The sequence below is a fragment of the Pinus tabuliformis genome, chromosome 9, assembly GCF_031772625.1.
Source record: "Pinus tabuliformis cultivar Carrire ecotype Pingquan chromosome 9, CPIR1, whole genome shotgun sequence".
In the NCBI taxonomy this organism is placed as follows: domain Eukaryota; kingdom Viridiplantae; phylum Streptophyta; class Pinopsida; order Pinales; family Pinaceae; genus Pinus; species Pinus tabuliformis.
In genome coordinates, this window is record NC_142307.1 from 1,792,019,857 (window position 1) to 1,792,091,945 (window position 72,089).

Below are 72,089 nucleotides of genomic sequence, written 5' to 3' on the forward strand. Positions count from 1 at the left end.
TGAGGCGGGCATTCCCATGCTCAGCTTTATAAATTCATTTTTCTGTATATAGAGTAGACAATCGTCTAATGGTAGACTGATAATTTTGATGAAATTATCATCCTTTGAGTAGGATGATTATCTGCTGCAATGATGTACATGTCAATGTCTTTATTTTTCCTGAATATATATCGCAGCCCGGATGGATGAAACTAGATCCGGGGTCTTCAAACTCGTTCGATCTTCACTCTAAGTACAAGTCGATCCATGTGAGAAATTTTCTGAAGCCGAACATGGAAAGACATCGCTTGATTACCGGTCAATGAGGTAAACCGTTAACAAGCGCGAGAGGAATCACCGATAATGATAATGACCCTCAAGGTACTGTAGTACAATTCACGTGGTGTCAATGAAGGACTTGGCGTCGAACACCACGCAAAATATTTCGGTCGAAGGTCATTGATGTATACCTGTCGCCGGAAGTGAGAAACTTGCCATTGAGGCATGCAAGCTTCAAAGTACTGAAGGGGTTGTTCCTAGATCAACTTCTTGGATAATGAGCTGATGTCGACAAGAAGCGATCCGTCAAAGGAGGGCCTTAATGAATCCCACATCAGTGACACGGAACAGAGCTAATGATTTTGATGGAGGTGAAAACGATCTGTGACATATGATTCAGGGTGGTGGTCATGAAAGGATGAAGGATAATGTATGGCAGTGGATGGGACACGGTTGACTTTTCTGAACGACTTCTCTTGAACATATGGCGACACTGATGCGATGGATCGGTAGCATTACCCCAAATATGGATGGTATGGCGGGACCATGGTGATGTGACCGGTGAATGAAACAACCCAACCCGATTGTGGTATGGAGGAAAAGTGTCATGTTCAAGAGCGACTTGCTACCATCAAAGTTTTCTTTAGCTTCTCCCAATTTTTCCCCAGTCATTGCTAACCAGTACCTCTTTATTTTTGTCAAGCTTGAGGAGGATAACATATGCTTGTTCTATAACCTGGCCTTCGGGCAAGCCCATCGCTATGTTTTAACGAGCCTAGCGATAGTGAAACTCGTTCTCATCTAAAGACAAGTTTATCGCTATTTAATGATTTTAACGAGTCTAACGACAAAGGCAACTCGGTCCCTTTTCATTTTTAGAGAGTCTGAAAAGGTATGTAAAGATAACTCCAAAGTTCCTTTTTCGTCATCTAATCCCTTAAGTCCGAAAAAGTATAAAACAATACAGAAGGGATGAGTTTTCGATACTTTTAACGAGCCAAACAAAAAAAGCGCTCGATCTTTTGGTGCAGTAATCCCTCAGGTCCCAAAAGATTAAAATCTAGAGGAGGGATAGCACTTCCTGTCACTTTAACGAGCCGGAAGACCAAAACTCGGCAATCTTTTCATATTTTACGAGTCAGATGAAAAGAGCTTAAAGAAGACTCGTCTTTTGAGGAACGAGTGATAAAATGGGTTAGCAGCTGATTCCAGGTACAGGTTGGAATTTTCCAATCACGGCAGTATCACAAGGATGGCTAGTGTAATCACTCTTCGCAGCTGTTCCTCAAAATGGGTAAACAATCAAATGGAGGTGAATGATCGGCCAAATGAAAAGTGGAGGTGATGGTGCAAACACGACCGAGGCTTTAATGGCTGATAATTTACATTCGCAGTGATTATTCACCGGGTAGTTCATTTTTTAACGAGCTTAAACGTGGATTGAAACATTTGCTCGATCTTATGTTTATTTTTTAACGAGCATGAACTATGCGCTAAAACTGCTCGGATCTTGCGTTTATTTTTTAACGAGCATGAACTGTGTGCTAAAACTGCTCGAATATACCAGTCATATGATAAGAGTGTCTCATTGAAGATGCTATTTTTTAGGGAGCTTAGATCTTACGTAAGCTTTGCTCTGGATCCTTTCGTTATGCAAGTTCGGAAATGACTAATCCTACGAGTTTAGAGGGTTAGAGGTCCTAAAAATTTAAAAAATAAATAGCCGCCCCTTGCTAGCACTCCAAAAGGTTTGCATGCCCCCAGGCATAAAGTACGATTTCAAGGTTACCTCTACTTCATTTCTGTCAAAACATTCGTTTCACCGAGAGAGGTCTACCTCTTTTAGGTCACCCAAAGATTGTCTCGTTAGTGGGCACGAATGAAACACTTCTTCGGCGATGTCTACCGAGATAAACAAAGGTGAGCGACGTAGCCCGCCAACTCACATAACTTTGACAAAAGAATCTTATTCTAGAATAACCCTCTTCCTAGACAGACGGGGTACAGACTAGTCATATTCTCCCACGGAAACCTACTCTATACCCAAAGTTTCCCTGCCGAAGCAGACCAGGACACATGCCCCCTGGGTTCCAGTCATATCCTCCCGGATTACTCGCGCTCATCAGGAGGACGGACCGTGGGTTGAGACACTTCTTACGTGAAGAGACCATTTAGGGATGGTGTATGACTATTTGCGATGCGTGATCGGAGAAACGAAAGTTGGTCCACGAGCTTGACCACTCTTCCTTCATGCGGAAAACACATTACTCTAAAGAGTGAGGAGACGATGGCTTCCATGCAATATATATAGTCTCGTCCAAGGAGTAGGTTATAATCCAAGGGTCCTTGAACGACCATCACGTTCATTTGAACGGTCTTCCCTTTCAATGTGATAGGCACATTGGGGAGGATCCCTAAAGGTCGACTGGTTCCTTTATCAAAGCCTGATAGATTTCTCATTTCAGGCAAAAGCGCTGGCGAACCAAGCACTTTCCAAGCAATAGAGGAAAGGATACTCACAGATGCCCCCTCATCAATAATAGTGCTAGCCATTACCATTCTGTATATTTGAACGATAATTCTGAATGGTATGCTAGCTGGCAAGCGGGGTCTGCCTAGTTGGTTCCAGTCGAACGAGACAACTAGGTTTCTTGGTGGTGGGACCGAATAGACGGTCGGGTATGACCCTGACGAAGTTCCTTCCTGCGATAAAGGAATGGGAAAATTGCCCCCTTGTTCGTCAGAGTCTGTGTTGATGAAGAGAACTTGGACGGTGTCATCTTTATTCTCCTCTGTGATGGTATCATTCGAAGATAGAGCCTCTGAAGGCAAAATCGGGTCAACTGCCGCCTCAACCTTTTGACTTTCATCAGGTATGGATTCAGACGGTTCATCCTCAATGATAGGTGCTTCGGCTGACCACCTGAGCGGGCCAGCCGGGTTCTCAACTAGTGAAGGACTTGGCAGGAGTTTTTGATATCCAGGAGGAAGTTGCGCTCGTAAAATCGAGCGATCTTCCAAAACTCTTTTAGCCTCGTCTAAGAAGGGACAATGGTGGATGGCATGGTTGCCTTCACACAGTTTGTAGGGAAATCTAGCTTTCCCTCTCTGTCCTGGGGCTTCACTTTCGCTAGTTGACGGTGTGCATTCAACATGGTTATCAGAGGTTGACGCCACCGAATTGTGCAAACAGGGAGACCAGTCCCTTAGTATCTGAGGGATGCAGGGACAATCTCTATGGAAGTGGTCTCCCCTGCATATGACACATGGAGATTTAGGCCTGGTGAGTGCTGTGTGTGGATTTTTGTTAGACGACACTTGTTTGCCCCCAGTCGCCTTTGGCTCCTTCTTCTTCTTCTCTTTCTTCTTCTTTTCCTTCTTCTCCTTAGGAACTCGGTTTTTTGTTTTACCAGTTCCGTCAAGCGAAGAGGAAGGAGGAGAGGAAGAATTATATGAAGTCGAAGGCTAGTGGGCAATTCTGGTCTGATCTAACTATTGACTCGACTGTTCAGGAATAGTGGTGTTCTAAACGACAATGTTTGAAAAGACCCAGACCGGCAGGCCAATTGTCAGTCCTGGAAGCGACAATGTGGCCATATGGGGCGCACCAACATCTCCCCAAGAGGAGAAGGGACTAGGATTTCCACCAAGGAGAATTCCTTGGATGGTGGGCTCCATTTTTTCAACCTAAAGATCAGCGCAGGAATAAAGGGTGATTGTTCCGTTTAAAATAAATTTTTAACGACGCTTAGACACAACTTGCTTTTTAACTTTTAAAGAGTCGAGAAAAAGCTAAAGATGACTCTAGTCTCCTTCGATGTTTTAACGAGCTCGAAGTGAGAAATACTCGGATGGACTTTTTCCATTATAGAGTCTGAAAAAGGCCAAAAGGAACTGCTCTGGAGTTCTAGGCAGAGGGTGTGCCAAACTTTTCGCAAAACTGCAGAATACTTTTTAGGGTACGGGCGATCGATCTTCCTGAATGCTGTGTTCAGTGCATTGCGATCAGTAGGGCGGCCGACACGGCTTCCTAAGGATAAAGGTTTTATGCCTATAGGGGTCTCCCAATATATACGTGACAGTACGTGGGAGCACAATCCGTACTGGCGCTATCGTCCCTCAGGAGGAATCAGCCACCTTCAACGAGATCGACAGTCACCAGGCTTTACGACGCCGGAACACGTCTCTAGCCTAGACCTCTATGTTGTGCGTTATGTTGCAAAGCGTTGTTAAGTTCATTCAGTTTATTTTAGGTTGATCTTTTAGAAGTTTGCCTTTCTGGATCACCACGAGATGTATGGTACAGTTCCTAAATGCAGTCTAAAGATGATAAGCAAGCTTTATATCTTTTCAACTATGAAAATCCTAGCTACAAAGGGAAAAGAAAGACACCATCTTTTCTCAAAGAGGAATCAGCACATTCTAATGCACTTTTCCTAAATCAAGCATGCAAACTATCAAAAATGCAAATGCACAATGCAGGTGTTTGTTTTCCTCTTTCGTAGTATTGATGCCTACAAAGAAAGCTTTATGTACAACTTTGAATTTTCTTTTAAATGACAAATACAAACAAGTTTACTTTTTCGAAATCAGAAAGGGTAGAAGAGAATACAACACTTTACGACTTTCGAAATGAACACTTGCTTCGACACTTAAAAGAGACAAACTCAAACCAATAAGCAAAAGTAAATGTATAATCAACTGTAAACAGCCAATGAACTCTCTCCTAAGATCACAATCAACAGATCTGAATCAAGGGCTACAGGATGATTATTTCACTCATGCAAAAGAAAATTGTAAATGATGCCACAAACACATAAAAACACTCACAGTCTTTTTGTACAAAAAAAGGCGGAATTTAAGTAGAGAAAAGGAGTTATCAGACTGGTACCTATGCTGGTTACAGGCTGCAAAAATCAGAGATCAAAACAGGGCAAAACAGAGCAGAGAACCCCAGATGCACAAGGCCAAACTGGATCAGCGCAACCTCAACACGGGGGTTTTGACATTCAGCGCAGGTAGCCTTCACGGGACCTGCATTGAAATGCAGAACCTCTTCACAGGGGTCGCGCTGAAGGAGAAACGAGAGTTTCTCATTGGGTTCTGGGTCACAGATTGCTGATTAATCAACGGTTTCAGGGCAAATAAGAGCAACAAGCAAGGTACAATCAAAGGGATGCTTTGAGGGAGTACTAAGATCTATCACAAAGGATCATCAAATCATTTGTGAGTCCATTTTTCAGATCATAGACAAATCCAGTGATTGGATCAAGGCAGCAACTGTCTACTTTGCATCTGAGAACAGAAGATGCAGTTCGATTGTTGCTGTTGAGTCTATGAAACAAACAATGATAGAGACACAAATAAAATGATTAAACAGATCTCCCCAGCGGAGTCGCCAATTTGTTGTGGGGAAAAATGCCTATGCAGGACGATCCTATCCACCTAAGGTTTGACAGTGTCTTAGCAACAAACAGAGACAGCTATTCTAGTATTCTTCCTTTATGAATTAAGAATGAAGAGAGATGGATGGACTAACCGGTGTCTTCCATTTGTCCCTCGATCCAGTTTCTGTTCTCTTGGAGAGTTCCCAACTACTTGCCTTCTCGCTCGCCCAGCTTCAACAGGTTTCTGCAAGATCACAAGAGAAGAACACTACACAAGACATGGATTCATATTCATAACTAGTTCAGGATTAGAAGTAAACTAAACATACTAATGCAATCATACATCAAAGATACACCAATATATAGGAGAAACCAAGATAGCTTTATTGATGAATAACAAGGTTCAGGAAGAGATACAACCCAGAAGGCTCCAATCCAGCATCTCCTTCCCAGTAAAATGGAATTCCTATCTTCACCTCCCTTCAAAGCATTAAGCACCCAATGATTCTGATCTCAAACCAACAGCAATTCTTTGCAATAAAAAAATTCCAGCCTCTAGATCTCATGGAGGAGAGATCCATATATAGATGTTTGGAGAGAGGATGAGTCAGCTTGAGATCTGACTAGTGTCCTCTCCCTCTGTCAGTTCTTGATTCCACTTGGAGGTTCTTGCTTCCACTTGGAGATTTTGGAACCTCTTACTCATCATAGTCGAATTCCCTGAGGCAAGTGTCATTTTGGAAGCTTCCGGGGTTTTGACACCTTGAGAAATGAGCTTGCCACATGTCCACTCTCGCTCAGCGCAGGTAGCCAGTGTTGGATTTCACATTCAGCGTAGGTAGCCAGTGTTGGCTTTGACATTCAGCACAGATAGCCAGTGGAGCCATTGACATGATCCTGAATTGACTTGTTTTTTAGCAGATTCTGGTGGAGAACTTCTGTGAATTGCTGTGGTTTGTTAGCCTTGTTCCTCTAGGGGTAGGAACAACATGTTTAGGGACTTTGGATCCCTTAGATTATGGACATTTCATGCTCAATGCTGTAAGGCACAAAAATGTCTATAACACTCCCTGCCTCAGGAAGAGGCCAAATAAGATGATTAAATAGATTGCCTTCTAAAACTACATGATGATCTTTAAAGAGTTTGGATAAAGTTAGGTTATCCATGAAAGTGACCAGATAGAACTAATGTTAACTCACATTTTTTTATTGCTATAGTCCCCAACCATTGCCAAATGGTAGGGACTAATAACAGTATTAACCAAATATGCTTTAAGTAAGTTTAAATGAATTTTCCTCTTGAATTGGAGCTCATCAACTTTTAACCACTTGTTTTCAAAGTGCAGGAATCTTTTTAGCGTTTTCATTGTTTAAGGATTTTATTTATCTTTTTCATCGTTTAAGCAAGGGTTTTCAAATTGGAATTTTATTAGAGTTTTTTTCAAGTGTGACTTTTTTAAGGTTTTTTGTGTTGTTTTTTTATTTAATGTGTTTACAATTTGTTAAAGATTTATTGAAATCATGATTTTTTATAGGAAATTTTTTCACAATCAAAGTAATACAAAGATTTTTTTAGGGCGTTGAATTCATATATACAATCAAAAAACCAATTTAAACAACACAAATTTTGATTTAGCCATAAATCTTGATTTGGTCACAAATTTTTTTACCTTGATTTTAACTAAAATTCCACAAGAAAATCTAAAACTTACTACAATTTTATTTAGTTTTTTTCATCATTTTTTTCCAGAGTTTTTGGTGTTTAATTGTATCCATCTCAATCACTACACTACTTATTACACAGTGGAAACGAATTATGATGTTATTCTCAACTTTGAATATAAGCAAATGTTAATATATCAATTTAATTTTTTTGCTAAAGCAAGCGCTGAACCTTCTATTTCCTTAAATCAAAAGAAAGATTACAAATATGTACAACCATCCGAAACTTTTACAAGAAGAGTAGATGCCAAGGCTACCAGAGCCTCTGCCCACAAGAGAAAAATCGTACATGTACATTTTCCAAGGCTACAAACTAAACACAAACAACACCATTCACGCGTAGCTCACCCCCCACAAAAAAGGGAGAGGACGTGCCAAAAGGAAAAGACGAATAGTACTCATTGGGCCCACAAAACTACACCAGCATTCTTAGCCATTGATCTTTACTGCTGGATCCAACGGCCATGGAACATTTCACGCACCCCAACTTGTCTGAAGAATAGTGTGCGATCGACGGCGGTATCCAAGTCCCACCCTTGCCACGTGTTGCCCTCTCTATGGGATCGCTGCCAAGACTCGAAAACCACATACCGCTTATGGGATGCACGATCAAAACCACACCAGCATTCTCAACCGTTGATATTTGCTATTGGATCCAACGGCTAGGGAACATTTCATGCACCCCAAATTGTCTGAAGAATAGTGTGTTATCGATGGCAGTATCCAAGTCCCACCCTTGCCCACATCTCACACTCTCTGTGGGATCGCTACCAAAACTCGAAAAGCACATATCGCTTATGGGACGCGCGATCACTGGAAAGCCGATCCAAGAGTGGTTTTCAAAATTTAAAGTGGGAAGAGGGGGAAAAATCATAGCCTGCAAACTATTTCCCAAATTCCAGTTGTTCTCCGAGAATCTGAGACTTCCCTTCACCTAATTCCAATACGGCAAAAGACAAACCCTTGAATGTCTTTCTATCAAATACATTCCAAAAGGTTTAGAAGCAACTTGCCAGAGAAATTAATTAATACCTGCTATCCAGGTCTGATAACAAAACATTTCCTTGTCTTTCGTAGCTTGTTCCTTGCAGAGAGCCTTTAAACGATTTTGAGGAGTCTCCCGCCATTTGTATGCTATCCCACTTGCTGCATTGTTCACCCCTTGGTTGGCAAGAAGGTCCGCTAGTTTATTGGCCGAACGTCGAACATGGTTGAAACTCACTGTTCGCAGCTTTTGGAGGTGAACCTGGATTCTTTGGTAAACCAGGAGAAGTTTCCAGTGATTAGAAACTTTCTCCAGCCGAGTACCACAATTGATTCTTTTCACAGAGTTGATAGTAATCTCCGAGTCCGCTTCAACAATGACATTTGAGCAATGATGCTGGATAAGAAACTCCAGACATTGTTCTAGCGCCATTAATTCTGCCATATTATTAGTGGCTCTGCCAAGATGATAATGGAAGATGAATATGATTTTGCCCTCTTCATCTCTTAAAACTCCTCCAAAACCAGTTGTTCCTGGATTGCCTTTTGAAGCCCCATCAATATTGTATTTCAGATAACCTTTCGGTGGAGGTTGCCAGAACTCCTTCCCTATATCTGTTGTTGTGTCCTTTCTGCTTAGACTTTGAGGAGTAATCCCTTTCAATCCCATTTGTTTGAGAATTTTCAGCTCAGACATTGAGAGAGGATTTTTGGGGAGATTTTGAACAGTGGTATTAACAGTCTCTCGAAGCTGTTTTAGGATAACATTGAAAAGACCTTGTGGGGTGGACGTTTCACTTTTGAAAATCCTTTTATTTTGTTCTTTCCAAATATTCCAGATTATGAAGCTTGGCGTGAAGGCCCAGGCCAGATTAATGAACTCATTCTTTGAAAAGTTGACTCTCCAATTGTTTAGGGTATTAGTGATACTACTACTGTCCCTATCTGACTACTACAAAATGGAAGAGAAGGAATCCCATAACCAGGTAGTATAAGAGCATCTGTTAATAATATGCTCCGTAGTTTCCTCCTTCTCTTCACAAAGCTAGCATCTGGAGGTCCCCATGACTCCCCTTTTCCATATGTTATCCCAAGTTAAAATTTTCTTATGATGAACCAACCACATGAAAATCTTGATTTTCATCCAACCTTGGTGCTTCCAAAGGATCTGCCATGTCTTGTCTGGAGCACTGTAATCAAGCCCAAGAAGAATACTTTTGGCTTCCATAAGATCAAAATTACCTTTATTGTTATTGCCCCATCTCAATTGATCCTGCCCCTCTATGGCTAAAATCATTTTTTGTTTAAGTAAGCTCCCAAGAGCCTCTGCCTTAATTTTCATGGGGTTATCATCTCCATAATCAAGTTTACTCCAGCTTCTCCATTTTCCTGAGGTTTGAGTCAGATCCCAGAAATCCTTGACTTTATTTAGCCCTTGATTGTCTGTTTCCTGCTTGAGACTCACAAAGTTCTTTGTTAATAGTATTGGTTCTTGTTGCCACTTGTCTTCCCAAAAGAGTGCCAGATATCCAGCCTTGATTTCCCAGAAGATATTATTTTGGACAAGGCTTATGTTATCCCAGGCTCTATTCCAGATGTGAGACCCTTTCACATTGCCAGACATTCTTATTAGATCCTTATTGTGCCAAGAGTTGGTGTATTTTTCTTTCCAGATTCTTGCCCACTGAGCTTGTGGCTCTTGAACCCAACACCACCAAAGCTTGGCTCCTAGAGCTTTATTAAGAATCTCGTGATCGTCCAGGCCTAGACCCCCCTATCCCTTGGGTTTACAGATTTTCTCCCAAGAGACCAGTGCCCATTTCTTCCTGGTTTCTTCTTTACCCTAGAGGAAATCTCTTTGTATGTTTCTAAATTTCTCTAAAATGCCTTTGGGAGCTGGGAGGGCTGATAACATGAAAACTGGGATCAATTGTAGAACCGCTTTTGTTAAAACCAACCTGCTTGCCAGATTCAAGACCTAGAAAGTCCAATTTTTAACTTTGTCAAGCAATTTGTTAACTGTCTGTTCCCAGATACTTTTGTGCATTGGTTTGTCTGTGAGAGGAATTCCCACATACCTTGTGGGGAGCGAATCCATTTGGAAGCCCAGAATTCTCGAAATATTTCCCTGAATAGCAATATTAGTGTTTAAGAAGAAAATTTTTTGACTTGAAAAGATTGACTTCCATACCTATGCCCAAAGCAAAGTCCTTCAAGATTAGATTATAGGTTGAAGCCTCTTTGATAGTGGGGAGCCCTTGTAGCATGGTATCATATACAAATTGTTGGTGAGTCAGAGCTGAACCATTTTCTGTTAATTGAAGACCTTTGATTTTGCCCATTTCCTTGGCATGCTTAATAGATCTGCCCAGTCCCTCCATCATGAGAATGAAAAGAAATGGAGAGAGCGGGTCTCCTTGCCTGAGGCCTCTAGAACGAACGAAGATCTCTGAGGGGGAGCCATTCATCAAGATTGAAAAACTGGAATATGTCACGAGAGCCATGACCCAACGGATCCAATTGTGGTCGAACCCAAAAGCCCTAAGAACCTTTTTGATGTACCTCCAATTAACCTTGTCATAGTCTTTTGCTATATCTAATTGAATTATCATCCTCTCCTGCTTTTTTTGGTAAGCATGTGGACCACCTCATGGTCTTGAATGATATTATTTAAGATTTGTTTTCCCTCCACATAACCTGATTGTTCCTCTGAAACTAAAGAAGGAAGGAGAGGTTTAAGTCTATTTGCCACTATCTTAGAGATTATATTGTAAACCACAATGCATAAAGCTATGGGTCTATATTTGTCTGCAGTTTGGGCCAATTCCTGTTTGTGGATCAAAGAGATGAAGGATGTATTGAGGGCTTTCAAGATTGTTTTACTAAATTTGGAGTCTTCCACTACATCCAGAATGTCTTATTTAACAATGTGCCAACAAGCTTTAAAGAAATCCACATTGAAACCATCTAGACCTCGTGATTTTCATTTCTTCATATCTTTGAGGACCTCACTAAGTTCCTCTTCGGTAACAGGTCTGTTGAGATTAAAATTATCCTCTCTAGATACTAACTTGGGAATATGCCTTGTAATTTCCTGGATGTAATGTTCTCTATTTGGATTGTTTTCTCGGGTGATATTTCAGAAATACTGTACAAGCACGGCTTCAATACTCTTATGGGCATTCTGTCATTTTCCATTCTCATCCTTTATCATTGATATTCTATTGTGTGCTCTGTTGGCCATCGTGGATCTATGGAAGAATCTTGTATTCCGCTCTCCTTCCTTCAGCCATTGCACTCTAGATTTTTGCTTCCAGAATATTTCCTTTTGTTTGCATAAATTATCCCATTCTTGGTGATAATTGTCAGCCTAATCACTTTTGACTTTGTCAAAGCCGTCTTTGATTAGAGCTTGGTTGAGTTCCTGTAATTTGATTTCCAAAGATCTTTTGTCCACAAAAATGTTGCCAAAATCTTTTTTGTTCCACTCTTTTAGTCTGAATTTGACATGCTTAAGTCTTTTGTGAAGGAGGTACATTTTCAAGCCCTCGAATTGCAAGTCCTCCGACCACCATTTTTCAATATTGCTGATGAAATCCGGGTGAGAGAGCCAAATATTCTCGAATCTGAAGGGCCTGTTCCTGGGAGAAATCAAACCCTTGATTTCCAGTTGAATCGGCCAGTGGTCGGAACCTCCAAAGGGAAGGACCATTGCTGTAATGTCTTTATCTGTAAGCAATAGCTCCTCTGAAATCATGAACCTGTCCAATTTGGAGGCTACCTATGCCTTACCTCCTCGTTTGTTGTTCCAAGTAAAAAATCCATTTTTAAGGTCTGAATCAACCAGTTTCATCTCCTCAGTGAAAGTCTGAAATGCTAAGGAGTCTTTGTTGAGTGCTTTGGTACCTCCTTTTTTTTCTGAGAGTGATCTGATAATATTAAAGTCCCCTCCCATGATCCAAGGCATCCTAGCCTGTCTGTGCCTAAGATCAATAAGATTTGAGTTTGTCATCTATTCTTTGAGGACCATAATTATTCATGACTAGGAAGGTATTTGATTCACCCACTGGTTGAATGACCACTGATAAGTAGCTTCTAGATGCTTCTACATCTGTTATCCTGATTTTCGTTGGGTTCCGTAGAGTAAGAATGCCTCCCACTGTGTTTTCAACTTTAACCTCTAGGAAATCAAATCTATTGAGCCATTTGCTGTGGATTTGTTTTATTTTCTAGATTGAACATTTTGTTTCCTGGATGAAGATAACATCTGGCATTTCTAGTTTCATTCTATGACTGAGCATTCTTTGTTTTCTTTTACTACCTAGACCTCTGATACTCCATGATGTAAGCTTCATATTTAAAGATTTGTAAATGAGTAACTAGTTAGGTCTTTCATTTTACCTGAGTCTATCATTAACTTGCCACACTCCATCAATAGGTCCTTCTGCTTTTTCCTACCTCTCTTTTTTCCTACATTTCTTGTTGCTAATCCTAGAGTAGTTTTCATTACTTTAACTCCTCTGTGTTTCATTTTTTCAGTTGTTTTTTCATTAGCTAAATCTCTTTCCTGAGTTTTCCATAAGAATAGCTGCTGAATTTTGTTGCAGTCTTCTTGGGGTAGTGAATCTATCCCTCCCGTGGATCCCTGCCTCAGGAACCCTTCCAGATCTAGATGTTCCTTATCTATAATTTCCTGAAGCTTCTATTTTGCTTTGGTTCATCTACTAATCCATCTAGAGTTCTGGTTCACTCGGAATGGTATCTTTCTTATTATCTATCTCTTGTGATGGGATGTAATCCTCTTTAGTCTCCATTTCCATTCCATTAGGGCTGTCCTCCGTAGATTGGTCTTCATTTTCCATTTCTATATTTTCCTCCAGTACCTCATACCTATTTTCAGTAACCTTTTGCTCCTCATTATGTAGTTTCCTTGATCCTTTTTTGTCGCCTTTTCATTTGCTTATAACTTTCTGGAAGCTATCTGTATCCTTCGTTTCCTTAGGTTTGGGTTTGTTGTCTGCTTGACTAAGAGGGCAATCTTTGAACAAGTTTCCATGTTCATGGCATTTACGACATCTAAATGGGATATACTCATAGTCTACTGTTTGAACCCATTCCTCATCAAAAACTTCCAGGATGACTTCATCCGGAAGTGCTCCTGATAGATCCATTTCTACACAGATCCTAGCATAGGAAGTGTATTTGCCCCTTCTTGTGGCTTCCAAATCTTTGAAAAATTGTCCTAGTTTGTTACCTATGGCAGCAAGCGATTTAGTTTGCCAATAAGCAAGAGGAAGAGAATAAAGTCTTACCCAGACTGGAACCGAAGTGAAAGTCTCCTGCTCTGGCACAAAGCTCATCCTCCAAGGCCACATATAGAGGTCAGCTGCTGCATAAAAATAGGGTCCTCCTTTGAATATTGTGTCTTTGTCTTCAATGTTTGTGAACACCACAGTGAAAAATCCCTTGGACCCTAGATGCAAGTCTATACTTCCTTTGGTTTTCTACTGATACTTGATCCATAACTGCAACACCTTTTCTGTGGGCCATAATCCCATAAACTTGTAGACTATAGCTTCGGTCCCCATGTGTTCTCTGTGTTCATGAAGTGCAGGATCGTTTAACACCACTGTAGGAGTGACCTCCATTTTGGGTCTGCACGATCCCTTTTGTTTATTGTTCCTTGTGCCTTGGATTTTGTCTTCATCTTCTTTGTCTTTAGTACTGACATTTTCCTTGGGTCTGCCCCCCTCTATATCCTTTTCACTATTACTCTGTTCCCCTTCCTCCGAATCTTTGACTTTGCCCAGAGGGGACTTGCCTCTATTGGCCACAACAATTTTGTAGGAGGGAGGGGAGCTCCCTCCCTTGCGTATCTCCATTAGTAACAGTCGCTGAATCTCGTCAAACCCTTACAACACAATTTTTCTCCAGTCCATCATCCCGCTCATATATCAATCTAAATTTATTCAAAAAAAATCAAATTTCATGAAATATAAAACAATTCAATAAAAAATATTTTAAATATATAATAACAATTTGAGGCTTCTGTTTTTTTTGGTAAGTAAGAGTGGAGCCTTCTATTAACTGCAAGAAAAATTACATATATTACATGTCTTTACAAGTGTAAACACCAACAAGGGCTAACCCGATGAAGATTAACCCGAAACAACCCGAAACCTTATACATAAATCTTACATCTAAACCTTTGCCCATTATCCAACTTGACGGTGTTACGAAACCAGCTCAAGAAAAAGATAGAAAAGATAGATCAATGCCTTAGAATTCAGCCTCTTCGAGGGGGCAACCTCCTTTACATTACATAAATGAACAATTCTTGAATGATTCAAATGAAAAAACCTCCTTTCTATATATAGGAGTCTAAGGAGTCACAATATAACCCAGCCGACCTAATAATAATAATATAAAGCCACAAAAATAACAATAGAGGGATTTTATGGGGCACAGTAATAACAATATGGGGATAATAGGGGCACAACAATATTAATAAGGGGTACAACTACAATAGTAATGGGGTAATAACTAGTATTATAGGGACCCAACATGCCCCTCTCCTTCAAAAAAGTGTTGTCCTCAATGCTTAGAAGTTATGGATGCTTCTGTATAAAATTCTCATCCTCCCATGTGGAATCTTCAGCGGATAAGTTCTTCCACTTGATAAGATACTCCGAAATTGATTGATTTCGTAGTTGTCGAGTTCTTGTTTCTGTGACTGCTTCCAGTTCCAATATAATTTTTCCTTCCTCGTCAAGTTCTGGCAATATTGTTTCAACTGGGAGCTTGTCGCCTATAACCTTCTTTAAACATGAAACATGGAAAACTGGGTGCAACCAGGAAGCCACAAGAAGCTCCAATTTGTATGCCATAGTACCAATCTTTTGCAACACCTTGTATGGACCATAATACTTTGGTGATAATTTATTATCCTTCTTAGCTTGCTTGAGGGAAATTTTCTTATATGGTTGTAGCCGTAGGAATACCCAATCATGGATGTATCTATCCCTTTGCTAAATATCGGGGCGAAGATCTTGATCAACTAGGATTCTCTACAATAAGTTATGTGCTGTAAATCAAGCCTATTTTTGAACCATAGAAGTGGCAAGTATCACCTACATCAAAACTTCTTTTGCTACGATGTTGATCTGTCTGTTGTTTCATTCTATTCTGTGCCAACACGAGGTTATCCTTTAAGAGTTGGAGGACTTGTTGTTGATGTTCAATGTGTTGTTCCACTGCTTGAACCTTAGAATTTTCTCTTAAATATGATGTGATGGATGGTCGCTGATACCCATAAAGTGCGATAAATGGGGTCATTTTTGTTACTGTATGGAAGGAAGTGTTATACCACCATTCAGCCAGAGGCAACCATTTTACCCATTGTGTCTGTTTATCAAATACAAAGCAACGAAGATATCCTTCCAAACATTTGTTTACTATCTCAGTTTGCCCATCAGATTGATGATGATAAGATGAGCTATGAGCTAACTAAGTACCTAGACAAGAAACTAATTCTATCCAAAAATTTCCTGTGAAAATGGGATCTCTGTCACTTACAATAATCTTTGGGTTTCCATGTAGCTTTTGAATTGTTTCAATAAATGCAGTAGAAATTGTACTAGCTTTGAATTAATGTGATAATGCACAAAAGTGTGCATACTTGGTAAGTCTATAAACTACCACCATGATGACACTCTTTCCATCAGACTTGAGTAAACCCGTGATAAAATCCATTGAAACCTCCTCCCAACGTTGGCTTGGAATGGATAAAGGTTGTAATAGAGTCGGTGTCTTAATTGTTTCAACTTTATTTTGTTGGCAAACCAAACATTCCGCCACAAACTTTTGAATATCTGATTTAAGGCCATCCCAAAAAGATTCCTTCTTAACCCTGTGGTAAGTTTTTAAAAATCTTGAGTTCCCTCCTAAGGGAGAAGTGTGCAATTCTATAAGAATCTTTTGTTTTAGCTGGGAATTCTTACAGAGGTATAAGTGATCTTTGTACCATAACGAATCATTTTTCCAGCTAAATGTATCAGACATACTGGAATCTTGTTGTATCTTTCGAATAAGTGCCCACACTTCTTCGTCATTCTTCCATTCCTCCCTTGCTTCATTTATCCAATCTGGTTGGATAATAGAAATGGCGCACAACAATGCTTCCACATCCTCATCCTTTCTTGAGAGTGCATCTGCCGCCACATTTTGCTTCCCTTTTTTGTAGATGAGTTCAAAGTCATAACCCAACATCTTTGTGACCCGCTTTTGTTGCTCTTCAGAGGATGATCTTTGTTCTAAAAAGTATTTAAGGCTATCATGATCCGTTTTTACCTTGAAGTGTCTTCCCATTAGGTAGGTTCGCCATTTCTTAAGTGCATGGAGTATTGCCAACATTTCCTTCTCATAAATAGCTTTGTGTAAAAACTTTCCCTTGATTGGACGACTTTCAAAAGCAATGGGTCTTTCAGCTTGTATTAAAATAGCACCAATTCCATTTCCTGAAGCATCACATTCCACAATAAAGGTTTTTGTGAAGTCTAGTGTAGCTAAGACCGGTGCTTGGCACATTGCCTCTTTAAGATGTTCGAATGCCTTTGTTGCTTTTGGACTCCATGAAAATGCATCTTTCTTCAATAATGTTGTTAGAGGTGCTGCTATTCTCCCATAATTCTTAACAATCTTGCGATAGTACCCTATCAACCCTATAAATCCTCGCAGATGCTTTATGGATGTGGGAATTTTCCATTCTTTAATGGCTTTAATTTTGATAGGGTCTACCTTAACTCCTTCATGAGATACAATATGACCCAGATATTCCACCTCTTGTACTCCAAAGAAACATTTGGATCTTTTTGCATATAATTGTTTCTCCTCCAATAGTTGTAGCACCCTGTCAGCATGTTCAACATGATCCTTCCAATACTTGCTGTAGATTAGTATATCATCAAAAAATACTAACACAAATTTTCTAAGGAATGGTTTGAAAATTGAATTCATCAAACCTTGAAATGTTGAAGGTGCATTGGTAAGGCCAAAAGGCATGACCAAAAATTCATAATGACCCTCATGAGTTCTAAATGTTGTTTTCGGAATGTCTTCAATCTTCATTCTGATTTGATGATATCCTGAATGAAGATCCAACTTGGTGAAGTAAATTGATCCATGCAATTCATCTAGTCATTAATCAATGATAGGAATGTGAAACTTATCTTTAATAGTGAGCTTTTTGAGCTCCCTATAATCCGGACACATGCGCCATGGTCCATCCTTCTCGTGCACCAATACGACTGGAGCAGAGAAAGAACTTTGACTTGGTTGAATTATACCAGCCTCTAGCATTTCTGCAACCATACCTTCAATTTCACTCTTTTGGGCATAGGGATATCTGTACGGCATGATGTTTGGACGAACACTTCCTGGAATCAGATGGATAGCATGATCATGATCATGAATAGGTGGGAGACCTTTGGGAGTCTCAAATACCTTGGAATGATTTTCCAAGACTTTTTGGAGATCTGGAGAAATAGATGATTCCACTGTGGACACATCTAGCAAACATAATTGTGCAATTACACCTCTTTGTTCCTTTTTTAGAAGCTTTGTCATACCGTTAGAGCTTATTATCTTTCCCAGTTTCCCTGCAATACCCCTTAATTCAACTTCCTTTCCTTCCATAGAAAATTTCATGAAAAGTTTTTGAAAATTAGAATCTATTGTACCCAAGGATTGTAGCCATTGGACTCCTAGTACAACATCAGCACCTCCCATTGGAATGCAAAGCATTGGGCTAGTCAATACATATTCTCCCATGGATAGCTTGATATTATGGCACTTTCCTGAGCAATTTATTGTTCCTCCATTTGCAACCATCACTTGAGACTCTAGTGCTGGATATAAGAAACAATTCAATTCTCTTGCTACCTTACAATGAATAAAATTGTGGGCACTTCTTGAATCAATCAACACTATTACCTTTTTCTTCTTGATTTGTCCTTCTATCTTGATGGTTTGAGGAGTAGTAATTCCCGCCAATGCATTACAAGATATGGTCAGATTCATTTCTTCTTTATCTAGGCTTTGTTCCTGGAGTATATCCTCTTCTTTTGACCTTTCTTTCTCCTTTTCTTCTTCCTCTTCACAATCTACGTAGAATAATTTCTTCTCGGCACACTTATGACCTTTAGTGTATTTGCTATCACAACTATAACAAAGCCCTTTTGCTCTTTTTTCTTCCAATTGTTGTGGTGTCAACCTTACAGGTTGTGGGAGACTAACGGCAACAACACTTCCGTCTTTATAGTTGTAAGTGGTATGCTTCCTGGTTGCCATAATTTTTCTTTCCATTTTTCTTGCTAACCTTAATACCTTCTCTAATGAATCGGGTTCCCAAAGGCAAACATCATGTGGGATATTATCCTTTAAAGACCCTATGAACAAATCAATCCTATGTTCCTATGGAATATCTTTTACCCTTATGTTCAATTTTTGGAACTGCTCAATGTGCTCCATTATTGAACCCTTTTCTTTGAGACTTATCAATTGGCTAAAAAAAGTGTTGCTTTTTGTATCCTCATAATGTGCTATCAATTATTCCATAAAAATTGACCGAGAGAAAAGCCATTGATACCATACAAACTGATTTAGTTCCAAATATAAATTTGCAATACGTACCTTTTGTGTGTTTTGCACATTATTGAGATCGAAAAATTGCTCCATCTGTAATATCCATGTTGCAGGATCCTTGCCATCAAAATTCCTCATATCGATTTTTGGAATATGGTGGGTCTTTGATCCAAAATTAGAGTCCATGGAATCATGATTAACATTTCTTTCGTTCTCATCATGAGTTTCCTTTACTACCCTTTCACCATTAGCGACCCTTTCTTGTAGAAACTTATTCATATTTATCTTCAATTTTTCCATGTCTGTCTTCAAATCTATCTTCAAATCATCCATCTTAGCTTCCACGTCGTTCATCTTAGCTTCTACACCTTTCCTTAAACAATCCATCTTATCTTCTACGCCTTTCCTTAAACCATCCATCTTAGATTCTGTTCCTTTTTGTGCAAGGGACAGTTGTTGCACTTGGTCTTGTAATTTTGATATATCATGTTGCATTTCTTCCTCTTCTTCACGAGTCATGCTAGAGCTTTGAAGTTACTTACTAGGTGTTTGCATTTTCTTTCCTTGGGGCATCCGTTACCGATAATAATGCTCTACTATGCCCTTTGAATTCCTTCAAAATAAATTTTCAAACCAAGCTTAAGCAAAAATTTAAGAAAATCTACACACCTTTTTTCACTTTGTAGGAGCTCGATATTTCCTCTGATGTATCTCTGTACTTTCGAATCATCTAGATCTGAATTTTTGATCTTCAGTAGCCCTCTGTGTCCTCTTTCCAATGCCACAAGTCTGACCCAAATTGGATTCCCCAAGGAAGAGTTATGCGAAATCGCCCACAGTGACTTGATTATAGACTAGTTCAGTAGAGCGAACTTGTACGGCGTGCCACAAGTCAGTTTTTTGACCTTTGGATCTGAAAAATACATACCAGAAACTACATTCCATCCTCTTTCTATACCTTCTTATGAAATTTCAATCTGATCCCCAGAGAGAAAGTTGTGATGCTTTTCCCCAGGTCACCTATTTGGAATGTAATTCAGGAGTCTGCAAAAAAGACCAACTTCCTCAGATCATATCTCTGCAAATATAGCACGAACAACTCTGAAATTTGGACCCGAGGTTTAGCGTGATTTCTTCTCAAATGGGATTTTTTTTGCAACTTCTGAAACATCGTAGAAAAAAAGTTATAGCGAAAATTCCACGATGACCTGTTTGGAGCAGTGAAACCCTAGAACCCAAAGCTCTCATACCAAATGTTATGAAACCAGCTCAAGAAAAAGATAGAAAAGATAGGTCAACACCTTAGAATTCAGCCTCTTCAAGGGGGAAACCTCCTTTACATTACATAAACGAACAATTCTTGAATGATTCAAATGACAAAACATCCTTTCTATATATAGGAGTCTACAGAGTCATAATATAACCCAGCCGACCTAACAATAATAATATAAAGCCACAAAAATAACAATAGAGGGATTCTATGGGGCACAGTAATAACAATATGGGGATAATAGGGGCACAAAAATATTAATAAGGGGTACAACTACAATAGTAATGGGGTAATCACTAGTATTATAGGGACCCAACTGATGGCCATTCGATAAGAGCCCCAATGATCCAACGGTTGTTAAAGAAATCACTTCTGAGATATGCGCGACCTTTACCAGCTTTGCAGAGACAACATGGTAAATAAACTGTCAATGTATAAAACTTCGGGTCTGTTCTTGGACTTAACCTCCTCCCATGTTCAAACCCAATATCGTTTTGATCCAGACCCCGTAAGATCTGATGGTGATGAATGCTATCGCCTTGGCAACATGTGCCCCTTTTACCTGATTCACGGATCTTATAAGGATTATGAGCCATTGGTTTATAAATGTTCGTGTGCGGTCTGAGACTTGAAATTTGATTACTTTTAGAACCTGATATCCATATAGTTAGGTCCCTGTTGATCTAATGGTCCTCCAAGATATCGGATCAGAAACTTGCATGTACTTACCCTCTTTACGGACTCGATGAAGATTATGAACCACTGATCTAAAAATCTTCACGTCCTCTTGAATAGTTAACCTTTGATCACTTTCCCACCTGATAACCATTCTATGGTGAAGGCTATCAAGATTTGTGGTCGGCGACTTGCTAAGAAGCCTGTTGTTTACCAAGTGCCCCTCCCCTGTAGAAAGCTCTATTTTACACATTTTTGAGGGATCAACGGTTAAGAAAACCTTTCACTTCCATTTACTCTTGCTTCCACTAGTATTATTTCTTGTTCATTCGTAATAGTCTAGAAGTTCTTCATGTCTTTTGCCACCTGTCTTTGACAATCCTCACACAATTTTTCTGAGGGTGTCGAGTCCCAAGCATACTTGCTGTAACTTTCTTTACATAGCAGTCCTTCATTCGCCAGACGATCATCTAGCATATTGGATTTTCTTCGCACATGAACGAAGCTAACCCTTCTCAGGGTTTGTAGGTGGGTATGAATGCATTGAAAGACCTACAAAAGGCACCAATGTTTTGAAACTTTTCCCGCTGCTTTTCCATTACATATCTTCTTGGCCGCATTAATAATCAATTCAGAGTCTACTTCAATGATGGCATTATGTAAATTTGACTTGATCAGTATTTCCAGACACTGCTCTAAGGCCATGAGCTTAGCCATGTTATTAGTGGCATTCCCCAAATGACTGTGAAAGATATCCTTAATGCACCCCTTCTCATCTCTGATGACCCCTCCAAAACCAGCTATCCTTGGGTTACCTTTAGAGGCTCCATCTATATTGAATTTAAAGAAACCATGAGGAGGAGGTTGCCATAAGTCTTTACCAGCATTTATCTGGTTCACACCCTTGGTTATGCTCTGGGGAGCCAGTGAATAGAGACCCAACTGCAGCAGTATACGAGTGTCCTGGGGTAGAGTAGGCTCCTTAGGAGGTCTTCCTAAAAGGGCTCCAACACTGTCTTTGAGCTGTCTTAATATTTGTGCAATAATGTTCTTGGTTGAGCCAGTTTTATTCTATCATTGTGTTCTTTCCAGACATCCCATATTAAGAATCCTAGAACCAGAGTCCAAGCTTTGTTTATGATTTCATTGCTTGAGAATTCCTTTCTCCAATTCTTCAAAGTGTTGGTAATACTGAGTCTGTCCCTGTCAGTCTGCCTGAATACTGAGACCACCCAATCCCACAAGGTAGAGGTGAAAGGGCAGAGGTTGAGTAAGTGTTCCATTGTCTCCTTTTGTGAACCACATAGATGGAATTTGGATGGGCCAACAAAACCCCTTTTTAGAAGATTTTCCCAAGTTAGAATTTTATTTTGTTGAACCAACCACATAAAAAACTTTTTTTTCATCCAATGTTGGTGCTGCCAAAGGTCCTTCCATACCTTATTAGGGTTTTGATAATCAAACCCTAGGGATATTCATTTAGCTTCTTTGAGGTTAAAGTTACCTTTTATGTTTCTTCCCCATCTTAGTTGGTTAGAGGAGGATGATACCAAAATCTTCCTCTATTCCAAGTCCCAAGCAAGAGAGCCAACTTGAGCTTTCAAAGGGCTCTCCTCACTGTAGCCTAGATCCTTCCATATTCTCCACTTACCATTGTTCCTTGCCTGATCCCAGAAGTCACTTACCATGCATAAGCCTTTGTTGTCAGTGTCATTCTTGAGAGCGGCTAGTTCTCCCATAAACAACTTTCGTCCTAATACTAGTTGTCCTCCCAGAATCTTACCAGGTTCCCATATGGGATCTCCCAAAAGCTGTGGTGCTGTCCAATGGCTCTATTTTCCCAATCAAGATTCCAAATGTGGGAGCCCTTGATAAGCCCAGACATTCAGATATGATCCCTCTCCTACCAATTATTTGCATATTTCTGTTTCCAAAGCTTGGCCCAAGGGGTTGTTGATTCCTTAAGCCACCTCCAACAAATTTTTTCACCCGAAACTCTGTTGAGGGTTTCAGGGTCATGAAGCCCCAAACCACCATGGGCCTTAGGTTTGCAGATCTTGTCCCAAGCTACCAAGGCCCATTTCTTTTTATCTTCCCCTTTACCCCAAAGAAAATCTCTTTAAATGTTCCTGATCTGTTTTGTAACTCCTATAGGAATAGGAAGAGCTGACATTAGAAAAGTATGGTTTGCACCACAACCTTTGTAAGCACAAGGTGCCCTACCAAATTCAAATATCTGCATGTTCATTTCCCAATATTATCTAGAAGTTTGTTAATTACCAGCTCCCACACTCCCCTACTTAGAGGTTTGTCCATAAGAGGGATTCCAAGGTACTTAGAAGGTAACTGATCCCTTTGAAACCCTAGAATTCTGGTGAGGTTTCTCTAAATAGCAATATCAGCGTGAAAAAAGAAACCTTTTGATTTCTCAAGGCTTACCTCTATACAAATGGCCATAGCAAAGTCGTTCAAGATTTGTTTAAAAGCTTTCACTTCCTTCACCATGGGAATGCCCTGCAGCATAGTCTCATCCACAAATTGTTGGTGAGTTGAAGCAACATCATCTATGTTAAGTTTCAATCCCTGGATTCTTCCTTCAGCACTTGCACTTTTTATCGCTCTACGTAGCCCTTCCATCATGAGCACAAAGAGGAAGGGGGAGAGTGGATCTCCTTGTCTGAGACCCCTACATGGCATGAAGGTTCTTGAGGGCGAGCCATTAAATAGGATTAAAAAACTAGCCGTGGATACTAAGGCCATAACCCATCTAATCCAGTTGCGGTCAAAACGATAAACTTTCAGCACTGCCCTAATGTAAGACCAACTTAGCTTGTCATAAGCTTTCACTAGGTCAAGCTGTATGATCATACAAACTTTCTTATTGCTCTTAAGAGAGTGTACCACCTCACGAGCTTGTATGATGTTATTGAGAATCCATCTTCCTTCCGCATAACCAGTTTGCTCCTCTGAGACAAAAGCTGGAAGAATGGGCTTGAGTCTATTAGCATTCACTTTGGAAATAATCTCGTACACCACATTACATAAAGCTATGGGTTTGAATATGTTTGGTGTCATAGCTTTTTCCTGCTTTGGAATTGAAGCTATGAAAGAGGCATTGAGAGCCATCAAAATCGTTCTGGGTCTTCTGGAGTCTTCCACTACAACAAGGGTGTCTTGTTTTACTGTTTTCCATCATGCTTTGAAGAAGTCCACATTGAATCCATTTGAGCTAGGACCTTTCCTATTTTTATCTCATTGATAACTTCACTGACCTCATCTTCATACACTAGCCTGTTAAGATTATGATTATCTTCCCTTCTTACAAGCTTGGGAATGTACTTTGTGAAATTGTTAATGAACCATGACCTGTCTAAGAGAGGCTCCTTTGCAATGCTAAGTGTTGTACTAGGATAGATTCCATTTCTTTGTGGGAGACAAGCTCTTTCCCTTGAAAATCTCTGAGTTTTGAAATTCTGTTAGGTGACCTGTGATCAAAGTTTGATTTATGAAAAAGCTTTATGTTTCTTTCCCCTTCTCTAATCTACTACACTCTCAATTTCTACCTCCAGAATATCCCCTCTTGGATTCACATATCTTCCCATTCCTCCCGAAGAGAACTAGCTTCAGTTTTCCTTTCCTCGGTAAAACTGTCTATGATTATGATTTGATTAATCTACTGGAGTTACTATTCAACTTCTCTTTTGGCTTTAAAAATATTACCAAACTCTTTCTTGTTCCAATCTTTGAGTCTAGATTTGATGTGTTTAAGTCTTTGTTGTAGCATGAACATTTTAATGCCTTGAATGGGAAAATCTTCCATCCACCATTTGTCAATATTTTTGGTGAAGTTAGGGTGAGAGAGCTAGACATTTTCAAACCTAAAAGGTCTGTTCCTCGGTGTGTAGAAATTTCACCAGTAGAGCAAACAAATATATGCAATGTCATAAAGCATAATACTTGTTCTACTTCTACAAAACATTAAGCGAAAAGATAATCGAATTCATGAGAAACATCAAGTAGAAACATGCATAACTGATCAAGAGAAATCAATCACACATAACACAGAGTATATCACTGGGGAAAGCACTAGCATAAAACCCCAACACTGTATTATCAATCAAGTGGAAATCCTCTTCAACATACAAAAAGAATCAGCTCAATAGCTATCCTGCTCTCTCTGTACTCTGATGATCTTCAATCAGAAGATAAAAATCATGGACTACCTAGGCCTCAATATATAAGCCATAATTCCTCCAATATCCTATAATAGATCCTTCTCCATGCAAGGAATACTTACTAGAAATATCCAAGCATCTAATAGTACAGTGTCCCACATTTGATCACAAATAGGTCTCTAACAGAACTGACATGCAATAGTTATCCATGAGTGAATCCTCGATTATCTAAAATAATAGTTGTCACATGCATGCAAGCATTAACAAACTATATTTTATTATTTTAACAACTTGTTAAACTAATCTAACTGGACTTGACTAGTTAGAACTAAGTCAACTGATTCTCTCATTATAGAACTCATACTTATTCCCTCAATCAGTGGAAGAAATTAAGGATAAATTCCTCAATCAGTGGGACAACTCATGTGCATGCTCACAAAGACTTCAAATTCAAATTTCCTTAACTAATTAACTCAACTGAATTAATTAATTAATATTTCCAACTGTTGTTAAGACCAAAATTAACTTTACTTCCTATAGATAGACTAGGGACTGCTATAAATGGGAAGGGACCGAGAAATGCTATTTTTAGCAGGTCTATTTTTAGCACATTCTAAATTTAACATTTCTTGTTGCACATTTTTCAACACTCCCTCTCAACAAGAAAGGCTTTCTATTGAACATAATCCTGTAACTCTAGAATGTTCTACATGCAACACATCTACATCGTCCACTTGCTCCAACAACACTTGGAACAAAAACACTCCCAACTGACCACTCTGTTGGGCCAGGAACATACTCTGATGCTGAAGCTCTAGCTGCTTTTGACAAGTGCTCCCTCTCTGACATCTGTGCTACTGCAACATCTCCATGCATCTTGCACCATTGCACACCTCTCTGTGCCACCTAGAACTGTGCAAAACACTTGTGCCTCTTACATTGCTACAACCTGCTCGCTATGCGTTGTCCTGGGATTCCCTGCACTATCACTCTCTCTGCCAATCCATCTGCATCTGTCTCTACCCAATCAGTCAGTTCCTGCTACTCCACATCAAGACTCCTGTAACGAGGTCTCATCCAAGAGGTTGGGTACCTCAAGGATCCTACCCCTCCTCCTTGGGATAATCACTCTATATCGCCCCACCTCCTACTTGCAGGTATGGCTGCATGTGATCCCTCTGCCCACCTGGCTCGAAGTATCCCCCTACTGGAGGTCTTTACATGAGTAGATGCCTCTACCCAATCTCCTCCAAGCTTCCCTTGTTGTGGCTGCTCTAAAACCTCCTGAAGCCGCTGCACCAATCGTGGCTCCTCCACAATCGTCTGAGACTTCTTGTGGCTCCGCATGTTGAGAGGTAATATACCCTCCCTCTCAACCACCAAGTCTCTAACAATTGCCTCGCTCCTCAAGGCTTTGCATGCATCTTGTACCTCAAGTGCATACAGGTTCTTGGCTAGCACACCAATCTATTTCCACTTTCCCGCCGTCACAAAATTTTCTAGAAAAAGAGCTTATTTTAAATCAGCGATATCTCCCTCATCCGAACTCTGATTCAGCCGATTTTTTTTTTATTTTGGGTATTTTTCTACAAGAAATCCAAATCTGCTATTTATTTCTGAAAATTTTGTACATAAATTTTGAGATTTGCTCTGCAAACTCTCGGCCCAGAACTCAAAACTTTGAAATCTCCTCTCAGTATATTGTTCCTGCTTGATCACCTATGCTTTGATACCATGTAGAAATTTCACCTGTAGAATGAGCCGATATATGCAATGTCCTAAAGCATAATACTTGTTCTACTTCTACAAAACATTAAGTGGAAGCATAATCGAATTCATGAGCAACATCAAGTAGAAACATGCATAACTGATCAAGAGAAATCAATCACACATAACACATAATATATCACTGGGGAACGCACCAGCATAAAACCCCAACACTGTATTATCAATCAAGTGGAAATCCTCTTCAATACAAAAAGAATCAGCTCAACAACTATCCTACTCTCTCTGTACTCTGAGGATCTTCAATCAGAAGATGAAAATCATGGATTACCTAGGCCTCAATATATAGGCCACAAGTCCTCCAATATCCTATAATAGATCCTTCTCCATGCAAGGAATACTTACTAGAAATATCCAAGCATCTGAGAGTACATTGTCCCACATCTGATCTTAACTAGGTCTTTGACAGAACTGACATGCAACAGTTATCCATGAGTGATTCCTCAATTATCTAAAACAATAGTTGTCACATGCATGCAAGCGTTAACAAACTATACTTTATTATTTTAACAACTTGTTAAAATAATCTAATTGGACTTGACTAGTTAGAACTAAGTCAACTGATTCTCTCATTATAGAACTCATACTTATTCCCTCAATCAGTGGAGGAAATTAAGGATAAATTCCTCAATCAGTGGGACAACTCATGTGCATGCTCACAAAGACTTGAAAATGGAATTTCCTTAACTAATTAACTCAGCTGAATTAATTAATTAATATTTCCAACTGGTGTTAAGACCAAAATTAACTTTACTTCCTATAGATAGACTAGGGACTGCTATAAATAGGAAGGGACCCAGAACTGCTATTTTTAGAACTTTCTATTTTTAGTAGTTTCACCTCTCACCCAATGTGGCAACTGACCTCACTGGACAAACTGCTATTTTTAGACATGCTATTTTTAGCAGGTCTATTTTTAGCACATTCTAAATTTAACATTTCTTGTTGCGCATTTTTCAATGTGATGTACCCATAAAAGCTACTTCAAGCTAGACAGGCCAGTGGTCCAAGCCTCCAAAGGGAAGGATTAGAGATCAAGGCCTATGAGAAGGAAGTCCTCTAAGATTATGAATCTATCTAGTTTAGAGGCAACTTGAGAAGCACCTCCTCTCTTGTTGCTCGAGGTGAAAGTGCCATTTATTGTTTCAACAGCCATTAATCTCATTTTATTTACGAAGTTCTGGAAGACAATGGAGTCTTTGCCTAGTGTTCTAGTGCCACCTTTTTCTCTGTAAGAGATTTTGATCATATTGAAATCACCTGCCAGAATCCAGGGCATATCAGGATATCTCTCTCTCAGCTCCTCAAGGGAGGTGAGAAGCTTGAGTTTTTCTTATAGTTTTTGAGGACCATAGACATATGTAATCAGACAAGTCTCCCTATCACCCAAAGGTTGAAACACCAGCGATAGATAGTTCCCAGACGCTTCCGCATCCAGGATTACAAGTTTCTGTGGATCCCAAAGCATAAGAATCCCTCCTGTTGAGTTATCTGCCTTAACCTCTAGATACTCATACTTGGTTAACCATTTGCTATGTATTTCTTTGATCTTGTCCATCAAACACTTAGTTTCCTAAATAAAAATCATATATGGTTTTTCTTCTTTTATTCTACTGCTAAGATTTCTTTGTTTCCTTTTACTTCCTAGGCCCCTAATGTTCCAGGTTGTGAGCTTCATTAAGAAAAGTTTGTAAAGGAGTAGCTGGTGGGATCTCTCATCCTACCTGAGTTAATCATGAGTTTTGCACATTTGGTCAACAACTCCTTTTGTCTTTTTCTTCCTCTTTTCCTACCCGGATTCTTGGACGAGTGCCTCGACGTCTCCTCCATTTTTTTCATCCCTATATTCTCCAAGATGTCATGGTTTCTTTTGACTCCAGAGACCTTCGATTGGGATGTCCAGAGGAAGAGCTTTTGAACCCTATCAAAATCCTCCTTTGGTAGGAGTCAACCCCTTTAGCAATACCCTGCTCTAGAAACTTTTCTAGATCTAAGTTCTCCCTCTCAAGAATCTTCTGTAGCTCATGGTCCTCCATTCTCACCTCACTTGGGGTCATCTCATGGTCCCTACTAAGCTCCACAATGCTCGGTAGATCATACTTTTGTTGGCTATTCTTTGGTATATCCTCCATGCTATCATCCCTATTCGTCTCATTGGTATTATTCTCCGATTCCTGGTTTGCCCCGTTGTTTCCAACTTCTTCTTCTAATATTTTGAAACTATTGTGGCTCAGTTGCCCATCCTCGTTGATTTTCTTTTGGTACCACTTTCCCCCTTTCCCTTTGCCCCCCACCTTAGTGAAACCCTCGAGATATTTTCTTGTGGTGGTTTTTGTGTTTCTCTCTAGTTTGTTTGATGGGGAGTCTCTGTATAGGTGCACGTGTTCATGGCACTTATGGAAATTGAATGGAACATGTTCATAGTCCACTGCCTGCACTCATTCTTCATCATACACTTCTAAAATTATCTCATCCATAAGTGCCCTAGATAAGTCCATTTCCACACAAATCTGGGTGAATGAAGTGTATTTACCTCTTAGAGTTGCATCTGATATTTTTATGAAATGCCCTAGTTTATTGCTGATAGCCTTTAGAGACTCTGGCAACCAATAATCTAAAGGAAAGGAGTATAGTCTTATCCATACCGGTACTGAAGTGAGCATTTCTTGTTATGGGACAAAATTCATCACCAATGGTCGCATGTAAAGGCCCACATCAGTGTAAAAATAGGGTCCCCCCTTGAACACTTTGTACTTATCTTCTAGGCTCATGAGCACCACTGTAAAGAAGCCCTTGGATCTAAGGTGAAGTTTTATTTCCCACTTTGGTTTACAATGGTTCCTTATCCATGCGTGTAAGGTCTTCTCCATCGGCCAAATCCCCATAAATTTTCATATAACTGCGTGTTCCGCCATGTGTTCTCTGTGCACCTGTAGCTCTGGGTCACTTAAAACAACCCAAGGAATAATGGTCGACTTGGTTTTATAGACCCCTGTCGCACTCATAGGTGCAACTTTTTGGCTGCTACCCTCTTTCCTCTTCTCGCTTCTATCTTCCTCATGATTTTATTTCTGTCCGTGAGGTTTGATATTTCTTATGTTAATATCCTCAGTTATCACCTCTGGTGGTTTCCTGAAGTGATGCAGACCAGTTCCCTTGCTTCTGTTCATGGCTATTTGACTGTAGGAGGGAGAAAAACTCCCTCCTCCACAACCTGCCATTGTTACCAGCACCAAACCCTAACTCAAACCCTTGTTCAGATTGTAGAGCCACCAGTCCTCCCTCCAACAATTTGAGGTTTCGAAGTAGACATCCAATAGGAATGGTTTGTGGAGAAAAATACAAATAATAATTTGTCTTTTAGAAATAGATTTAAAGAAAATAAAAATAAAAATCATATGTTCGAATAGTGTGCAAGCCAATGACAGGGTTTCTTTGGCCGAGTAGCTTTATTATGAAATGAGAATGAGCAACTAACAGTCTGATTAGAAGAAGTATTATGAAAATGAGTAATGAGCAATGAACAGTTCAATTAGAGGAAGTATTATCAAAATGACTAATCAACAATGAATAGGTTTGGTAGAAAGAGTATTAGGTAAGATTTTTGTTACTTCAAATCGAAACAAATGGACATCGTTATTCAGGTGGTCAATAAATTAAAATGTGGGGAACCACCTTTAAAACAAAATAGTATGTTTTTTATGAGAGACAACTGTAGTCCACCGCGATGTAATATTTTCTTTTACGAGAGACAATTGTCATCAGCGGCAATGAGTAATGTTTTATATTTAATTTTAAATTTATTATTTATTATTTTTAATCTAATTTTTATTTTTTTAAATAATTTTAATTAGGAATGGAACACATTTTTTTGGTTAATAGATTTGGATTTAAAATGGATTTCATGTGGTACTTAATTTAATGTCACTTTAAATCAAGTGAATATTGACAAGGTTTAATGTTGAAGAATGTGAACCCTTGTAACCTATGTCACAAGGTTAGTCAAACTTCAACCTTGAGGTTTGAATTTTAGTAAGCCTTAAAAAAAAATTGAGGTTCGGCAAACCTCATAGCCATGGACCAAGTCCATAGATCAAAACTCGTAAAGTCATTTCGCAACTCAATCTTGTGATTTATCATTGTAGTTTCCATGTGTGTATAACATTTTTTATGTTTGTTGATGTTGATTTCTTATTATTTTATCCTATATTTCATTTTAAAGTCAATATATATATATATAGGAAAACTTAATGGTCAACCTCATCCAAACCTCATCAAATAATTCAAACTCAATCCGAGCCTAATCATTGCCGAACCAAAACTTGAAACCCTATCATGTGACTTAGCTTGTAACTTCAATTTTTTCCTAGATTTTTCCTCTATTACAAGAGAGTCTTTCCAATGGATATCCCCACTCATCTATAAGAGACAACTACTTATCCACTTACTTACCGTTAATGACCCAGACTTGTGCACTTGTGAAATGGAAAGAGATGAGAGTAGGGACACACCTCATCACTGAAGGTTAGTTCTAGCTTGTCTTGATTGATATTGTTCTCCGTGAGTCTTGTCCTTAGCTCCCAACACTCGTTATCTACAAACATAGATCACAAGGTATCCACACTCTACTCTCTTATGCAAATATTAATACTATAAGCCAAAACATCTCGATATATAGACAAAGGAGCATTCATTTATATGTCATAAGATAGAAATTACATATGGAAAATCATTAGCATTTCAAAAGAAAAAAATACTTACAACATATTTAGTGTCCCCAAGCTCTTCAATCAAATGCTCCTCCTCTCACCTACAAAATCAAGCTTATTGCAGGTAAGCTTATCTCAATTTGGATTCCTCTAGACACTCCAACAGCATTAAATTACGTTCACTCACCACCTTCTTTCTACTGCATGGTGGATTCTTGTTTTATAGGTTATTTGAAGAGGTGGAGGGATGAATCTAGATATATTTGACCTCATTTGAAATGGTATTTTCATCTTTATCCTACCTTTCGTCACTATTTTCACCTTGTCAATCCATACCCTCATGTTCCACAAACCCTAACTACATAACTATTTCTCTCTGTTTGAAGTGTAGGATCCTTAACCACCCTTTTTGAATCACTAGGGGAATTGCAACACTATCTATCATTTCCCTAGGAATACTAGAGGGAAAATTTGAGATTCTTTTACGGTTTTCCATGAGAAAGTTGTAATATATTAGGCTTTCTTTTTAATTCTTCTCCAATTGTATCAAGGAAGTGTTAAATTTAGTGATAATAGATGCCACCCAATGTGTGAGGTCAAAAGAGAACTTGAAGGCCAAAAGACATTACATCAAAATATAAGTATGGAGGTTGGAGGGAGCGTTGAATCATAGAACCTATCCTCAAAACATGGAACCTATTAGTACCTAAAAAAACTCATGAACAAAGAAATATAATACATTATAGATCCATGGAATAATATGTAAGATCATGGCCATGAAAGAGAGTAAACGTTAGATCAACCCCATCAAATGGTGATCATAGCCACACAAAAAATTTCAATGTGGAGCTATGTCATAGTATATATGAGGAGGATCGTCGACACTAATGAGAATGGCTAAATGTGGTCGTCAAAGTACATAATAGAGAGAATCTCTATTATAACTTGGGGGGACCAACATGTATGAGACAACAACCTCAATACCTAAAGTCATCATTTTGTCCCAATGTTACAACGTTAAAACATGCAAATATATGTGAGGTAATGTCAAAAATACATGAGGGAAACCACTATTATGGAAAATCATTACCAATATACCTAGTAGATCCTAGATATTAGGGGAATTTTGATGTCAAAAATGATCCTCAAAACAAAAAATGTACTAATAAATTCAACTTTAAAAGAACCAATAAAATTCAAAGTAGAGGTAGGGAAACTACTCAAGGTAACTTTTATCTACCCAACTCCCCGTACTAAATTAGTTTTGAATCCCATATGAGTGGATAAGAAGTAAGGAAAAAATAGGGTATGTATGGATTTACAAGATTTAAGGAAATTGTGTTCAAAGGAAAGCTTTCCTACACCCTTCATTGATTAGATTTTTGATGAGTGTGTAAGAAGCCAAATATTTTCATTCATGGATGATTTATTAGGTTATAATTAGATCAAAATCTGACTATAGAACTAACATAATCAATGTTTATTTGTCATTGGGTTACACTTGCATATCGGAAAATTCCTTTTGGTCTAAAAACTGATGGGGCTACCTTCCATCAAGCAATCTCATATGCTTTTATGGCATCATGTACATTATGGAAGCAATATCTAGATGTTCTAGTTACTCACTCTTAAAGGAGATTTTACCATCCAACTCACCTCCATTTGATCTATGAGAAATGTTGGTATTATTAGATTGGACTAGATACACATTATGTATATTGTTTATGACTTTTGAGAGACTCTTAAGATCAATTGTGTCCAACAAGGGGATCATAGTTGATTAGTTGAGGGTTAGGTAATACTCCAATTAGTTCGAGCTTACAAGGTAAATCTAACTTCTTATGATCATTTATTATAAATGATACTGGATTAACAAGAAATGTCCATTCAATCATATTGGCTTTCCTATGGAACTTAAACCCTTAGCCAAGCCCAATAAGAAAATTAAGAAAAATTAGACTCCAAGTTTGATCTAAATCGTGTCCAAATAAAGAAACCTTTCACCCAATGGTTTCTTGATCATAGAGCAGCTCTAGGAACCCACATCACTTACTCCGCATAAGATAATGGAAATTCCTTCTCTACTACTTGGTTCATCATAAATTCCTCCTTGTAGTTCAATTTAACATTGAGATAAAAGTGTCCAAATAATATCTGAAAACTCTTATATGTTTCTTAGTTTCGTGGCTCTTTAACATGTGTTTAAGATCATTCTCATGGTTGATATGATTTATATAGTAATATATCTATTTTCTCCTCCCTCTATGATACTAAAACTTCATTTTTCTTATTTTTCTTTCAACCTTACTCCTTTCTTTTGAATTTACCATACGTCAATCAAGCCATGAAATTTTCCCCTACTACTTATGCCAAACTTTTAGGGTAGACACATTGCTAGAATATAGGAGTGATGGCTTAATTGTAGGAAAATATTTTCTCCATTACTCCTTCATCCCTTTTAATATATACAATAGGCTTAAGTAAGGTGAATATTATAAGGAAAGTTAGGTGGAAGTGACATATTATTTTTAAACATGAATACCCCCTAAATTTTCCCCACTTATGGTATCATACCCCTTATACACACTCACAGTCAATCATATTTGTTACTCATTTTTTTAATTATCACCATAAGTTTTCAATATTCACAATGCAATGGCGTATATACTTCATGGTGATTACTAGAATATAGGTAAATTATCCACGGAATTTTTTTAATGGTTTTAAAAACAAATATTTCTAGGAGAAATATTTGCGATATGACATGTGGACTTGCAAGAAACCCTTTAAGGTCAAATTCAATCTTTAAATGGATCAATCTAATAACTTAACATTGTTATTGAATACTATAATTGTATTTACTATCGACGATATAGTCACAATTAAGAAAACAATTCTCAATAATGTTATAACCTTTTTACAAGATTCATGGGGAAAAGTCAAATTTCTCGTGTTTGAATCAAAGTGCCAACAAAATGAAATATGGAGAAACAATAAACATATTCAACCAATCCTTGTTTAGAAAATCTCTCTTTTTAATTGGAGAATTATTCTTCTTGGCAGCGAACACATCGTCAAGTCAATGATGTCAGTTTGGAAGTAGATTGAAGTGAAGATAAATTTTGTTAGAAACAAACTCTACTTGCGTCCAAGACCATTATTGGAGCTTTGGAAGAAATCATCAACACAAGCACAAAACAGATCTTGAAAACAAAATATTATAAGTGACCTTTTAATTTCTACATTATTTGAAAGAAATCATGTTCCAAAGTATTGGATTCCTTCAAGAAAATTTACCTTGACTTACTCCAATTCAATATTAGATTCAGAAATGCCAACATTGTCATCTAATTGACCAAATGGAGGATTAGTACTTTGATATTCATCTTTGTGAACATTTTGGAAAGCATAAAAATCCTATAGACAGATATTCCAAACATAAGAAACCTTCAAGAGGAAAGATTTACTATGGGTGGATCACTCTTTGGAAATGGAAATTGACACCCAATAAGATATATCGATCATATAAAAGAAGTCATTCTCTAGTTTTGACATGACTTCCAGTAGAAATATTTATATCTTATTACCTCATGCTTGAAAAGGGGGAATAATATTAATAATTGGTTCTTAAGACTTGAGTTTCAAAGTCTTATCAACCATTTAGGAAGTTTCCATAAAAACCTGAGATAAAACCACATTTGAAACATGATCCTCAAACAAATTTCAAATACATTTTCCATTAGCATGATGTGGTTTGTGTGCCTTCTTGAAATACCAGTGATTGAAAAACTTGTAGCTTTTTATACATATTAGTTTTTGGACATATTTCAATTATTATTTGAGAGAACTTATAGCTACTAGAAGACATCAAATTCTAGCTAAAATTAAGAAATGTTTTAGGAATTACTAAACCTTAGTGCAAAATTATATAGTATGTGGTCATCTTAAACCAAAGTTTCCTACAGTGGATTTGTAAGACTCATACCCAACACTAGAATTTTTGGTTATCTTTAAACCATGGTTTAGTAGAAGAAGTTGGCCTCTACTAGAAACTTGGATTCACATCATCCCAAAGAACCATTAAATTGAGAAAGAACATTCAACAATTTCAAACTTCACTCTTATAGAGTTCAACTCTCTACTTGGACTCACGTAAACTTAATTGGATTAAAGGCGAAATGTTGAAAACCTAATTGATATGGTACTTTGAGTTTGTATTATTACTTGAGATAGAATATTAAATTTCACAAGTGAATGATAATATTCACCAAGAGTATACTTTACCTATTTGAAGATGAATCCAAAGGTCATAGACAATATATTTATATGTGTATTATAATAGTGAAATACGTCACATAATTATCTCCATTTTTGTTTGTTCTAACTTGAAATTTTCCCCACATCAACACCTACTTAATTTTACACACTTCATTTTCTTTCTCCCTTTCATGTTGACAATTTCTTCTAAAATGGTCTTCTCGACACCCCAACATTCAGTAGGTCTTGCAATCCTCATTTCCACTATCCTAACTAGATTATTTCTACTTTGTGCTTGATGATTATTTAAGAAACTTTTCTATTGATTCTTGAGATCAGATGGCCCGATACCTTCCTTTTCTTCATGACATTTACCCTTATTTTCCTCCCATGCTTTATAAGGTTTTGGTTTATTCTTATCATGAACATAACAATACTTATATGTTCAGATAATTTCATCTAAACTTGGAAGGTTATCAATCTCAATTTTCCCTCGATGACATAGCTTTAGCTCACAACATTCTTTGATCTTACCAGCATAATATATGCCCAAAAAAGACTCTTTATTAAAATTTCTTCTACATAATATTTATCTTTCTAATCATTTTTTGTTTTCTTGGATGTTCCCACCAAATTGATTCTCTAGCACACAAATTGAATATATCTATCGTTCATATTTCTATAATAGTCATGCAGTGAAAAATACTTCCATATCCTTGCAAGCCACCTCTACTCCCTGACCAAACTTTACCTCAATATCAAATCTGGGAAATCATTTCCATAAAATCTTCTATCTAGTTATTTATGCAAAGTTTCTTCCCCTCTTTTATGAAAAAAGAGGATCCTGTGCTTAATGAGACCTCCAAAGTAGACAATTCCTTACCACTAGAGGATTCAAATGTTGTATAAGTATCATAATTTGTGGTATTTTTTCTTGAAGCTATGAGATTGCTTATGTCTTCTTGACCAGTATATATCCCTTTCAAGACTACTTGGGACTCTAGACATGGAACAATACCTTCCATATGTTATTGAAATTCTAAAGCTTGGTAGCATTTAACTAATTCTACTCATCTTGATTCTTAGTTAACCTTCACTATCTTCTCCATATATTTTTTAATTTTATTTTAGAATTCTCATGGCAATAGTGATATTATGAGGAGTATCATCATTTTTGTTCCCATTATATTATATTTCTAAGTTTCCTCCTCGCAAATCACCTTACACGGTCACACATTCAAAATTATAGGGATTTTACACATATTGCATGAGTACTTCCTTATAATAACAATATATTATATTCATAAAATATTTCTCTCTTGTGAATGATATCTTAGAAGTATAATTCTACTTAGCTTCATGATAATAATAAAAGATATGTGACTTTAAAGCTCCTTTAGTTGTTTCTATCTTTTGTACAATTCCCAACTACTATGATTAAATGCATTTGATCTTTGAATTCCCACTCCAACTAGCTATGTTAATAAGTGCAAATATTGCATGTAACCTTACACTCACATGGGTTTAGTCAAATATAATGGCCTTTGAGTAATTTCTTTACTTCCCTCAAATTTGTACTACAATAAGAATGTGTTATTAATGATTCATAGTACACCAGTAATTTCCTTCCTTGAAGAAATTATTTTATTTCCTTTATGGTAGGTTAAACCTTGGCCATAAACCACTAAACTAAAGGATAGTCCAAGTCTATGAGGGCCATAAGTATTCCATTGTACTAGTACACAAGCTAGAAACCATGCCAACAATACATGCCATTTTCTTCCTTGTTATTCCACCAAGGAACTTGATCCTTTCAAGATTGAGAAATATTTATTGTTGATCTTGTTATATCAATGGCCCTCATTATATTTTTTGTAACTAACTCTTTTTTCCAAATAATATTAAATCTGCATGCAATATTTCCCAATAACAATTTCCCTCCATCAATCTAAAATATGTTTCATGGTTAATATCCATACAATTCTATGAGAACCTTTATTCTTGGTGCATAGGTTTATCACCAACACTAATATGGAGGAGCCATATGTATTTTCCTTTGAATACTTTTAAGGGAAAAAGTGTCTTATATCTACATGAGGTTTCATTCCCCACTTTTGGTCATTTAATCAATAAACAACCTAGGTTTATGTAAGTTGAAATGATCCCCTCTCACTAACATGACAGTTTAAGCCCTATAAAATATAGAGAATTCTAGGTGATATCACTTTCTGTCCTTTACTCCATTTTAAACAAAATTTGACTCAACCTTAAGATAAAATTTTCACCCCTAATATAGGAATAATTGTGACAATCTAGATCCCTAGTAGACAAGGCACATTAACACTTCAAATATGCATATTTGAACTATGGTCACAATGTGACCAATTCCTCCATAGAAGGGATGCTCTTTGACCATCCCATAATTCATTAAAGCATCCTCTCCTAAAGTACTCCGTATACTTTGGAAAAACGCATTTCCACATTGTACCTTCTAGATATTTCTAGGAGTATTCATTGAGTGAAAATTATTAGGATTCTAGATTACACACTTTCCTTTAATATTCTAAGTTTTTATTTTCTTGTTTGGTTGTTTAGAATATATGGTTATGGTTCATAATATTCTTATTAAAAGGTTCTTCCCTTCCTTTTCCATTATGTATGTGTATGTAATTCATTATTTCACATCATTCATTTTACTTCTTTTATTATATCATCTCTTCCTTCCTTCTCTCTCACATACAAACACATGCACTTCCTTAGAATTCTCTTTCTTGGGCGAACTTGTACCCTTAGAATAAATGGAAAGGTTTGGTAAGAATGATTGTTGGCATTAATTCTAATAAGAAAGGGGGTGTACACAAACCATGTTTCATTCATTTTATGAAAGATGTTTCTAAAAGCTCATGAGACAGGAATAGCTTATAAGGTTGACACTTGGAATTTTAGGGTCATATTATCCTTCCCTTTTGAGGGTATTGTATCCCCTTTTCCTCTCATGATTTTCGAAAACAACGTGGATCATTTCACATTAAATTTCACATTGATATTAATCTAGCTTAAATTTACGAGGATCAATCTAATGATCACTATATATATATATAATTTGTGTTATTCCTTCACTAGTAAAGCCTTGGCCTTGAGATCTGCATTATGAATACATACTAACATACTTTCATTATCTACATCATTTGATTTTAATATAGATCCAGGGGTTAAAAATTGGGCACTACTGTTCGTATGTGTCCCTTGTCATATTGCATTAATGTCAAACTGATGCCAGCCTAAGACGACTTTACCCACAGTATGCATATAAAATGCATAATCTCATTTTTCCCAGGAATTTCAATTACCCTACCTAGTCAAACCTTCATAAATTAAGGTTTAAGGCCCCTCAATTAAATCTCATGAGGAAATGTTTTAATTGACTGTCCATAGTCTTAACCTTAATTAATCATTTTGATCAGAACTTTATTCAAAACTTCTTAACCTTTTCTTAAACCTTAATCCCGCGCGTATTAACCATACCTTCTTAACTCTGGTCTTGGCTTAACTCAACGTTAACCTTTTAATTCATTAATCCTGCTTTATTTCTATTATAATTCTTATATAATATAAATACACGTACAACACACGTAAGCCTTACCTTTCCACCAATCCACGACCTTGCACATTTATTGATGCTCTACCTTTATTGGTTCAATCCTCCACCATTGATTTCACTCCATCAAATCAACGACTATCACATGATCTCCACTCATCCTCTGGAACTCAAATAACTTTAGCTTGTGTTGGTAAACTTATTGGGTCCACTCTTTCCCAAGTCTTATCGGCTTCAACCTTCGTCGTTGATCTTACCATTCAATCCGATGGTTGATGATACACCCGATCAATGAAACTAATCGTTGATCCTCCACCATTAATCAAAAGCCCATTTGATCCAATGGTTAACAATGATATCGGGTGAGCTACTTGCATAAGGATTGCCCGCCCGATAAAGCGGTTTCCTCTCTCCTCTGACGTGCTATGTGTCGATTTATTAATGGAATCGGGTGACTCCCCTTATTACCACTTACCACTTTTTCTCCATCCGATAAACAGCTTCCACTTATAAACCCGCCTTTCTTCCAGATTAACGCCCAAGCTTATTAGTGCCTGATGACTGTAGATCTTCACGGCTACGACGGCTCCTTCGGATTCCTCTTTCGCTAAATCTTAAGTTAATCTCCGTTGTTCATTTCTTGACTCCATTCTACTTGACTTAATCCTGGCCGCTTATCACAAACAATCTCATACGTTGATCTAGCTGATCCAAAGGCTCATATGCATCCACACCTCACATCTTCGTTCTTCCATTTACTTTGTTTTTACGTCATTTCTCAGTATTCTTCTGTGGTTTCGATTTTCTTTAGGGTTTTGGTCTTTCGTTGTTCTGCCACACAGCTCTCTCCTCAACTTAACTCTGCGTACTCTTTAATCACTGTCACTCCATAACTTCATTTGGATCCTTTGATCGGATTCAACAATCAAACCACGACCCTTCATCCTCACTTCTTCTCTGTGTTCTGCCTGAGCTCCACCTGCATACATATACTACGCAGAACCTCTAATTCACACACAATTTATCATTCAATTACTCAAACCACACACTTACACAATTTAGGAATTGAATCTCTCTCTCTCTATATATATAAATAATTACATAATGAGACTTTATGTCTCTCTGGCCTGATTTTCCAATTAGTTGCCTCTGTTTTCCTACCTGTTGTAGGCTTACAATTGAACCTATCTAACTTTCGACCTGACTGACTAACCAGCTAACCCCTGACTATGCCTTTTAGGCTTACATTTTTACAAAAGGATTCTACAACCAATTCCTGGTTTAGATCCATAACCTTCTCAACAAAATCCTAAAATCTATTCCTTATCTCTAATGATCCTCTCTAATCCACAAAATCATGAACTAACTCCTAATCTATGTTTTACAATTAATTCTCAAATCTCTCAATCTCTCAATTATCCTGATTCTCTCATGTTCTCCTACATTCAAGAACATTTATGAATATGCCTCACTATGTTTAATTAAATCCCTATTCTAGCTTCTCTCATTAAAATCACTCAAAACATTAATAATTACATTAACTCAAAACATAGGAAACCAACTTCCTTGAAAACACGAGAACCCCTATTTTTACTAAAATACAATGACATTGTTGAGCTAAATGCTCATGCATCACAAAGTCACTCCCCTTATTGGGTAGAAAGGGATAATTTCTAGAATCTATATATTTGGTTTATTTTGATGCATAGATGGAGCAACTAATTGGTGAATCAACCCCCATTCCTTCTCCCAAGTGCACATTCTGTCCAATCAAACTTTAGTTAAAGCAAACCTTACCTTCAGGAAAGGTGTTTCCACTTTCCCATTCTCAAAATAAAACTTAAAATGGAAATATATGTGCTCAATATCCAAAAGTTGTGTAACTTGTTAACGAATGATTCTAATTCACACACAACCTTATGAATCCTTGGTTGGATAGGCTAGGTACATGGGTAGGGTGCCCATTTTTAAATGCTAATCAATTATAATACAACTTCAAGCAAGAAATAAAATGTAACTTTGCTAAAATTTACACGATTGGTCCATAAAAAGGAAAATAAAACAAAAATGCAATATTAAATAGAGTAATAAGTTGATATATTTTGACATGCAAAGCCAAACGCACAATAGAATGATATTCAAATTCTAAATTTACACATATTAATGTCTCTTTTTATGATAAGATACCATAAAAACAAAACCATAGTATACAATAAACATATAACAATAAGCAATAAAAGGAGAAATAGAAGTACGGTAATTAAGACACAAGATGGAAAAAATAGTGTAAGATCCTTCACTCGGAGTATAAAAGAATAATGTTTTGATATGATGATAATAAACTTGGCAGACCAAAGGTTTTCCCAAGGAAATTCGTAACAAATGACCCTGTTTACAAGACTATATAGGTCAAATCCCATTAGACATAAACAATAAGTTAAACAATACTTGTTGTAGCAAGCTCAAAAATCAGTTCGAGGGAGTGGTATGCTACTTTAAGAAGAGCCAATATAAATACCGACAAAATAACATTAGATATATATAATGAATGATAGAAATTTATGATACCTCTGGCAGCAAGAAATATTTTTGACCTCCATCTATGTTGTTATTTAAAGGAGTTCATGTAGATCAAATTTTGTAAGTCGCATATATATAAACAAAAGAAAATGATAACCCAATTGAAGAATGAAACGATATCATACCAACTTGTGCTGCCATTGAGAGATGATGGCTTCCTTTTTCAGCCTGAATTTATAGTCATAACTATTTAATTTCAATGCTAAGCTTTAAAGTATAATTTAGGATTAGTTATTAATAGGTAAGATAATTGTTGTGAAACTCCTAAAAAATAGGAAATTACTTGTAAAGAGGAGGACCCACATGCATTAATTATTGACCTCATAAATATCATAATATATCAAATGCATGATAGCCATCATATATAAGATATGCATGCATTACGTAAAGATTTCAATTATAAATCAACACTTCATAATATCAAAATAGATAGTGAGGTCTATGTATATAATCATGTCTAAAATGATATCCATATATCCATCGTAAGGCCAAAACAGTGGATCCATGAAGCCAATGTATAAAAGAATAAATGGCACCAAAATATACCATATCAAAATATCCACTTCATAATATCAAAATAGATAGTGAGGTCTACGTATATAATCATGTCTAAAATGATATCCATATATCCATCGTAAGGCCAAAACAATGGATCCATGAAGCTAATGTATAAAAAAATAAATGGCACCAAAATATACCATATCAAAATATCCATACTTACCATCAGAACTTGCATGGAAAAAGAGCTGAAGCATTTTTAGATTTTTCCATGAATCCTTCCATTGAGAACATAGGTTTCTTTGCTTCCAATTTCTACTAATGTTTAGTGCCCTTTTGAGTAGAGGTTGTGAAATCAGATACTGGATCTGGAGTGGTGTTGTCATCAAGAATTTCATAGGACTAGTCCTGGTAGAGGAAACAGACAAAGGGAGAGGTCTAATATGTTTAACAACTGCGACAATAACATACAAGTATTGTGAATATGTATGGCCATAGTAGGATAAGTAGTATCCTTGGAGTGAAGATTAAGATTAGGTTCTCCAAAAGGTGAAGAGGAGGCATCTGTACTTGCTGAGTGACAAAAACTAGAAACATGATGCATTGTTTTGAGATCAATTCCCCAAACATTATTATTATGTTCATGCAAATTTTCCATAGGGTTGTAACCATCATTGACATTTACAGGTTCATTACTAGGATGAGGCTTAGGGATTTCTTATATGTTTGGATGAGTTCTTAAAGGTGGATTCGAGTTGTTTTAATAGACAAAAATAATAAATGAAACATTAGGAGACCAAATTTTAAGGTGTCCTATGGTGGCAAGTTGGTGGAATTCATCCGAGTCAACATTCAAATGGACAGAAAATGAATATTTGTGTTTTTGTCAGAATCCCATGAGCATGGGGTCTATTTCTTCTTGCTTGACCTCTTCCCTATCCTCGAGAAACTGAGCTCATCTCCGTAAATAATCAAAAATAATAATCATGATTGCGAAATAGGTAAAGCCAAAATCAACTCATTTCACTTTAAAATTACTATAAATTGACTATACTAAATCAAAGATCAGTGATTTCTCATATGATTTTAGGGAAAGACTAAGAGACGGGCTTATATAAGGCATGAAATAAAAGGAAGGAAGAGGATTGAAGTGCACGATTGAAAACATGTTACTTTAATGAAACAACCCCTATTCTTGAAAAAAACTATTGATTTACTTTTCTAGGTAAGGGAAATGCCACAATGCACGAAAACTATGTTATTTGATGGTGGGTTTCAAAACTTTTTCTTTTCACAATGGTTAACTTGTTATGAGCCTTCCAAGTGAGAGAAACCCTTTTTTTATCTTTTTATAAACTAGGTTAGGATTTGAACTAGGTTTTAACGATTACCCCAATTGCCGGTTCAATCCATAGGGAGACAACAATGGAGTCGATAAAAAAGAAGTGGGAAACTCTATGGGGGTTCAACCCTGTAATTGTAGTTTTTTTTCACGAAGTGTAAAATTAAGGAAACGTGGAATACAATGGAGGAATTTGCAATAGAGTATCAAGGAATGAAATAAAGCTTTCTGTAATATCATGAAATTGCATATGTGTTTTCATCTCCTTTTTCCTTTCACAATATTTCATAGAAATTGAAAATGAAACAAAATATTGAGTTTAATGGTTGTATTTTATATGAATTCGTATTAGAGAGAGACAAGGTGGCCTTTGAGTAACTATACATGCAGTTTTCCATCATTTTCTATTTTTTTGCTTATATCATAATTTTGGAGCAGCATTGCATGGAATATAACTTGAATTTTAATGGCCACTATTACATGGGTTCATAGTATAAAGGAAAAATGTGCTCTTTCTTTTAATTTCAATAAAACCCAAAGGTTAAATGACCATATATCTCAGAATTTAGGGTATCGGGTAGCTAGTAAGGAAACAATTGTTACCAGTATGGGAAGGAGGCATACAGTGAGTAGAAACAAAAGAAATATACACATAGAAATTGACAAATAAATGAAAAAATATTGCGAGATGTGTAATTAACCATGGGAGCTTACCTATAATGTGCTTAAAATTTGTGAAGCAGAGAGTTCCTCTACAATCCGTAACTTCCAGCTAAGCTTGGTGATCTCAGTAGCAATGGGGATTTCTGACTGGAAAAACCTCAAAATGAACTCTAATAATAAGAACTAAAGAATTAAACTCCAAACGCTTTGTTAACTAGAACCATAGATCAAAATATGAGTCCATATCCATCATTAATCTTCTTAGTAATGGAGCATTTAAGTCATAGGATAGGCTCATGAGTTTTAAGGCCGTGCAATTAAGGCAATAAACACATGCTTTTTAAACACATACAATGAAAACCATACCACATGCAATAACGATATTGAATATCCACAGCATATAATGCCATGAAATGGTTTCCCGCATGTATATTTATCACGATGTGAATCACAAGTTTAGAATACATCATGAAAGCTAGCCATTACACATTTACAACCATCATCAACATATTTACAACCATCACCAAATTATAGGTATACAAGATATGAAATATGCAACTGTTTTAATTCCAACTCAATAGAGGTCCCATCCCATATATATATTGATGTAGGTATATCATATAATATCCACCATAATAAACCATTTTATATGTTTTTTATGGATCTCCAACACAGGTTTGAACCATAGTCAAAAAAAAATTACAATGCATGATCGTTAAAACTCAACGCACGTAGCATTCACACAATGCAACAGAAATAATATTAGAGCACTTATGACCATAGGCTTGAAATATAATCTAGTTATACGAAATGTTTAACCCATAACTTTTGCAATGCAACATACCTTTGAAACATGGTAACCCTTTTGCAATGTAATATATTTGCAACATAATCATTTTTTGCAAACTATTATATCCATGAGGGCGTTTATAATGCCAACATTAATCTTTTGATGATATCAATAAATATGCACCTTTTCTTCATAAATATTCTTACATTACAAAGCAATAGTTTCCAATAATATTTCCTCTGCAATTTCACATCTTTCACAATACCAAGCTATGATTCTTGAAAATGGACATGCTAATGCACCTGAATCCATCTTTAGCTTTAAAAAATATTAACGGAATATGCATTAGAGTCTTTAAGTTTAACCGAATTTTCCCATTAAAGTAGAGTGGAATGTTTAAACTGAACATGAATCCTACCTATTTTTAAGCACGTGTTTTCGAAGTTTGTGATGTTTTTCATCTTCTAAGGTTCATTGCTTGTGATCCAATTTGTTATGTCAAATTTCGTAATTTTAATTTAGAAAAATTGTTAGTGGGCTGTCAATGAATCAAAACGCGGCGAATATTTTAGTAAACCACTGTAGTTTAGTAATATTTTAATTGTAAGCATAAGAATAGTAAAGTGCTGCGCACTGTACTTCTGTGGGTACCACTGTAGTTTAGTAATATTTTATTTGTAAGCATAAGAATAGTAAACTGCTGCGCACTGTACTTCTGTGGGCCTGCGATGGATTTTCAATTTTCCTGGGATACTTACATAGTAAATATTTATTAAAGATAAAAGTAGGTTTGTTCAAGGATAACTTCAGCTTCAATTTACCTAGCTAAGGGCATTCAGTATAAGTGTGCGTTATTTTTCGGTAGAGGACGAAATTCTATTTCATACATTTTTTTCTAAATTTAGTATTTATCATTTTTCTTGTTATATAAAGAGTAATCTTTTTATGTTTGATTATAAAATCATAATTTAAATTTTAAAGTTAGTATTTATTATTTTATGGTTTTTAATTTTTTTTATTTTAAATTAATGATAAAGATGCATTTTAATATTATTTTAAACACATTTCTAATCTAAATTCGAATTTAGTGTTTATTTATTTATGGTTTTTAATTAAAAAAATAAAAAAAAATTGAATGATGGTTTTATAATGGTTAAGAGCATGTGTTTCCTCCTAAGAGGTCACACGTTCAAGGGGGGTAGAGTATGCATGCCGTTGTAGACTTAGCAGTCAAATTGCTGCGTGGAGGTGGGTCCCTTGTCCCACAAACAAGGGGGTCTCATACACCAATTTGGTGTCTTGGCTTGGCTGTGACCTTAAAAATAGATATTATTATTATTATTATTATTATGATTATTTCATCTTAAGAATCTAATTTATTTTGGTGGTTGATAGATTTGGACTTGAAATGAATTTAGAGTAGTTACTAATATAATTTCAATTAGGAATTAGGTGACATTAACAGGGTTTAATAATGAAGTAGGTGAATTCTTATGACTTCATTATTTTCCTAGATCGTCCTTATGTTGCTAGAGAGACTTTCCAATAGATGTGCCCGCTCATCTATGAGGGACAATAGCTTATCCACTTGCTTACCCCTAATGACCTAGATCCGTGCACTTGTGAAATTGAAGGAGATGAGAATAGGGACACACCTCATCACTAAATATTGGTCTTAGCTTTTCTTCATTGGTATTGTTATCCAGGAGTCCTATCCTTAGCTCCCAACATATGTTATCTGAAAATAGACAACAAGGTATCCAAGCTCTACTTCAATTATGAAAATTTAGTACAATAAGCCAAAGAATATTCATATATAAAAAAATGACACATTCATTCACATGGAACAAGATAGAAATGACATGGATGAAAGCATTGGCATTTCAATAGACAACAGTACTTACAACAGATATACTACCTCCAAGCTCTTCCATCAAAGCCTTCTCCTCTCACCTACATTTAGAATCAAGCTTATTGATGGTAGGCTTATATTAAGTTAGAGTCCTCTAGCCACTCGAATAAGATTCCCTTACTTTCACTTCCCACTTCCTTTTGCTTCATTGTGGATGCTTCTTTTATAGTTGATTTGGAGAGATGGAGGGGATGAATCTAGATGTATTTGGCTTGATTTGACATAGTATTGTCATCCTTATCTTAATTTTGATACCTAGTTTCAACTCTTCAAACCATACCCTCTCACTCCATAAATCCTAGATGCACCGTTGCCCTTTGTTTGAAGGGTAGGAGCCTTCAACACCTATTTTCAAGCCATCACTATCGTCTAATATCTTTAGAGTATTGAAGGGGTAAATTGAGTTTCTCTTACGGTTTTCCATAAGTGAGTTGCAACATATCAATCTTGATTTGCAATGCTTCTTCGACAAGCTCAAAGGTGTGTTAAGTTGAATGATAATTGATGCCCCCTAATGTGTGAGGTCAATAGAGAAATTGATGGTTGCAATACATTACATAAAAATATTAATTGCAGTGGTTTGAGAGAGCATCAAATCTTGGAACGTATCTATACTTGCAAAATCTAGCAGTCAAATGCATATGATATAGATCCCCGAGGTCGGAATAATCACGCTTGGTACAAAATGAAAAAAGCATGGACACTAATAAAATACACTATGGATCCATGGAATAATATACAAGATCATGGCCATCAAAGATAGTAGACATCAGATCATTGTCATGAAATGGTGATCATAGTCATGGAATAGTTACAATGTGGATCTAGGTCATGATATATATTAGGAGGAAAATTGACACCAATGAGAACCACCAAATGTGGCCCTCCAAGTACATAATAGAGGGAATCACGATTGTATCATGGGTGAGGTAACACGCATGAGTGAGGTAGCCTCAATTCCCAAGATCTTCATATTTTCACAATGTTACTACAGTATAACATGTGAATATATGAGCTAAAATCAATCAGGGAATGGACCATGTGATTACTAGGTGTTGATGAATCATGTTAATAGAAACAAGGGAACTAGTTCGCAAGGTGCCTAGCACAATGTAGATATTAATACAATTTACATGTAAAAAATGATCCTGAAAATAAAAAGTGTACTAAAAATATCAATTTTAAAAGAACCAATAAAATTCAAGATGATGATGTCATCCCCAAAACTAAATATTTTTAGAGGGAAGAAAAGAGAACATATTGTTTTTAATTCTATTTTGTACCATCTCCTTATAGGTTTACTCAAATACCAAGTGTAAGCACCCATTGGATGAAGAATTAAAATTTTCATCCAATGGGTACCCACTCTATATACTTTTGAGTAGACACACACTCAAAAGAATGAAAATATATAGAGAACATGTTTCCTAAAAGAAGCACATGTGTGATTAATGTACTATGTGATTCTTGCCTTCTAAAGTTCTTCAAGATGCAAAATATGAAGGCCCAACTTCTGCTCTTAGAAAGGATTGTCAAAATGTGGAATCCAGCGAATCGATGGCTTAGAGTGTAGGACCAAACATTGATTATCAATATTTAGCACATATACTTCATTAAGATGTTATTTGGACACGAAGTCCTAGTAGTGGTATCCAAATTTAGGTTGGCCAGGGAGAGGTTAGTTGATGAATTTGTTGCTCAAGGCTATACTCCCAACATGTGAGAGGTGGGTGGGAAATTACCAATTAATGATATCAAAAACCTCACTTTATGAACCATCCTATTAACTATAATTCAAATTGTAGGGTCAATTATTTTACACTTAGCTTTCCAGAGCCAAGTTGATGTTGTAGTACATTGTCTAGAGCCTATTGTATTCAATTGGAATGAAGATCTTCTTCTACAAAACCTAAGAAACTAGTTGACAAGGTTTAGGATGGTAAGAGTAAGTTAGTTTGGTTATGGGAGAATTTTGGTATCCTTCTTTCTAGAGTGGATTCTTTTGTTATGACCTTAGATCATGATGTTTCATATAGGTGGATTAATGACCCAGATGAACTACTGTAAAGACCTAACGGCAAGGTTGACTAGAATAACACAAAACCATGCATATGATATGGAGTAGTTTAACTAGTTAATGCCATCATGTATGAATATGAAAATGTACGAACCGATTTCTATTATGAACTTGACCTACTCTTGCCCTCTAGTGAGTATTCGGATGATATAGGTATGTATGTTTATTTTTATGAGCATTCCATGTTTTAATTTTTTTTTTGTATTTTTTAATTTTATGATATGCATATGTTTATGGTGGTATAATGTAACTAATCATGAAATTTATTGTGACACAAATATCAAAATCACAATAATAGGGGCCAATATCCACTTCTCTATTGATAAGTGGGGAAGCTCAAGACAAATGTGGATGAGTCTAGTGATGAGGGAAACCACAATGAGATTTGGTAGGTGCAAAGGAACCTAGAGGTATTCACTATGTCAATGCCATCAACTCACTTGGATGAGGTTCCTCACCACATGCCATGACATGTGGTTGGGATATTGAGTCAAATGTGAAGACTCCTTCATTGTATGACTTGGATCACTATTTTTTTTCCTTTAGTCATCCTTCATGTATGTATACTCTACATGTATATCTAGCATGATACCAAGTATTAGTTATGTGCTATGGAGCATAGGGATGCATGCTTGATTTTGAAACGAGATACCTTTTTTGAATTTATACACATACACACACACACATTTTTTTGGCTATCTATGGTCTTTTATAGTGATTGTTCTAAATTTCCAATTTGTTTATATGTATGCATGCATGCTTACCTATATTTTCTAATGTGACAGAGTTCATTCTAACACATATTTATCCAATGAATTAGAACTTTAGGTGACATGTTGATAAAATATGTAATCAAATGATCACTCAAGATGTTGTGCCCTTAAATAGTAACAAAGAAACACAAAATAACTCACATGGTAGATATTATTTAGTAGAGATACCAAAAATTGAGAGTCCATGTTAACCACCAACTAATGGATTCCTAAAGAAATGGCCTAAACTAAGCATTCGATGACTACATGGTACATTGCAATTTTGTTGGCATTAGTGTCCAAAAATATGCCCTCTAAATGCACAAGTTCATTATTGGGTGAGGAGCTCACCCAAGTGGAAAAAGAAGAATTTCAAATACTAGGGCTAGTTCTATTATCATATCCTATGTAGATTGAAGAGGTTACAAACATCTACGAAGAAAGAACCAAGCATGATAACTAGTGAGCCAAAATGAAACATAGATGTAAAAGACAAAGCAACATCATAAACTATACACACATATAGAAATCAAAATGCCATGCAACCTAGGCATTGTATTTTTTTAGATATACCCCATTACAAGACTTCAATAAGGGATTCCCATCATATTTTACTATGGTTTGTGACATCAACATAGTCTATGTATATAAAAAAATGATACAAACATTTTCAATTTAGGCGCCAACCATGATGAGAAACAAATCGAAATGAAACACATATTCATAAAATAAAGCAACATCATAGGCTATATATGTATAAACAAAATGCAATGCCATGTAGCCTAGGAATAATAATCTATTATATAGATCCCATTACAAGGCTATGATAAGGTATTCCCATTATATTTTACCTACATATGCCCTCTTTACTAGCACGTGTTTCACAATGTAGGGATAGTGCCAAAGAGGTTCTAACTTTCTTGTGCATCTATTAGCATGATCTTAATTAGACAAAATCACCTATTGCAAAAATATCAGGTTGAATAGACTTTTCATAATGGAGTTTTTAGTCATTTCTTATGGGCCTCAATGACTAGCATAACATCGCAACAAGGCTCGTTGAGATTTTACAAGTATAGGAGTCCTTCTTCCTCGATAGAAGTATCGAGTACAAATTTTATGGCTAGCTTCAGTGTTAAGATTTTTCATTCAATCAACAAGAAAAATTTCAAACCATAAACGAGATGAAAAGGAGTAAATCTAGTGGTAGTCTTGGATAAGGTCTACTAAACCCACAATGCGTAAAATAACATCAACTTCCAATTAAATTTCTAATTCCGTAAACTAATTGAATCATAGTCTTCAAGACATAATTAATCGACTCTACTTTACCAATTCCTCAAGGATAGTAGGGAGTGGAGTTCTCATGATCAAACCCTAATTTAGTTTTTTTGATTCAATCATCATTCTACCAAAAATGTGAGATCCATAGCTTTTCATGACCTATTTCAGTACACTAAACCTAGCAATAGTGTGGTTTAAAATTAAAAGTGTGGTGGTGATGTTGTCGTTCAAATAGGTCAGCACAACCTCAACTTACTTGGTAAAGTAGTGAACATCCACATTTAGATATGTTGGTGCATAGAGGTAGAACCATGTTTAAAATGAATTAGCCAATAAAACCCCTTAAACAATAGCCCTTTCAACAACAATTGCAAGCAGTTGTAGTCTCACCTGATGTGTTTATGGGTAACTGCATGAACTAGGATAATTTTGTAGTGACAAACGAGATATAGATCATACCATATCAATATTATATTAAACATATCATTACCTCTTGTTATTCATAAAAATAAAATGAGGCATAACCCTAGTCTACGCAGTAAATCCATCATTCATAAATATTAAACAAAATGATAACATGAAAAATAGGAAGTCCAATGCATAACATGAGATAAGCCAAAACTTGTTGTTTTCATTATAACGATGGATTCCGCATTACAATCAAAATTTTCACGATTCACTAGCATATGTTAATTCATTACAATGTGTAACCACATTGATCTTTTATTTCATGAACAATGATGAACAATGATGATACATTCACTATTAGTTTTCTTGTATTTTATGGTTTCAATAAATTGGATCACCATCGGGATGTTGTCATATTCATGATTTATAGGCTACTTATATGCATTGAGATGAGTGTATACATGATTTTGTTAGTAGGTTCTTACCTTATGAATGTTGTTATACATTGTGAGGTTCTGCATATTTTTTTATTACTATTGCTTAGATTGTAATTCAATTTAATTACATAGAAATTCATAATGTTAAGAAATGATTGATAAACTACTTAAGAGTGGGTTGTAGATATGTGTGAATGGGTTGTAGACTTATGTGATCTATTATGAATCGAGGTCCAACCTTGTGTTGACAAATCTGGAGGCTACAAGATTAGGGTGATTTCTCTTTTATTGACAATTGCTTGTGAACATGTTTAGCCATTTTATTATTGTTTGTTACGTGTCCTCATCAAACAATTACCAAACTGACACATCATAAAGATAACGGAATATAATGGACATAAGATATATGCTCTAATCCAAGGCAAAACCCCTTCCCAAGGGAAAACCCATAAAAGAAATTCTCTTCTTATAGAATCAGATGAAAGTGAGATATCCAAGACCTATGACCAAGACCAATATCCCTACAAGCACTAAGTCAGTGCTGCATCCTGCCATGATTTTTTCCATTAGTGAATCTTTAGAAAATATATATTTATTCTAAGAAACATAGCTTCATCACTGATTCATTACTCCACAATAAACTCACATTCTTTTCTTCAAGGAGTTTGTATTCTTTCAAGGCCCATGTCACAGAAAATTCACTTCACTTAACTAGCTTCAGTAGACTTCATGTTTGGCACAAAAGAACATAAAATCTTGGTCAAAATGAGGAGCAAGATGGTCAATATATAGTGAGATGTGTGTTTGAAATATTGCGTTCTTTTGGTAGGCCGACCTGATCATCTAGAGGGCCGATGTGGTCTTCAAGGTACAATTTGACTATTTCTGCAAAAATAAAATATTTATTTTTCTTTACAAATAGCCCAAATGGGACTTTGACTCATGAAAATTTCAATAAACCTAGGGGCATGAAATGCATGCCTAGTCTAAAATAATAATAAGAAATATTATTTTTCTTCTTTTTCTTTTTTACATAAAACATACATTGAGAATTATGAAGACCAAACCTAGTTACATTTCAACACTCCCTCTTAACTAGGGAGGTATCCATAATTTCACAGTGGTTACAAAGATAATCTCAAATTGAAATATTCTTATAAGAAGAGTGAGATTGATAAGCCATCTTTAAACATTAATATCATAATCAACATTGTCAACATAGAAACATAAGAAGACCTTGACTAACAAGCTCTATCTCTCCACTAGATTAGAGCACAATGTTGGGAGGCTTTACGTGATACACCACACTACCCCATTCGCATATTCAACAAGTATGTGCTTCTAGGACTATTCTTATTTTGGATTCCTAATCTTCAAGAAGTGTGAGCCTTATATGATTATCCAATCCTCCATTCTCCCCCCTTCACTATACATATGACTGTTAGTTTTAACCTAGTACATGAAAAATAAAGAAGATAAAGGTTACTTTGACTTAAAGCAAATAAAAAATGTTATTAAGCCATCAATGAATCAAAACAAAACAAATCCCCTACTATTAGCATCTTATGAAGATATAAAATAACAATTACAATAAATAAGAGAGACAGGAGGGGGGAAAGAGGAGGAAAGAGGTAGGGAGAGAGAGATGAATTTGGAGGGGGAAAGAGAGGGAATGAAGAAAAAAGAAATTGAGAGATAGAGGTAGAGAGAGATAGGGAGTGATAAGGGAGAGATGAACATGGAATGAGGGAGAGAGGATATGAGGGATGGGAGAGAAAAGGAGAGGATAGAGATAGGGAAATAAGGGGAAGAGACAAATAAGGATACATATATATGGAGGCGAAAGAGAAGGGGAGAGCGAGAAGGGGAGAGAGAGGTAGATAGTGACAGAGTTGGAGCATGGAGAGAGTGTGTATATGTGATGGGGGGCAGAAACAAAGGGAGTTGGGAGAGAAAGGGAGAGAGAGGAGAGAGAGATGGAGTTGGAAGGGGGAAAGAGAGGGAGTGAATAAAAAATACTGAGAGATAGAGGTGGACAGAGAGATGGAATGATAGTTGAGAGATGAAGATGGAATGAGGGAGAGAGGAGATGAGGGAATGGAGAGAAAATGAGAGGATAGAGATGGGGAAAGAAGGGGAATAGAGAGACAGGGAGACATAGATATGGAAGGAGGAGAGCGAGAAGGAGGGAGAGAGGGAGATAGTGATAGAGTTGGAGGATGGAGAGAGAGTGTGTGTGTGATGGGGGGAGAGACATACGGAGGTGGGAGATAAAGGGAGAGAGAGGAAGGGAGAGAGAGAGCACATGAGAGAGAGGAGAGAAAGAGGTGGTTGGAAGGGGAAGAAAGACATAGAGAGAGAAAGGTGGAGAGGGAGATGGAGTGACAAGGGATAGTTGATGATACAATGAGGGAGAGAGGAGATCAAGAGAGAGGAAGACGGAGTTGGGGGAAGAGAGAGAGAGGAGGGGAAGAGAGAGAAGGAGAGGAAGGAGGAGGGAGGTAGAGATAGACAGATATGCAGAGAGAGTGTATGTTTTCGAGGTGATAAAGACAAACAAGCGGAGATAGACATATATATGGAGGGGGGGGAGAGGGTAGAAGAGATAAGTAAAGAGAGGGAGGGAGTGTTATAGACATATTTGGGCACTACAACCCCAATCACATATGTCGATAAACGAAGGGCTCTCAAACCCCTAAAATTTTTGTTTCATACCCTAAAGGATCAAGGTCAACTGATTACATCATTTCCCAGAAGTTCTCCCTGAAAAACTGCTCAGAACTGTTCAAAACTGGACCATATAGACTGCTCCATGCTGAGGGTGCGATGCATCTCACCTGATACACACAAAGGGTGCAATGCATACTAAAAATCCCTTCTGTAGGGTGCTATGAGTGAGAGAAGACAAATGGCAGAGGTAGTTTGCTAGGTGGAAACCTAGAGAATCTTCTAGAAACTGCTCATATGACACTTTCCTCTCTGAATTCGCACGGGGATGAGTAAGAGATAATGAAATCTCCAAGTGGAACTAATAACTATTAGTGAAATGACACTAATCAAAATCCCAGAAGCTGACTCACTCCCCTGTAAACATCTATATATGGATCACTCATCTTAGAGATCTAGAGGCTAGAATTTTGTAATTTGTAAGGAAGTGTTGTTGGTTTCTCTTTGAGACATTGTATTGTTGGGTGATCTTGCTTTTTATGAGGTGAAGAGGGCTTTCATGCTGGGAGGATGATGCTAGATCAGACAGCTGGGTTGTAATCCTCTCTTCTACTACCTCTATAAATAAAGCTATTTGAGTTTTCCTCCATATACTTGTATAGTTATGAATCTTGTATTTGTGCATGCATTTGTATGGTTAATGTACATCTGATTCTACATTGTTTATGGTTATAGATCTCTATGCTTTGATGGTATTTTGCTTCTTTGATTCTATAGGTGTTCTTTGAAGCGGGACAAGTGAGAAAGGAGTGGCGAAACTCTATCAAAGGAGAGAGGAAACAAGCAAGGATCCAAGCGAAAGACTGAGGTTGGTACTCTCTGCTCCTCTCTCATCTATCTCTCATAAAGGAAAACACAAGTTGTTTTGAATTGTTTTAATTTCTAAGATAGCTACCCATCTTAGTGGGACTAGCAGCTCTGAATGGACACTAGTTTTCCTGGAAACAGGGAGGAAGAGGGATAGATATGGAGAGAGAGAGAAAAAGGGAGAGAGAGGGAGAGAGAGAGAGGAAGAGGAAGATGGAGGGAGAGAGAGACAGATGGAAAGGAAGAGAGAGAGAGAGAGACAGAGAGAGAGAGATGTGGAGAGAGAGTGTGTATTTTTAGGGGTTGAGATAGATATATAGATGGGGAGAGAGAGAGAGGGAGAGAAGGGGAAGAGATAGAGAGGGAGAGGAAGAGGGATACACATATATACATATATATATAGAGAGAGGAAGTGTATGTGGGCTGATATAGAGAGATAAAGAAGGGGGGAGAGAGAGAGATTGAGAGAGAGAACATGACATGTGTTTAGGGGGGTGAGATAGACAGAGAAATAAGGAGAGATGGAGGGAAGTATAGATATAGATGGCAAGTGGGGAGAGGGAAGAATAGGAAGATATATAAATGGAGGGAGAGGTTGAGAGAGAGAGACGGGGGAGAGAGAGAGCGAGATAGAAAAAAATGGAAGGTGGAGAGAGAGGGAAGAAGAAAGAGAGACACAAAGACAAATACATACATAGAAGTTAGATCTAGAACATCATGAATATTTTAGTTTTTCATTAAAATATATGTATTGATTTTTGTGTAGTTGTTGATTTCTAATCCTATTTGATCGCTTGCACTAGATGCATTTATTTCGGTGTAGATCTCATTTTCTAATCCTATTTAAGACCTTACACTAGATGCACTGATTTCAGTGTAGATGTTGATTTGTACTCCTATTTGATTGCTTCCACTAGATGCATTGGTTCCAATGTAGATATTGATTTCTAATCGTTTTTGATCGCTTGCACTAGATGCATTTATTTTAGTGTAAATTTTGATTTCTAATCCTTTTTAATACCTTATATTAGATGCATTCACTTCAATGTAGAAGTTGATTTCTATTCCTATATGATTGCTTTCACTGGATGCATTGGTTTTAGTGTAGATAATTATTTATAATCCTCTACGATCGCTTTCACTAGAGATATTGATTTCAGTATAGATGTTGATTTCTAATCTTGTTTAATACATGTTGTGATATTTAGCAACCCCCCCCCCCCATTTATTGATATAATAACCAATATTCTATCAATAAACAAAAAATGAATTTAGCATTTAGACACTTTCTTTTAAGTTTTTGGAATAAAACAAGATATCAAGTCAAAACCCTTTGAAAGCTAGCTACACTCGCGTTTTTGCATACTGCTGGATCAAGTGTGTCAAAATCCTTGTTAACAAGAAAAACACACGAGAAGCGATCAAAACGAATCACCGCGCTTAACCTAGATATCTTAGGCTTTTCATTTAAAAATAAGGCTTTCATTTAAAACTAAGGCCTAAGGCATTTCCTATTAAAACAAAAGCCTGTATCGCATATCGACATTCATAAAGGCTGCACCCTCATGAAGTATGTTAAAATAGGAAAAATGTGATATTTAGATGAGATGATTGACTTATCGCATTGCTGCAGAACACTTAAGAGAGGTCTTAAAACTTACGAATCACGTGATGTTGTGAAATGCGATAAAATCCCAGACCCAATAGAACCCAATTTCATAAAATTACGATTAAGTGCTCCGCGTGATAAAAAACACTTTATAAGGTAAAACATTCCAGCAAAGAATCTACTCTTTGAATAAATAAAGAACGCACCACTTATCCCACATCTCATATCCCGTAGGAACCTAAGGAACTATAAGAAAGTGCACAATCAAATATGTGATAATGTAATTTACAATATTTCAATGCAATCGCAAAATTGGCATTCTCGCAACTAAAGCTTGCCACCTTAAAAGTTTTCCTTCCCATTTTATGATGCAGAACATTAATGAAGGATAAAGGTAGTGATAAGGAACCATTAGTGAATATTTTCTATGGGTTAATACCATTTATGTTGGAAAGCGGCTTGTCGTGATACGATATATTTTCATCTACGTTTAATTAAAACTCCTTTCTTGTCACATTTTCAAGGTTATCTATATCATTCATCCTCATTTTCTTTCTTGCTTGTGTCTATCTGATATGTTCCACTTTGGCACATTTTAGGAAAAATCCACAGGAAGAGTCGTTAGAAGGAATGGCAAAGAGGGGAAAGGCAGTTGTGTCTGAAAATTCAGAAATGATCCCTCTTTTCTCTGATACTACACGTAGCAGAGATGGAGGAACTTCAACATGGGAGGCCATCTACGATTTGTTAGAAGAAGAAAGGCTAAGGCCATTAGTAGCAGAGGACATGGTCGATGTTCATGTTTCCTTTGATGCCTCCTACTTCGAGACATCGTGCTCATTCCTACACCACATAGCCACAAGACCGAAGATAATCTGACACACGGATATGGTCAAGTGGATAATTGACATGGTCGATGTCTCAGACAGAGAATTCAAGAATCACAGGCAAGAGTTTATGGGATCTTTTCTAGTAGACATCATATGGCTATTGTACCATTTACAAGAGCCACATAATCTCTAAAATAAACAGTTCCTCGAGCAATTTGCTAAGGAGAATGAAGACCCGATAGATGTCACATGGGCCTGGACAGCAAGCGAAGGCAAGCTCAAATGGGATAAGATGGGTACGTATTCTATGACATCTATCTCTCTTGCTTATAGTTTTGCAGCAACCATGCTATGTAGATTGTTCGATAAATCCTATAGAACAAAATTTTCCTCGGAATGGCTTCCATTAATAGATGTAGCTGTGAACACAACAGTAATGAATTGGGCTCAAATTTTGTCTAATAATTTCGAAAAATCCATTATGGAATATAGGAGAAAGAGAAGTCCCTCTTTAAGGTTTTATCCTTCGTTTTACATGAGCGCTTTTGTAATGGATGTAATCTATTTTAGTTCCAAATTTCCCATTATGGGATGGAAGTGGACTACATAGGAACTGCTTCCTATCCATGTGTGCCATAAGAGTTTGTGGGAGTCTCAGTTTCACCCATTTTTATAAGATTTGTCAAGGAGTTATGCTACCCATCCATAAACAAGTCTACAACACAACCGCCCCTAGGTTTTCAAAAGAAGTTGAAGTGGATATCTTTCTTGTAGTGAGATGGTTTGGGGAGGAAACATTTACCTATATCGGAGTATTTGGGAGCATTTCTTCACCGCATGTTCTCCCATGCTATGTCCCCGACAAGTTAATGGCTAGGGAGATAGCCTACCAAATGGCAGGGGAAGGTGGGTTGAGAAAAGGATTGAAAGAGTAGAGGAAGGCCATTTGGCCTACATTTCTATTACAATGTGCTGCGTTTGTGCTACATGATTTTTGAAATGCATGCAAATAAGTAGAGATCATGAAGTCTCTGAAATTAGCTACAATCTCGGGAAGGCAGTATGACACAAATGGCACTGCTAGGGACTTCACTACTATGGTGAAAGTGAAACCATTCACCCATGAGGAGGACCCCTTCGATAACCTCTTCCCACAAAAAGAAAAATTTGCAGAAGTGACGCATATGGAATCACTAATTTTTTTCCCTAGACGACGTTGAAGCTTTCCATGTGTATAGAAAGAGGAAATTATTGAAGTTCCCATTGGACCTACTACAGATTGAACCAATAAGGGAGCCAACTCCCAGTGTAAGCTTGGAGGATAGCTCCAAAGATAATTCCAAAGAAGAAACCCAAGAGATATCTACTCATGAGTCAGAGCACTCAGAGCACCAGTCTCAAAATGAGGGAGGCAATAAAAATAAAGAATCCGAAAGGGACACAACTGGAACAACATATGAAATAGTTGAGCAAACCATGACAAAGAAATAGGCAGAAGTTCACTCCACATCCACTCAGTTAGAAAAAACCCCAGTTATTGATTTGGAAAAGGAATGGGAACATTTCAACAATACGTTTCACATAAATGAACAAACATCTGAGATACAAACTCCTAAGAAAACAAAACACATGTCAATTCAAGAAACAACAGTATAAAAAACTATAGGCACTTAGGATGTTGAGCTCATTCCTGCCACCCCCACTTCAGAAATTATTTTGAGAATTGATGAAATTCCTCCACTGAATTTATTTTACAGTCCTACCCACAAAAGATAGAGGAAGAAAAGAAAGTTAGATGTTGCAGCTATTATGACTCCTAACAATGAACCAATGGAAATTGTATGGAAGGACTTGCCGATGTATCGATCTGAAAGTCTCACAAAATTGTCGCAATTCGTAGGAGCCTATGCTACGGAAACTATTGACAAAGCAACAAAGGTCCAAATATTTCTTAAATAAAAGGAACAAATAATTTTTTTGTTGGAACAACAATTAGCTCAGGAGAAATCCAATCAACAAGCAGAATTACAAATAGCCCAACTCGAGCAGGAAGGTGAATATATGCAAATACAACATCAGGCCAGCCTAGCATAAAGAGATGCACGGATACAAGCTATGATAGATAAGTATAAAGACAATCCGCAAATCAATGAGTTCATGAAGGAAGCACTCAGTATTAACTCCCAACTAATGCCGCAGAAGGAAGTTTTTTCCACAAAATCTTGTAAATAAGTTCTTATTGCGAGATCGATGATAAGCTAACAAGCCAAGTTGTCGACATGAGACTTGAGTATGATGAAATGAATAAAAATATTTTTGACTTTATCACCTGGCAAGAATCAAAAGAAGGAAGAAAGGTTGATCTTCCAAAACTAGAGGAATCACATAAAGAAATCTTATTCACAGATTGGGATTCTCGGCTAAGGCAAGCAGAAAGGGAAACAACGAATACCGCAGCAACAACAGACAACATAGTAGAAGCCATCAGTGAAAAATTGCTTGGCACCAACCTGGTTACATAAAACATACAAGGATTTCTTCCAAATGTCAAACAATTAGAGTAGCAATGGAGGTAGGTAGCGAAGGAAAATGAAGAGGAGATCAGACAAACGAGCAAGCTAAACTGGGAAGCGTACTGGTAGTTCTTAGTACAACCATATATCTAGTGGATGACCTTGAGATACTTAACAACCTCCACATAAAAAATGGTGCCAGCGCTAACAGATGCTATATTTGCTGGGCAGTTGAAATCTGCGATCGGCCAACCGACACAGCTCAAGCCTATGACAAATATTTTCTATCTCAAAGATCAAATGCAAAGGAGTTATTCACTTAGTTTATTTTTTTTTAGTTTTATTTTCGCATGATCTGAGGAAGATCATTTAAACCTCCTCGGCTATTTTTGTAATCATCTATTTTAGGACCTATAGTTTAGTATTTAAGCCCCTCTCATGCATTTAGAGATGGGTTCATAAATTTTGTCAGCAACTTTCTTCGAAACATTGCACTTCTGTACATTTGAGGAGGTTGTAATGGAATCAATGGAACGGGATCTATTTTCTCTTAAATATCTAGAATTCTCTACTAAAATGCACTTTTGTAATCTTACAATATGTTGGATTGATTGAAATTTGGTCAATATTGTTGAAGCACATGAGAAAGACTCGTCATATATCATACTTTTATATCATGATCTTGTTTTATTTATGTATCAGGGAATACTTCTTCTTCTAATTGTTTTATGTGTGAAGTATGAATTATAGTTTAGCATTTTTACACTTTTGTATGATGTTGGCTTTGACTTTATTCTAAATACATGAACGATTTTATATGCGATATATGTTTCATAATCATTTTGGCTAACTATTTATCGAAACCGATTACTATTAAACGACTTCATTTCTTATTGCAGTTGAATGATCTATATTACCAATTGTTGTAGGACATCATTATAGATCGGATATTCTATTTAACTCCTCGGTATATTCATATTTAAACAGTGTTTAAACTAGGATATATGTGTGTGTTTAGTAGTTTAGATTAGATTACACTTAGCTTTAACATTCACACATTACATCATATATCACCCCACCAACACTATCAAAATCTTTTCTGGGAAACTGGTCCCATTATCCCTAGTCGGAGCCACTACACCAAATGGAAAAGGAGATGCTAACCAAGGTCTGGACATAGTGGCTTTCCCCCACGTTGTAGCAATGACTTTCGGGGCTTCAACAATACCTTACATAAGATGCTCAGTGTAGATGTTGATTTCTACTCCTATTTGATTGCTTTGACTGGATGCATTGGTTTCTGTGTAGATATTGATTTCTAATCCTATTTGATTGCTTGCACTAGATGAATTTAATTTAGTGTAGATGTTGATTTCTAATTATATTTTATTTTTTACACTAGAAGCATTAGTTTTAGTATAGATGTTGATTTCTAATCCTATTTGACTATTTGCACTAGATGCATTGATTTCAGTGTAGATGTTGATTTCTGATTTGATGCAACTAGATGTATGATGTACATAATTAGTTTCAAAGTAATTAGATGAATTGATTTTAGTGTAGATGTTGATTTCTAATTATATTTGATTTTTTACACTAGGAGCATTAATTTTAGTATAGGTGTTGATTTCTAATCCTATTTGACTATTTGCACTTGATGCATTGATTTTACTATAGATGTTGACTTCTGATTTGATGCAACTAGATGTATGATGTACATTAATTTCAAAGTAAAGTACATTGATTTCAAAGTAATTTTTAGGGCTTCAACATTTTGGCACTAGAAGGAGGGCCTAACTATGAATGGCAAGTAAATTCAAATCAATAGCCCATTCTAAGAGTAAAACTCCCTCACCATCTCCTCCAACTTCTTGATCACATTCCAAATATCCAAATCTTAAGTGTGAAGTTGTAAATAACCCTTTAGAATCCACCACTGTGACTTCAAAAAAAATAGATCAATATTCTTCTATAGAAACCCCTGAAGTCTAGTATTTGATCCATAAGCTATAGGGGATTTCAATATCTTAAGAAGAATCTGAGTTATCTCAAGCTAGTGTTTCTTCTCAGTTCCCCTCATATCAAAGGTTAACTAGAGCACAGAGTGAAAATTTTCGGATCCCCCCATTACAATTCCCTCTACCAAACCATCTAAATATCCTTTTGATCTTGAAGGTCTATAAAACGTCCTTAAAACCATGTGCAGTGAAATGGTTGATATCAAGAAACAGGTAGCAGAGGCTTCCTCAAAGAAACCTTTCATAACATATAGAAGAAATCCCCCCTCTGATACTAAGCCTCCAATTACAATATCAAATGTTGAATCAGATGTGGTGGAAGATGAAGTCCCAACAGCTGAAGAGAAAATGGATGATGAAGAGGTATCCGAGTTACGAGGAATGTCGGATTTTATTCTTCCCATTGAAGAAACATAATAAGCACTACCTGTTGCAACCAGGAGTAAAATCCCTATTGAATTGCGACAAACAAATTCAAAGTGGAAGGTATCAACTCCAGCTCCCAAAGACAAAAAATTAGGTAAGAAATCTTCATCTAAATCTACTCAAACCACTCCTTCTCAAACAAATTCATCACCTTCAGCTAAAACCCTGTTAGCTTCTTATGAAATGGAATACAACACAGTGGAATATATGAAAAGGACTAGGGAAATCATTACCTTTCACGAGCTTAGAAAGTTGAAACATCAACAGAAGCTATTTCTCAAAGATCTAAAAGCAGTCTGTACTTCTCCACTTCCCACTGCTGTAATCTCGCAAGCTGCCCAAGAAATGGGAAGACCTCCTAATACCTCATTAGATAGGATCAGTCCTATCGATATTCATCTAATAGGACGAAGATGAAAATCCCATACTCCTCCATTCCTTTAGACTTTTGAAGTTTTCAATAATAATCTACACAACGATTTAGTTGACTCTGGAGCTTCATCTAACATTCTACCACGAACAGTTTGTGCGAAATTGAATGTTGAGCACCAAAAATATGTTGTTTTTATTGTGTAGTTAAACCGATCCCAAGTCGAAGTTATAGGAGAACTCAATCAACTTACTATTAGACTCTCATCAAACCCTAAAGTGTGTCAAGTCATTGAAATTCTTGTGGATGATATCCCTGAGTTTGATGGTTTAATCCTTAGTAGAGACTGGTCACAAAAGCTTCATGACTATTTTGCAACTGACTGGTCCGACATGTGGCTTCCCTATAATGGCAAGCCATAACAAATAAGAGTCAACCGCGGAAAACATAAAAAGTATATCGTTAGAGAACTAGATGGAGAAAATGAGCTAGTCACATATACCACTAATATCATGGGAAGCTACTCGGTTGAATCATTTCTGGGAAATTTTAATGCAAATACTTCACCCTTCTTGGAAAATTTTGTTATATCACAAGTTGAAATTTTTTCTCAAATAAATACTTCTATGTCTATAAATTTTGTAGATAAACCTATAGTTAGGTCATTATTTTGGAAATTATTTTTTGACATATCCAAATCTAACGATGGAGCCGAAGAAAAATGCATATTAGTTATCCCAAAAGGATAAAAAACTATGCTAGAATGCAGGCTAGAATTCGAATGCACAAACAACATTGTCGAATATGAAGCATTGGTTCAAGGGCTATATAAAGCTATCAACCTTAATATGAAACATCTTCAAGTGTTTAGTGATTCGGAAATTATGATAAAACAGGTAAGAAATACTATACATGGTTTGTCTGGACATTTGAAACATTATCAATCATTAGTCTAGGACCTCACTTCTCACTTTACAACATTTAATATTTCCCCTATCCCAAGACTTCAAGTTGCAAGTGCTGATCTTTTGGCTAATTTTGCATCCAAGCTCATTCCACCAGAAGATTATATCCTCGATTGATTTTCTATTGAATCAGATTTTAGGCCTTCTATTCCTAACAATATCACCAATTGGTGAGTCTTTAATAATGATCTGGATATCATAAGTTTTCTAACATATAAAGGCTTTTATGATGACCAGATAATAGACAAAGATCAACATGAATCCCTTTTAAGTAAGAAACAACTATGAATTCCATACCTAAGTCTGTGGTTAAGCTGAAGGACTTATATGATCTCAAGGACAGATTCAAAAAACCCACTAATTCAAAACCCCAAAGTTCAACATTGAGAGTTGAATTAGTTAATCTTGGAACTGACGTTAAACCTAAGAATATCAATCTAGGACTTTGTCTTACACCTGATGAAAAATCAACCTTCATTCATTTGTTGAAGAAATACAAGAATGTCTTTGCTTGGACCTATGAAGACCTTAACACATATGACACTTTTATAATTCAACATATTATCCCCATGATATCTAATGAAAAAACTGTACAGAAAAGGTTAAGAAAGATCCACCCGAATTTAGAAAGTTATATCAAATTTGAATTGAATAAGCTTCTCAAAGCTAAAATTATCTTTCCTGTCAGGCACTCAAGGTGGGTTTCCAACCTTGTTCCTGTCAGAAAAAAGAATGGGGATATTGGAATATGTATAGACTTTCGAAATCTTAACAATGCTTGTTAGAAGGACAATTTCCCATTACCTCCTGTGGAATAGATACTGCAATTAGTTGCAAGCTCAGAACTAATGTCTTTTCTGGATGGATTCTCAAGTTATAATCAGATTCTAGTACATCCAGATGAGTGGCTAAAGACTACCTTTCGAACCAAATGGGGCACCTACGCCTATCAAAATATGCCATTTGGGTTAATCAATGCTAGTGCCACATTTCAAAGAGACATGGACATAGCTTTCAAAGGCTTGGTTAATAAATCAATGGTAATCTATTTGGATGATATAACTATGTACTCAAAAAATCACAGTAATCATTTAAAAGATTTAAAACAAATCTTTGAGCATTGTCAGAGGTATGGAATTTCTCTCAATCCTAGAAATCTTTCTTTTCTCTGAGTGAAGGAAAGCTCCTTGAATTTATTTTATCCAATGAAGGGATTCACATTGATCCTAATAGGATAAGAGAAATTTCTGGAATCCCTTTACCTCATAGCAAGAAAGCCATGCAATCTTTCCTAGGTCAGACAAATTTTCTCAAAATATTTGTCCCTGACTTTTCATGAATTATTTTACCTCTCCAATCTGTGATTAAGAAAAATTGTCTTTTTAAGTGGGGACATATTGAGCATGAAGCCTTTGATCTGATTAAACAATAAATATTGTATGCTCCCTCACTAGCAACCCCAAATTTTTCTAATCATTTCATTCTATATATCTTTGGTTCCGAGAAATCATATGCAGCTATATTAACACAGGTCAATGATGATAAATTTGAAGCACCAATTTCCTTCTTTAGCTCCAATTTGTAGGGAGTTGAATTAAAATACTCAAATGTTGAAAAACAAGCTTTCACTATTTTTAAGTCAATAAAGCATTTCAAACCCTTTCTCCTCAAAACCCACACCAAGGTAGTAGTCTCATTCTCAACAATGAGAAATCTATTAATACAAAGAGATATAGTTGAGAAAATACCAAATAGGGTAGCAACACTGCAGGAATATGACATTGAGATCAGACTAGCCAAAATTGTAAAAGGTCAAAGTTTTTGTACAATTTTAGCAGGAGCATCCAACCTACCATCACTACAAGATTCAGGTGATGATATACAAGTATATTCAAGATAAGTCTCAATGACACTCAATCCAAATATGTTAATATCATTTTTATTTGGAAAATGGATATGCCCCTACGCAACTGAGTTACAAAAGAAAAAGGGCTTTAAGGTTAAAAGCTAGACAATATCAAATCATCAATAGTGTGTCATTTAGAATAAATTATGATTCTATTTTTCTTAGATGTCTTGAAAAATATGAGGCAAAAAAGGTTTTGCGGGAACTCCATGATGGACCAGCTGGTGGACATTTTGGAAGGGACACGACCACACATAAAATCATGCATGCTGGTTATTATTGGCCAACCTTATTTAAAGATGCATACGATTTTGTAAGGAAATGTAAAGTTTGTCAAACAGCTGTCGGGAGACAGAGGAAACCTGCATTACCATTGAAACTAGTCAACATTGAACAACCATTTGAACAATGGGGACTGGACATAATAGGTGAGATTGTTCCTCACTCTTCAAAGAAATATAAATATATCCTTACAACAACTGATTACTTCACAAAGTGTATGGAAGCAATTCCACTTAAGGTAGCCAATTCTGAAAATATCATTGAATTTATTGATCAGTTTATTATTACCAAATTTGTTCTACCATCTTCCCTCATGTTTAATAATGCATCTTATTTTACAGGAAATGTTATGATAGAATTTGCTCTTGAAAGAGGTTTTAAACTTAAATACTTTGCTAACTATTATCCTCAGGGAAATGGCTTGGCCGAATCTACAAACAAAAATCTCATAAGAATTATCAAACGAACCATTGATCAAAGTCAAAAAAACTGGCACAAATCTTTAATATTTGCTCTATGGGCAGATCGAATAACACAGAAGGCCTCAATAGGCAATTCTCCTTATAATTTGGTGTATGGGAAAGAAGCTTTCCTCCCTAGTAGTTATTCCCTCTCTAGCCCTAGTTAAATTTATTGAAGAAACCACTTCCTCTTCTATGCATGTGAGACAATCACAAATCCTCAAGCTTGAAGAAGAAAGGGAAAAGGCCAAAATCACACATGCACATCATCAATAGTTAGTCAATTCTTCTCTTGATGCAAATTCTATAAGTTCAAAATCCTTTCAGCTCGGAGACTTGGTATTGAAATGGGATAAAGCAGACGAGGAAAATGGTAAGCATACCAAATTCCAAATAATGTGCCTTGGACCATTTCAGATTGTGGAACAAATAGGCCCATCAACCTTTTTATTGCAAGATTTATCATGCAAGAGAGATTCTCTGCCTGTCAATGGGCAGATCCTGAGGAAATATTTTTCATAGAAGATAATCTCTTCTATCCATTGTATATTATTGTTTTTACTTTTTAGGAAAATAAAAGGTGAGTAGCATTTACTTTTGGCCTTTATAATAACAGTCTCTTTTATATTTTGACTTTTCTCTTGTATAAGTAGAGATTTTTAAGAAGATTATTTTTACATTTGAAACATAAGCTAAGTTCTATCTCTCTAAAATTGCTTTTCCTCTACCAAAATTAGTTGTCCTTAGGTGAATCTCAACTTTGTAAAAGAACCTTTGTTCTACCATCAATTAAGAAAAGTATCTATAACAAAGCAAGGACACTCTATAGAGAAGAATCTTTAACTCTATAATTGTCATCCAAAAACTCTTAAGGAGTCAATGATTCTCCCCATCTAGTTTAAACTTAAAGGATAAGAGGTCTCATCAAGAGCTGACTTACCATGATCATAGGCAAGTAACAATGTAACATTACCAATACTGCATACCAAAACAAGGTAATGGCTTGAGATTATGATTAATCAAAAGACAAGGGGTCTCATGACGAGCCAGCTTGTTCAGTTAAAGTTACAACCATTGAATGGCATTGTCAATTTTGGCTACCATACCAAGACAATGAAATTTAAGAAGAAAAATGAAAATTTTAAGAAAAATGAATTGTTTAGAAAAGAATGAGAAAGCAAGTAAGTATGTGAATATGAATGTATCTTCAAAAATTACACCCTTAAATAGGTGGGATACTAAATCAATGTTGGTTAAAAGGTAACCCTATCGAGGCTATGGACGCTTGCTGGCCACATAGGCTCTGTCTATGACAACTGACTACATCTAAATGCTAATTTGTGAGTCCCCTGTTTTTATCCCTAAAACCAAGTAATGGTTGATGTAGACAAAATAATTTTCATATTGAAGAGGATAATCAAATGGATGATAATTAAGTTATTTTTATTTATTATTATTCAGAGAAATGTTACTTATCTTATATTTCATGTATTTTTATTTTCTGAACTACCTTTATTTTGTAAGTTTTTAGAAATTTCAAAAAATTGTCAAAGATAACTGGTTCTTCCAGCGAATCGCCAATTTTTGTGTTATTCAACAACCCCCCCCCCCCCCCCCCCGATTTATTCATATAATAGCCAATATTCTATCAATAAATAGGGACCCTTGATAAAATCCTTCAAAAAATGAATTTAGTATTTAGACACTTTCTTTTAAGCTTTTGGAATAAAACAAGATATCAAGTCAAATGCCTTTGAAACCTAGCAATACTCGCATTTTCGCATACCGCTATATTAGGTGTGTCAAAAACCTTGTTAAAAAGAAAAACACGTGAAAAATGATCAAAAGGAATCATCGCACTTAACCTAGATATCTTAGCCTTTTCATTTAAAACTAAGGGCTAAGGCCTTTACTATTAAAACAAAAGCCCGTATCGCATATCGTCATTCATAAAGGGTGTAACCTCACAAAGTATGTTAAAACATGTGAAATGCGATATTGTGATGAGATGGTCGACCTATCACATCACATTAGAACACTTAAGAGAGGTCTTAAAACTTACAAATCATGCGATGTTGGGAAATGTGATAAAATCCCAGGCCCGATAGAACCCAATTTCATAAAATGATGATTAAGTCCACAGTGTGATAAAAAGCGCCTTATAAGGTAAAAAATTCCATCAAACAAACTATGTTTTGAATAAATAAAGAATGCATCACTTATCCTGCATCTCATATCTCGCAGGAACCTAAGGAACTCTAAGAAAGCACACAATCAAATATGCGATAATTTGATTTACGATATTGCATCGCAATCACAAAATTGACATTCTCGCAACTAAAGCTTGCCACCTTAAAAGTTTTCCTTCCCATTTTATGATGCTGAACATTAATGAGTGATAAAGGGAGCGATAGGAACCATTAGTGGATATTTAGTATGGGTTAATGGCATTTATGTTGAAAAGTAGCTCGACACGATATGATATCTTTTCATCTGTGTTTAATTGAAACTCCTTTCTTGTCACCTTTTCAAGGTTATCTATATCATGAATCCTCATTTTCATTCTCGCTTGTGTCGATCTGATATCTTCTGCTTTGCCCCATTTCAGGAAAAAATTGTAGGAAGATTCCTTAGAAGCAATGGAAAAGAATGGAAATGTAGTTGGGTCTGAAAAGTCAGAAATGATCCCTCTTTTCTCTGATACTACATGCAGCAGAGACAGAGGAAATTCAACTGGGAGGCCATGTATGATTTGTTAGAAGAGGAAAACCCAAGGCCATTGGTAGCAAAGGCCATGACCGATGCTCATGTTTCCTTTGACACCTCCTACTTTGAGACAACGTGCTCATTCCTACACCGCATAGCCGCAAGACTGAAGAGAATGGCATACACAGATATGGTCAAGTGGATAATTGACATGGTGTACGTCTCAGACAGTGAATTCAAGAATCACAGGCAAGAGGTTATGGGATCTTTTCAGCAGAGAGCCCACGACTAATGTACCATTTACGATAGCCATAGAATCTCTACAATAAATAGTTACTCAAGAAATTTTCTAAGCAGAATAAAGACCCAGTAGACGTGACGTGGGCCTGGAGAGCAAGCGAAGCCAAGCTCAAACGGGATAAGACAGGTATGTATTCTACGACATCTATCTCTCCCCCTTATAGTTTTGCAACAGCCATGCTATGTAGATTGTTCAGTAAACTCGATAGCACAAAATTTTCCCAGGAATGGATTACATTAATAGATGCAACTGTGAATGCAACTATAATTAATTCGGCTCAAATTTTGTTTGATAATTTGGCAAAATCCCTTATGGAATATAGGAGAAAGGGAAGTCCCTCTTTGACGGTTTATCCCCCGTTTTTCATGAGCAGTTTTGTAATGGACGTAATATGTTTTAGTTCCAAATTTCCCATTATGGGATTGAAGTGGACCATGTTTGACCTACTTCCTATCCATGTGTACCATAATATTTTGTGGGAGTCTCAGTTTCACCCCCATTTTTATAAGATTTGTCAAGGAGTTATGTTGCCCATCATTAAACAAGTCTATAAGACAACCTGCCCTAAGTTTTCAAAAGAAGCTGAAGTGGACATTTTTCCTGTAGCCAGATGGTTTGGGGAGGAAACATTTACCTATATCAGAGTATTTGGGAGCATTGCTTCACCACATGTTATCCCATACTATGTCCCCGACAAGTTAATGGCCAGGGAGATAGCCTACCAAATGACAGGGTAAGGTGGTGTTACAGATCCATTTGGGCACATCACTCCCATCATCTAGATCAGTGTTTTAGGACTCATAAAACCATAATTTCAGTTGCTGCATGCCCTAAACAAGCAAACCTTTTGAATTCCTCCTTCCTAGACAGTTTCATGGCTTGAAGACATCCTGAAATGACTCCTAGAGTGACCAGCGTAGGTAGGCCCATGCAAGGGTGATCTGCAGAGCACTTAGGCCCTCTATGACCTGTGCTGGGTGAGTTTGAGCGAAATTCACATAGGGTTTAGGGAATATTCTTATCTTTTGCAACCTTTTAGAAGATTCCCACACTTATCATCTCCTATGAGCTTGAAAATCGATGAGGAATGAGTTAAGATACCATCATTCATGAAAAAACCTCCTCCATCTCCCTACAAATTGAGCACTCATCTAAGTGATCAAGGTCTGGAATTTGATGATTATAAGGAGATAATGTTAGTTTGAGAATTGAGACTATTGTAAGTGTCGTTATGCTACTGGATTGTCATGCTTATGATGTGATGTGGATGGATCCAAAGCTAGAGGAGTGACTACGAATCAGGCTTGATGGTTGTAATTCTTCCTTCTATTCAATAAATTATTTGCACCTTATTCCATATGCTTATCTTGATATGTGATGCTTATATGTGTGAATGTATTTGATTCCATTTACTTGAAATCAATAGATCTTTTTCTTTGATCGGTTCTTTGTCTTATGTTGGTGTTTACAGGTGCTTATCAAGCATGTTAAGATGGGAAGGAGTGACAGAGCAAACCAAAACTACAAATAGGTCTTCTCATCCTCTTTGTCTTATCTATTGCTTATAGGAAAAGGCTAAAGTGGTTTAAATTGTTGTTCTAGACATGGCTACTTATCTAGGGAATTAATATTTATCCGTAGATACCAAATTCTTCATAAAAAATTGGCGACCATACTGGGGTATGATCATCATTCCAATTAGCTTATCCACATCCTAGGACACTCTAGTAGACTCTACTTGCCTTTATTGATCTTGTTTCAGCCTTTTTGAAGTGGTTTTAGTCAAAATTTTCACTAAAATGCCTATTCTAGGAATGTGTTGTAACCAGAGCACCGTTGGTGAGGGGACAATTCTCTGCAGAACACCCTTGGCTTAGACACAATGCTCTGTAGTGCACTGTCTCCCATTCAGTGCTGGGTTGATCCTCCTTAAGCCAAAAATTCTACCTTTCGCTTGATTTTTC